Genomic DNA, 60948 nt, shown 5'->3' on the forward strand with positions numbered 1-60948 from the left:
CAAGCAGCCCAAGGACAGGATCAGTGCCTGGTGGGGGGAGAAGGACATATCTGTAGCACAGGATTAGTTTTCAGGGCTCGTCTTCTTAAAGCACCTGCAGCATCGCGCTGCTCGTGCCTGGGGATAATCCATCATGAGATGAATCTCCTTCCTGTGCTGGGCTGTATGTTACAGTGATTGTCCTTGGAGCCTGGGTCGTTTGGATGCGTGATTCCAGCAGAAGTGAGACCCAACGGGAAATGAATGTAGCTATGGGCAGGCATGGAACTGCTCAGCCTCTTGGTTTAATGTAGCAGCTATTTTCTTTCTCCAAATTAAAATGTATTCCAATATCAGCCGTACCTCCCTTTGTCTCTTCTGCCAGCTGAATGCTCCGGCGCATAAAAATCTGCACATGGGCTGCACTTAACAAGTGCTAACAATCATGCGCTAATTCCGTTAAATTTCTTGAGACTAACAGTGAAGATAACATGTTCAGTGCTCGGATGATGACAGAAATTCGTAGTTTTCAAAACCAGAAACAAATCTAATCCATCCTTTCTGACGGAGAACTTCATGAATTGCACCATCTCAAAATGCTCTTTAGTCATTAAATCTAATTACTGGAGCTGGTTACATCCGAATTTACATTTGCAACCGCGAGAGCAAGAAATCAAGATATTCCAATAACTCTGTGAGTGTGCCAGTGTTGTTAACTCTTCTCCTCCCCACAGAGCAGTGTGAGCTGGAAGGACAGACCTGAGCAGCCCTGTATGCGGGAGGCGCCCTGCTTGCTAATTGCCAAGCAGGTATGAGCCGCCGGGCTTGGCTTCAGTAATGAAGCATCTTCTTTTAGTTTATTAAGAGTAGGTTAGAGGTGATGTGATAATGGCCCAGAAGTACCTACATCCAGGGGGGGGCTTCTGGGAGACTCTTTAATCTCCTAGACAAGAGCACGGTGAGACTGGCGAGTTAGCCAGAAGAAAGGTTAAAGGTATTCATGCAACGTGAGTTTAATTATCCAGAGGAGTAGCTCTCTGAGGGTGACGTCTGCTGTTTTCAACTTATTTTGGAGAAGTAATGCAGCTCAAGTAGCTGTGGCATTGCTGCTGGTGGGCACCTCGGAGCCCGTCTCAGTTCCCAAGCCTCCCATGGGGCAGCGTGTTGTATATCTATCCCAAGGCTTTGCACAATTGCTTTATTTTCAGCTTCCTGCTTGGTGCGTGGTTCATGTGGGTTCCTGGGAATTTATGGTAGCTCAGGAAGAGCTGGTGAGTCAGGAGGCAGCCAGTCATTAATTCCCAGTAATGCCTTGGACTGAGTTCATTACTGTTATCAGAAGATGAAATGATGTGGAAAGTAGATTTATTTATTTTTCCGAGGCTGATGCAGTTTGCTGTAGGAAGACACTGCTCTGGGGAAAAGCAGTGCCAGGATATTGGCAAGCGAGGAGCCCCGAATCCTCTTGCAGCAGTTTGTTCGGTGCAGAACTGTTTGCTGTGTTGAAACAAGAGGTTGGATCAAGGTCGCCCCAATGAGATTCAGCTTTGCAGCCTCTATGAAAGCAGAGCTCAGTGCCCTCGTAGATCTTTTTTACTCCCCTCTACACATAACAGGCAGGTCTAGCAAGCTCCTGCAGAAGGAATGAAAGGTTTGCAGAATGGGACTGTTACGTGTCCAGCTCTAAAGGATCGCTTTGCGTCACAGACTGCTCTGTGTGCTGTCACTCTGGGCTCGGGAAGTCAATCTTAGCTTTAACTTCATTCATCTCCTGCAACTTAATGCAGCCAGTGTGTCCTGGTTGCCTTCCCTACCATCCCTATATCAGTCCCTACTGATGCCATGGGGAGGGAAGTGGGATGTACCGAACCTCTGGAGCACAGCAGGGCTGACCCAAATGCTGATGGGGATGGGGATTAATCTAAACCATGCCAGTGCTGGTGGGGGAGACTGGAGCACTGATCCAGGCTGAAGGCTGGGCAAATAGAGACACCAATCACCAGAGAGTTCTACAGGGACAATAGAGAACATCATAATAAATGGCCATGAATATTTCATGGCAGGGGTGGCACTGATATGATGCATCATAGAGGAGCAAAGGGGTTTTTCAGCATTCAGATGCAAATGGAGAATGTGCTCTATTTTTTAAAGGCTTCTCCCCAGACATGCTGTGTTTTCTGAAAATCAGATTGACTGGGAGAGTTTGATATGAGAAACAACTTCAGGGCTACGGTTAGTTAAAAATAAGTTAAAAATAGTGCAAGCAGTATCAGAGGCTTGTTGGTGCCAGAGATTAAAAACCCACATAGATCAGGTAGCCCATCTCCCTTAATCAAGGGACACCAGGTGGGAGTCACCAGAGGGAAATCAGCCACATCTCTCTCCTTGGAGATGCAAATTGGAGCTGAATTCTCCTTCCTCCTAGTGGCAGCCTCTCCACACTGAGACTGAGACATGGAATAATAGTGGCACAGTGCTGGTACCTGGGAGAGGACATGTAAGCCAGGGTCCAGGTCCTCCTTTGCCATTGACTGCTTGCTGGTACGTGTTGAAGCTTGCTTGGGATCAGCCTGGGGCAGGCAGCAAAGAAACCTCCTGCCTGGAGGGGGCTAGTTGAAACTCACATATTGGGTTTGCTTTGGTGGAACAAGTTCATCTGCAGGGATGCTCAGTCCAGCTTTTCCTTGCTGTGCTGATGGCACACACAGGGGGTGCTCTGCTTGGGGGTGGTCACTCTGTGCTGGGGGCAGCCTGCAGGAGCCAGCCCCACATTCCATACTGTAGCCAGAGGAGGCTTATTTCTAGGTGTTGACTTCCTTCTGGCACATGTTTGTGCATGACCACAAGTGTGTTTCAGGGCATTTGCTGTATATAATATGTTATTATATAATGTAATTTATAATACAATAATGTAATATAATGTAAAATAATTTGCTGTGTATAATATGTTTCCTTTCCCTTACTGACCCACCCTATGAACATCTTCTGCATGTTTGTCCTGGTGAAAGCCCTTTCTACCTTGCTTGCAATTAATGCCCTCAGGTGCCCAGACTCTAACAAAACACAATGTGCATTGTATGTCTACAAGTTTTCTTGTTGGAAAAACAGTTCCTAACACCTTGTCTGCTCCCTCTTTCCCTCCAGTGTATTTCTTTGACACAGGTGGCAAAGCTGTGGTTTAAGATGAGAGTTGGGGCAAGAGGAAGGACATCTTTGTGGCTGCTCAGTGAAGCAGGTGTGAAGGAAGTGAGTTGCAGGCTGTCTCTTGTAGCCCTTCCATCCTTTGGGTGTGCTATTACAAATATCCCTTCACTGTTTATCCTATTTGTTTGTAAATTGCCAGCGAACCCACAGTGATTCCCACTCAGCTCCTGTAAAGAAGGTCTTCTCCCTATTTTCATTTCACTTCTGGTCAGGACGCAGCACCCCAGGCATCAATGATGAGCAAACAGGTTGCAGCCTTCAGCAGAGCAAATTGGCAGGGCAAACCTTAGCTGATGTGTTCATTCAGATGGCATCTAAGCATAGCAGGGCCCAGCGAACTCCAAGTGCTGTTCCAGAGAAAAATAAGAGGGGAAAAAAAAGAAAGAAAAAATCAGATTAAATGCACTCGTTTCTTTAAAGCTGAGTCTGAGTGGTGCTGTGAGAGAATTCTTTGCAAGCTGGGTGTTGTCAGTCGATGAAAACTCTTCCATAAAGGTGTTAAGCTCACTTGCTGGATCAGAAATATTTCTTCTTCTTGGGGGGTGCTGATGATGTGCCTCCATCAGCCAAAATGGGGCTGATTTTAATGTGCTTTACTATAAAGCAGTCATTACATCTCTCTTTAGGATTCAAACGAACATTTCTTCCATATTTCAGCTGTGCTGAACTGGCTTTGCAAAGACCCCTGCAGGCATTTGCTCAGAAACTGGTGAAATTACCCTGCCTAATGGCCTCCAGAAGTGAATGTACCCAAGCAGAAAGTGTGCCACACAGATCCCAGGAGCTGTGTGGAGTGAACGGCACGTTGGTTTCTGTGCCAGTCTCAAGGTAGCAGCTGAAGCATAAACTGGAGAGAAAAAAATGTCTTAATATGCTCATGCTCTTCGTCGCTTTGTTTTCGGGCTTTTGTTGTTCGTTTATTTGTCGGTGCCCCTCCTAGAAAACGCATGGATGGGAGAAGGAGCATTTGTCCATTCATCCCATCTGCTGTGTTAGCACCTGGGGTCAGCAGGGCTGGGGCTGTCATCAGCATGATGCTGAGGGACCCAGGGCTGTGGCAGGTAGTGAAGCAGCTGTGAGAGCAGGGGACACCCTTCTGCTACCTTTGTTGGGGTTAAACCCACAGATATTGGCCATTAATGCCTGTCAGCTGGACCGGCCCTTTCTGGCTGAGCCTCTCCTCCTGTCCCACTGCAGGGAGAAGAGCTGTCTGTGGGCTGAGCACAAACTCAGATATCCTTTGTCAAAGTGTAGCAAGAAAAACAACCTGCATCAGCCCCCTAATAGCTAGCAGATCTCTGGGTAGTATTTGCTGCAAAATTTGGATCAAATCAGACAAAAGATTTCTGAATTAAGCCTCCCCAAGCACAGAGTTATAGATAGGAACACTTGGGAGCACTTACATGTTCTGCTTTGTCACTCAGAAAACAATTGGGGAAGAGAAGGAGAAAGGCAGATAACCAACCAGCATCTTGTCACCAACTGCACAACAGCCCCAGGGGACTTTGCACTGCAAATAGGGGATCTGAAGGCCTACAAAGAGCATTGTGGTTGTCATGTTTCCTCCAGTGCAAGAACCTCTGCTGAGAGCTCCGGGAGGTTAATTGTGAATTACAGCTATTCATAATTAACATCTTTATCTTTACACTTGGAGACTTCTTGGCTTGGGGTCTCTTAGGTTTGGCAGGTGCTATTGTGCTTGGGAGAGAAGGAAGTATGATGAAGTGCCATTAGAACCTGGTTGGGCTAATTGGGAGCTCCATCACCAACTGTGTGCATATCCTCCCAGTATCGGTTTACCCAAATAACTTTGAGTTACTGTGGGCCACTGGGATTTGCCCTCCATATGCTTACAGTGGGTAGCTGTAAAAGAAGACATCACTTTCATTTGTCCTGTTTTAAACACAAATGAAGCACTTCCCTTCTAAAAGCGTTTTAAGATGGATTAATTAGCAAGCAGGAGAACAATCATCAGTTTGGAGCCTTGTGAATCTGTTTATGCTTCCCTCAGGACCCTTCCTCTCTCCCATCCCATTTCTGCTGCTTCCCTTGCGTTTTATGGCCCTGAGCTGGCAAATCACATCCAGGCCAGTGCTTGCACTGCACGTAGGTAGTGGTGTGATCTTGTGCAATGAATGTGTGTGATGGGAGTGTCTTCAGCCCTGCTGCATTGCCCCGGGCTGGGAGTGCTCAGCTGATGGGTTTGTTATTTATCTTGGTGAGCTGTGCTCAAAGCTGAGGAACTGACTTTGTGGCCCTAAATTACTGCACCAAACGTACGCGTGAGGACCTGGGTTTCAGCAGTGACTGATATGAATAGGTCTGCCTGCAGCTAAAAATAGAAAGCACGGGGCAGGCTTCCTGGCAGAGCTGTAGTAACTTGTAATAGAAGATGGCTCGGCAGCAGTTCCCATGGCGAAGCTCCCTCTGAGGTGCTGGGAAGGCTGCCGTGTGCACTTGAGCCAGTATTAAACAACAGAGATTTCTGCTGGCAACCGTTTCACGAGGCACAAAGGCCAATATCGAGTTCTGAAGTTTCCTTTTTTTTTTCCCAGCACAGGGGTGCCTTGGCCTGCAGGAATGGCTGCTTGGCTTTGTATTGCTCTGTGCTTTAGTCTCCCCTCTGTGAGGCAATCCGGGTGCTGTGTGGATATGTTCTAATTGCACAGTGGAGACCTCATCCTGCTCCTAAAAAGCCCATCCTGCTCTGCAGCATCCTTCTTCACTTTCATTCCTCCATGCAATGCTTTGCTCCTTCTCTTGCTCTCAAACCCAGAGGAAAGATACACTTTCTCAGCATCTCTTTCTGTTCCGCCCCAACTATTGCTCCCTGGCTCTGCTTGCAATGAAGTGCTTCCTCTCTTGCCAGGCTGGACGTGCCTGTCAGAGCTCTGTCAATCTCCTGCAGCATACTGAGGCTATTTCTCTGCTCATTAGGGCTTATTTGCTGTGAAAATCTGCTCCCTCCCCACTCCCCAAGAGTACTTGTGCCATCAGTCATGACAATGGTTCATCTAAGCAATGCTCATTGTAGTGAGTGGCTTATGGAGCATATGGTCTCCTGCCTTAACACTGCCCTGTACGAAGGGTTCTGCATGAAGAGCAGCTGTGAGAAGGCTCAGTGGTTCTCCCAAGTGCGGTATCCTCGAGGAAGTGCACTGGGCAACTGCATGGCAAGAAGAGGAAGTGGGAATGCAAGGACAGCTCTCAGTGTGGCCCTGCCCATTGCAGAAGTGCAGCTGCCTCTGGGGCAGAGGGTAGCAGCAAGACGATGTGGGGCTGGGAAGAGAGAGTGTGCAAAATCAAAGTGCCGTGACCCTTTCATGCCGGCAGGATCATCCTACTCCTGCATCAACCAAAGCAGTTCTGTAGGGTAGAACTCTGTTTCCCTGGAGCCAAAGGCAGGTGTCAGGTGAAAGGTTTCCTTGAGTTTACTGATGTTGCAAGAGGGGAGTACAAGCCTGTTGCTGACCTGGGCTCTGTGACCCTTGTCCCAGCACCTCTTCGGGGACAAGGCAGGAAGACAGGGTGGTAATCTTATCTTCAAGGCAGAGTACAGAAGGAAACAATGTCCAGGTTAGGGTCAGAGGAGCTGCCCAGGACACAGGTTGTCATGACTTGCTAGTCAAAGCATCCTCCTCCAAGTAATTCTTGGCTGGCTGCAGTGAGTAGTTGTGCTTGGGGCTTTTTAGGTGGTGAAGTCGCTGGATTGCCACGTGAGGGTTGGTACGAGCTTGACAGGGTCAGTTTGACTTTGGATGGAAAAGTCATCCCTCTCACTTAATTTCTTTTTTAGATGTGTGATTTCCCTCCTCCTTCCATTGAGCTTGGATGCACAAGGTGTCCTAGGGTTGGCTATGGTTCAGGCATCATCATGTTTGCAGGGTGGAAGTGAGCAGCCCTGGGGCATGGTGGGTGCCAGGAGCTGTGGAGGGAAGAGAGGGCTGCTGAGGAGGGAAAGCAGAGATTGGGGGTGTACTGAGGGTAAAGACAGTCCTTTATTTGGGATGGGAACACTCCAGAACTTAGCTCTTCTGTCCCTAAAAGGCTTTTGCTGAGCCCCATGACATTCACTCTTTAATTCAAGCAGAGGCCTCTCTGGTTAAGTACAAAATCCTCTTGTAGGAAAGCTGTCACTTGGTGTTGTGCTTATGGTCCATCATTTGATGCTGTCTTTGCTGCATACATCTGAAAGGCTCCCGCAGTGCTTGTGGCTGCCCATAAGCCCTGGTCACTTACAGATCCACCCCTGGAGCAGTATTGTCTTCCAGAGTCCCTGCCATAGGGGTTGGCTGACAAGTAAAGGCAGAACCCTGCCCTGACAGAGGGGACCTTCCCCATTCCACTGCCTAGAAGGCTTGGCAGCATCAACAGGGCATGTTTTGATGGTGCCACTGAAGGTGCCTTCCTCAATCTGCTGTGATAATGGCTTTAGTACCGTGGTTGGCAATCACTGAGATGAAGGTATGCTGGCAGGGTTTTAAGTTGTCGTTCCTCCAGTTCTGTTCTGTTCTTCCTCTTGCTGAGATTCTTGTTTCAGGAAGTTTTCCATCCTGCCATGAGTATGATGGGATGGGGTAGATTTTTGTCCCAAGGCCAATGTTAGCTCAAGACTGCTAATAGTGACCTGCACTAAGCCAGTGCAGGATTCCCCTCAGTGTCTTCAAGTGCAGGAATGATAGAAGGGATGGGCTGCACAATGGAGAACCACTTACAGATGTAAGATAGCGGAGCTGCAGATTCTTTTGGTGTTGTGGCTTGCAGCTGAGTTAGGATGCATTCCTGAGGTATAGAGCACTCTGGTTCACTGTGAGATCCTTGTGGGACCTAGAGAAAATCACAGCTGTAACTGAGGTATGGCCATATCGTGTTTGTGGATAAAACTAGATGTTTAACAGCTGCCAGGATACCAAAGGTCCGTGAGCTGAGCAGTGTTACTGCTACATATGGACCAGCATCGAACAGGGCAGAGCCCTGGCTATTTGCAGAGGTGTGGAGAGTTGATCATGCCAGCTGAATACGTGATACATTGCATCCCCTCTTCTAGTGTGGAGAAAAATAGCTGAATGAATGGAGATGTGCAGGTGATCTGCAGTTCAGGGACTTGCTTTCTGTCTTGTGTGTATTTTTGGCATGTTTTGTTTTGTTTTTTTATTGGTGAGCTCTAAAGGGATTTGGATGGTTGACTCTCCCCAGCCTGCTGGCCTTGGCAAGAAGGCTTTAGCTTCTCAGCACTGACTAAGATAACTGTGCAAGCTCAAGTGTCTCAGCCAGCTTGGACGCAGAGCTGATTTATTGCTCAATAGAGCCATTGAGGAGCGGGAAATTGGATGTGATTTGTACTCAGGGCCAGCTCTGGCTTGCAGGGATGAATTCTGTTCAGAAGAGTCACCTGTGACTCCTGCCTCCCATGCCCTTCACTTCCAGAGCGAAGATAATATCAAAGCTTTCACAGTGACTTCCCCTTCTCATGGTGGGCACAGCTGTGTAGGGTTCCCACTGCTGCCCCTGCATCTCCTGCCCACACAGGATTAGCCAGCCCAGGTATAATCTGTTCATCCCCATTGAACTGCTGAGAGATCCTGCAAAGACTGCTTTTAGGCAAAAAAAAAAGAGCTCTTTGCTAATTCACAACACTAGGATAAAAATGATAAAAAAAAGAAAAAAGAAACCAGGGAGAATAATTGGCCAATTCCTGGCATCCTCGATGGCTGCTCTTAAGCAATTATGGGGACTCAGCAACACCCGTATCACAGCACGTTCTCAGAGATTAACCGTCTGCTCAGCTGGCAATTAAAGCTGGTTAAATGGGAAGCTGCCACTTAGTTTCGACTTTGTAGCGGCTGTTTTCACTTCTCCAAGTCAGGCTTCAGGCTCTGAAGGGAGGGGTGTGAATACGTGTGGGGGAGATTAAGTGTGAGAAGCCTTTCCTATGTTGGGAGAGAAAGGCTTGTGAATGTGATGGCTGGTAGGGAATTGAAGCAGTGCTCTGGCTTCTTTATTAACCTCTCTGCCCCTTTTGCATTAGCCTGGGAAGAATGGACTGCTCCCTACTCTCATGTTGCCTCTTGCCCTAACTTCATCTTCGTCTGCAGCCTTGGGAAATGACTTAGCTCGCTCATGCCATCTGTGGAAGTACCAGTGCTACATGTTTATGAGCAGACCTCATCACATGCAAACGGTTGAGCTGAGTTGTGGGTTCATCTCTGCACAGGCCACAGATTTCCTCACAGGGGTTGGAAGGATCCATACAGCAGGTTGCATCCTGCTCAGGTCACCGGAGGTCACTGACATGGTGCTGTGGTACCAAGGAGGCTTGCCGTGTTCCTGCCTCTGGTGCTGTAGGATGGCAAGTCCTCATCTCCAGGGTTTTGTGAGGATTAGGGCTTGCACTGAGGTAGAACCAGGCTCTTGCCTACCTCCTTTTGGGGGGTTGAAGGTCTCAGGTAGTGATACCATAGGGGAAAGAATGGAGTAAGGAGGCCACAGGTTGCTGCTGATCCACCTCAGCCTTGTTTCACACTGCTGTTAGGCAAAGGCTTGGTACAGAGTGGGCATACAACACCTTTCTGTACTGCAGAGGTCCCCTCCTCATGGTGAACACCGTGCAGCCACCTGCTTTCTTTGGCTACATGTCTTGCTGACGTGAAGAGCTTCAAAGGCTGCCAGCCCTGGCCAGGCCCTGGCCACCGGTCCCACTCGGCAGCAAGGAGCCCCTCCTGTGGGCTCAGCAGGAGCCTCACGCTGTGGAGTTAGCTTCAGCTTTTTTCTTGCCGATTTATCTTTTGAGCTTTCTAGGCCAGCTGTCCTCCTTTATTATCCTCTCAGTACCTATTTATCTCATCTGCCCCCTCTTCTCCCCGCTTTCCTCCCTCTGATTGCCTGGCCCTAGCTCAGCTCTTGCCCGCCAGCAAAAACAAGCCTCAGCAGCAGAGCGTGACAGACCCCGCTGGAGACACATTGGGCCCGACAGCCAGGGCCGAGTCAGCAAAGCAAGGCCCCACTCATGCTCCTCAGCACCCAGCCAGTGTGTGAGACGAAGCTACTGAGGTTGAGGGACAAATTCCTGTGCTGTTTGTCCTACTGGACATCATCAGGCTGCAGATCATCCTTTGGTTATGGCCCATATGGGCCTCTAAGACTTGGCCTTGGTGTTGAGTGGGATGAGCTTGTAGTCTGTGGCAACATTCAGATGAAATAGTCTTGGATGTCAAACCCAGAGGGGCTTATAATCTGGCTAATAAAAAAAAAAAAAACATTAAAAAAATCACCAACATGTGCAGCTGCCATCAAAGCCTGTGCAGCTGTGCCCCTTGCTTCCACATCTGCCATTATGAACTTTGGCCATTATACACAGCCATGAGCTCCAAGGGCCCTTTAGTCAAAGGAGTCACATGGAAGAAGATGCACCAGAATATGTTGTGGAATAGGGATATTCATTCCTTCCTATCCCACATGCCAGCTCTATCCCACAGCAGAACTCTTGTCTGCAATCAAAGAGACCGATCAGAAATAGTCCTGTGTTTCAGAACTGTGCTCCTAGTGAGACTGGAGAGGAAATGAAGCCTTCATTGCTCACAGCTGTAGGATACATCTGCCGATGGCTGGTCCTTTCCAAAGACATCTAGTGCCTGTGTCAGGTCTGTGCCTTTGGGAAGCTTTGGTTTTGTGTATGCATTACCTGAAAGAAGAGAAACCTCGGCACTGTGGGATCCCAGGGGAAGGCCAGAGGGCTGATTCAAGTGAGACCTTGTACTACAGCTGACTTACAAGCTCCAACCCTCTGGGTTGAGGCTGTGTGAACACATAAACATGACTGTGCCTCTGGACATGCAGTACATCGTCAACACCTCTGGCAGGGAAAATGAGAATAAAACAAATCAAATTGAACTTTCCTGGTCACATTCCCTCCTTCATCCCTTTCTGTCACTTTCAGACTTCATTACAAACTTCCAGACAAGGAACTTGGGTAAAAGTAAAAGAAAGCAAGTAGCCAAATTCCTTTTAACTCCTGGAAGATATAGAAAGGTGGCCAAGCTTTCAATGTGTTTTTCAGCTCAGCAGACAGAACTCATCCCACCCTGGGGCACACAAAGCCTCCCACAAGCAAACTGAAGTGCTGAGATCCAGCCAGGGTGAGTGTGTATATTGCCCACTGCTGTGTGGCTGCTCCCACTAGGCTGTACTGCTCTCCTCATCTTCTTCATGGATGTGAACCAAAACCGAACACAACCCAAGTGAACATGACTGTAAGTGTAAATAGCAGGATGCTTCTTGGCAGTGACACCAATCAGACTCAGCTTTGTGAAAGTCACCATCAGCTAAAACTGTGCAACTGTGGTGTGCCTTTACACTGGGCAAACTATCCAGCGCTCTTGCAACATGCAGACATCTTTTTGCAGGTCACTTGCATGTGATGAACTAAGGTATTTAAGTGATATATTTTTAAGACATAAACTTACACAGAGAGGGAGGGCAGATTTTGTTTTAGCAAGGGATTGCAGAGGCTGTGGGTATGTGAATGTCTTGATGCCACTGGACCATAGATTCATAGGATTGTTTTAGTTGGAAGGGACCTTTAAAGGTTGTCTAGTCCAGCCCCCTGCAGTGAACACCTACAACTTGATCAGGTGCTCAGTGAACCATCCAGCCTGATCTTGAATGTCTCCAGGGATGGACCATCCACCACCTCTCTGAGAAATCAGTTCCTATGCTTCACTACCCTTTTTCTAGAAAACTTTTTCCTTATATCAAGTCTAAACCTCCCCTCTTTTAGTTTGAAACCATTTCCCCTTGCTCTATCACAGCGGATCCTTTTGAAGACTCTGTCTCCTATCTTATAGCCTGCTTTTACATACATTGTGCTGGTTTGTGGGCTGCACGGAATGTTAGTTTCTAGCAGAATTAGAGAGAACATGGAAAGGAGAACCCTGAGTTTGGATTAAAGATGCCTGAAAGTCTCTTGCATTAGCATGCTCTTTTCTCTCAGAGAGATTAGGAGCACAGCATCTCTCACCATGCTGTTAATCTGGTCTCCATGGAGACAAGATGATGTTAGTGGTGACGCACTCCCCTAAATGGCTGCTCAGCAGCTCTGTTAGAGGGGGGAGCCTTGCTTTAGTTTTTCACTCAAATCTGATTAGTTTGTGCCCTATCAGTCCTGGATAGCTGCTGCCAGGGGGATTTTTTTCTGCCTGTTCTTTGCTAGTGGCACCTGCACCAGACTCCTGTACTGCAGGTATTTTCCTGTCGAGTTCACAGAATCTGGTCTTCACACCTTGTTCCGACAGCCCATAAAAAACTGCAGTCATTCACACAATCCCAGTGTTACCGGTGATCCTGAAAGGTACAAGCTGTGGCTCTCCAGAGCTGTAAGTCTCCCACCCTCCTACACTTCCCAGGGTGACAGAGGTAACTCCTTATCCTGAGACCATATTCAGGTCTGCTGGGTCTGCTGCAGTGACAGTCCTTGAGTGAGTATTGCAGTGCAGCCTATGGACAAAACACTGAGCCAGAAGTCAGGGCACTTTCCTTGTCTGAGTGCAAATCCAGCCTTGCAATGCCCAGCCAACAGCAGTCACTCAAGTTTGTTCAATCCACCTGTTCTGGGGATGGGAAATTCCTGTTGCAGATTCACCCCAAATGCTGACCAGCCTGACCTCTAAATGCAAGGTGGAGATGCTTATGTGGCCATCTAGGTTGAAAGTGAAATGGTGACTGGCTTGTAAATGTTCCCTGCATCTTTCTAAATCCCTTTTCATCCTGAGCCACGCATGGAAGGAGCGTGGGAGAGTGTGAGTAGGCAGAGAGAGAGGGATGGGAGGGCTGTGTGAATTTGGGTATGCACATCAGCAATCAAACATTGTGCAAAACTGCTGTGAAAGCAAGCAAAAAAGATAAATTTCATGTCACAGCCTTCAGATGATGAGCTACTGCCGCTAATGTTTTCTGTGCTCGTGGAGTTAAAGTGGGGTTTGGTTACTGAGACGAGCAAGGGTTCACTTCTCATCTCTCTGTCCTAACCCTTTCCTGTTTCTTCTCTCTACTGCTGCACAGTTGTGTTTGCCTAGAACAACTCCATGTTTGTTTGCTTGTCTTTTTTTCCTATGAATCTTGCTACTTTTTCAGTCCTTCACAAAGTTCACGGGAAACATGTCTGTCCCAAATAGCCACCTCAGATTTGTTCCAAAGACATTTACGTACCAGTGACAGCGGCACCGGCCAGACAACCCCAAAAAGATGACTAGAAAGGCCAGACCAGGTTTGGCTATGATGGAAGACGAGGTTATATATACCTTCCCTGAATGCCCCAGCCCCTGTTATCAAGCCCTTCAGCAGAATCCTGTAGCCTTTTGTGTCTTTTACAGAGCCGTTCTGCTCTGTGAAGCAGGGAGCAGCTCCCATGTGGACTATACCTCAGCAGTCTTAATTCCCCCGTTTATAAATAAGATGTTTTCCCTTGACTGCCATATCCCAGTGACATCTACATGTCAAGCTGTGATCTCTATGGCCTGTGAATCATCACTGATAATGGTGATCCTGCTGGCTGACTGCGACTTCTGCCATCTGTGTAGCACCAGGAATGCGCACCATACCTAGCTCTTCTCTCACTGGGATCTAGGTACAATTCTGGGGCTGTGGCAGGAGTCTGGATAGATTTTGCCTTTCTCTTTTAATACGTACAGGGCAAGCAGACAGTAGGAACATGTTTTGGTGCTACCACCAAAATCTGGGTATCTATCCATGCTACTGGAGGTAGTGCTTTTGAAGAAGGTAAGGCTGTTTAATACAGATGCTTTGCTCAGGCTCTCTGTCTTTTGAAAGGACAAATGAGAAAAAGCAGGAGAGGCAGAGCTGCCTTGTTAGATTCTTCTTGCTGGCTGAGGGGGATGCTCTGTTGGGCAGCAGGAGGTACAGCTCACCTTCCTATTAGGGAGGCTTAGCCTCTCCCTTCCTCTTCTTTCACATTCATGCCTTCTCCTGGCATCAAGACCAGTTTAGGTCTGAATTTTCTCCTCTTTTACCCTCAGAACTCTTCACTGCCTGTCCCACGTGATACTGTCTCCAGAAAAAAGGGGGAACTTTGGCTATAGTTTGGGCTTCAGTATCTCCTCCTGCTCCTCCATCTGCGCCATCAAGAATCTGGACCTCCATTCCTGGGATTTTTTTCCTGCTTGTTACAGAGCTCATGCAAGTCCTCTGCTCTTCTGTCCTCTTTTCCATTGCAACTGCATCACTCTTCTTCAGAACAAAAACAACATTAAAAACTCTGGAGCTTAGCTGTAGTAATAGGCACCAGCTAAATCTTGTGGGTGAGAGACTGGAGCCTGTGTGTTTGCTGGGAACAAAAGATGACACTGGAAGGACTAGCTGGTTGGTGAGGTATCTTGAGCCCTCTGCCTGTCTCTGCTACATCTGTCTGGCGTAGCTGGCAGTGTGTCATTTAGTTGCTCTGTGTCTCCCCTACAGCCAGGATAACAACACCTTGTGGGGGTGAGTGTAGATGTTCATTGGCATTTGTCATCTGTTCGGCTGCAAGCACCCCGGGGAGGCCTATAAATAAGTGAGGGGCTGTGATTCAGCAGTCACTGGAGGAGCAGCAGCTGCCACCATGTCCATTTCATGATCTCAAAAGCCTAACATTTCTTTTTTTTTTTCTACTTTATCTTTTGCATTAATTTTGCAAGAGCCCCCAACCACAAGTGGAGCAGGGGGAGGTGATCTTCTGTGCCTCCAGGGAGTGTGGTGTGGAAGTAACCACTGCAGGAATGACACAGCCCGTGAAACTGATAGCAGGCTCCACCACAGCATCCTCATTCCTTATTGATGCACACTTGTTTTCACGTTTCTTTCTTTTGTTTGCTTGGGTGAGTTTTCCTGATGTCTGTTATCAATGGGGAGAGAACACACTAAAAGAAGCTGCTGAGGTCAGAATGGGGGAGAAGCAGCCAGGTATCTGGATGGGCTTTGGAGATTGCAGCACTTTTCCATCTAGAATTAAAGAGATGGGTTTAACATGAGACAGTGATCTGAGCAAAATCACAACTGTGTACACCTCGAGGCTCTGAGCAGCATAACGGCAGCTTGGATTTAGGTTCTGATTGCTGCGTTCAGCTTTGCTTATGTAATTCACCCAATGCTTTGGAACGTTACTAGCAGTTATACTTTTGTAAGCCTGTATGGGCCTTTGTCTGCTGGGACGTGCTGAAGTAAAGGTCCTTTTCTGTGCTTACATTTGGGAGAAAAATGTCTGTGTATGACCTTCCAACAGCTACAGAGCTCTGCTCTGAATGGGCTGTTCTCTGCTGAAATATCCCTAGTGAAGGCGTTGGCTTTGTCTCCATCTGGGAGGATGTATGTCCTTTCATTGTCCCAGCAAGTAAACACCTCCAAAATCTGATACTGTTTGCTGAGCAGAGTTGCCCATTTCTGCTCTGATGAAGGTGGGAAGAATACTCATCGGACAGCAGGGAAGGGAATCAGCTGGCTTAGAGGGAAGTGGCTAGTAACCCTGAGAGCAGGCATGAGATCTGCAATGCCACAGCTGATCCTGGTGATCCTCTGCATTGACCTGGACAGCAGCGCCAAGCTCCGACACTGACTTTAAGAGACCCGGGCCATCAGTCTAATGATGAGTTTACACCTTGGTGAATGAAGATGTATTCTGTCCTCTAGATGAGAATGTGGGGAAGCAGCTGCAGAGGCATCACACAGACTTCTTGCTGAAGCACAGCCAATGTGGAGGGAAAAGCTGTCATCCAGGTCATTCTGTGGCTTTCACCCTTTCTAATGAACCCTTGTTCCTGGTGACCACTCAGCCCTTCTGCTTTCAATTCAGCAAATTACAAAAGAGCTAAAAAGCAAAGAGGAGGAGAAAAAGACAGAATGATATATTTTTGTGCACACTCTCCCTCTCCCTCTTCATTCCTTTGAGCCATTTTTAACCTAAGCTAATTCAGCTGGAAATATTAATAACCCTATAAGGACGCCACTTCCTTGTAATGAAGTGTAAAGGTCACTTCTGCTCAAATCACACAACTCTTTCATTTTGTTCTCTGCGAGGAACAGCTCCTCTCTTTAATTATTCAGTTTGCTTTTATATTGCAGTTGCTGCTCTCTTGTCTCTAATCTCTGACACTTTCCCATTACGCAAGTCCCCGGGAGGCTGGGCCAGGAGACCTGCTGGGTCACACTTAGCACCCTGCTGCTGTGAGCAGCACTGGGGACCTGCTCTAGGGGGAGGAAGGAGCAACTGAAGTGGAGAAAGAGGGATGATTCTTGGTTTTCAGAGTTGTTTCTTTGATGCTATGGGTCAACTGGTGTTTCTTCAAGGTCTGGGCATTGTAAAATATGTTAATTACCGGTGGAGTTAAATCCTTACTTGTGAGGGGAAACTTGTTGTGATGAGAAGCTGGGCTGGAAGGAAGTTGGGGTCCCCAGGATTCACCCTCTGGATGGGAGGTTTGGGTTTGGGAAGTGACCTCTGGCCACCGACTTCCAGCTGAGGAATATTGTTCCTTGATAGCATTGTGCTACAACTGTGAGGACTCCAAGGGCAGGCTGTGGGAGTCACTAGCACAAAGATGAGTGATGGATTTGGTGAATTCTAATCTCCTGAAATGATTTTAGGTTCACAGGTAGACAAGTGCACAACAGAAGGCTGAGGAATAGGGACAGCAGGCTCAGGCCACAGTCTCCCAGTGCTCTCAGGCAAGCTTAGGTTTAGTAGTCTCTTGGGGTTCTTCTATCCCCTGTGCTGGCACCCAGTGAGTCTTCCCAGGAAAGCCTCAGCAGCCAAACCAAGCCGAATCATAGAATGGCTTGGGTTGGAAGGGACCTCAAAGATCATCTAGTTCCAGTCTCCTGTAAGGATTGCCAACCACTAAATGAAGCACTAGATCAGGCTGCCCAGGGCCCCATCCTGCCTGGCCTTGAGCACCTCCAGGGATGGGGCATCCACAACCTCCCTGCATACACTTTCCCTGCTTCCCTCCCATGCAGGCAGGTCTCATCCTCCAACCTAGGATCCTGTTAATGTATCTAGAGGGTAAGGGGGTCCTGTCTGGGGTGATCGTTTCTCCTCACTGCTGGGCCACCAGCCTTTCCCATGGGTGTGGGAGTGATGCTAAGAGCACAGGCAGAGAACGAAGAGACTGCATTGGAATTTGTGGGGCCCTCTGAGATCCTCAAGGGCTGGAAGGGCCTATTTCAATGTCTGATATTATTCTTTTGTGCTAATCATTACTGTAGAATCCTAAATAATTAATAACCATAAATAATTGCATGAACTCAAGAGAGGAAGAACCAATTTTTGTGATGGCTGTAACCCTTCTCTCCATCCAGAACTCCTCTATAGTGTTTTGTCTCCCTGAATGGAATGTTTAAACCATTTGAGCAATGTGGGGTTTCCTCCATTTCCCTGTGGGATTCTTCATTCTCTGGTCTAATTATAACACGATAGTAGCTATTAATGCTCACAAACAAACACAGGTCCGCGGTAGCTGCGACATGAGTTAAGGTTTATATAATCATGGGAAGAATTGAGATCTGAAAAGCTTTCTTCTGTGTGCTGCATTAATCATTTAAAAGGAGCCTGACTGATGGTTTTTGTGCGTGTGTGTGTGTGGCTGTTTTCTTTTCCCTTCTTCCCCATGGAGTCCAGCTGTTGCGCTCAGCACCAGCCAAGTCATTGCCACAGCTAAAAGGATTTCTCTAGTCTCGTGTTCACATTAATCTGATGAGAGCTGGCTAGAGTGCCAAGTCATGGACAGTGTTGGTAGTACAGGGGCATAGTGGGACCACTGATGAGAACCTGTAAAGGTTTGGCTTATTGATGTGAAGAAGTACTTCATGGCCAAAGAGTCTGATACTGAAATAACAGAACTGCCATGGTTGTCTCTGAAGTATAGCTGACAGCTGAGGCACAAAGATGTGAAGCAACATAGTCATAGCCACATGCGAAATCTGATGAGCACTGAGAGTTGAGATGTCCTCTTCTAAGCTGTGCTGGTTCCAGGGGTTTCTCCTCTGATTGCCCCTGTTGGACATGCTGTGATACTAGTGACATCACAGTTAACTCAAGCTACCAATCTGAACTTTCTTCTACCAGTACATTCTCTCTGATGTTTCCGTAACATTTGACTTCAGCATCTCCCATCCATGACAGAACTTGTTGCAGAGGAAAACCACTGTCTAAAGCTAAGTTTTACATCAGCGTACTCCCTCCCTCCTTCCCTTCGTTCTTCTTTATGAATGCTCTTGCAGGCCAATTAGAAACAGAAATCCGCAGCAGCACAAACCAGACCAGGGCACAGTTTGCTGTGTGTGAAGTCCTACAGATGTATCTTAGTTCCACCTGCATCTCTCTAAAACTCTGAGCTTAAGCACACACCTTTCTTTTATTCAAAACCCCACAAGGACATAAAATCCACAGTTCAAATGCTGTGACTTGCCAGAGATGGGAAAGAAACAAACACCTGTGAATTTTTAGGTGAAAACACAGAAACATTTGACAGTGGTTTTGCAGGTGTGATTTCTCTGCTGAATCCTGATGAGCTTTGGATTTTACTACGTGAAGTTTGACACCTTTGATTCCACCCACCCCCCTACCAAGCTCACAAGTGCGGCCTGCGGTAACAAAATACAGGGATATCAAACAGCCCCAGAAGAGAGAAGGGAACATTATTGGGAATAGTATGCCCACACTGGGGGACCAGGCTGAAAAATTGTGCAGGAACTATTAGCTGCAATGGAGGAAATGTCACTTTCCAGTGTCATCAATAAAGCAAATCTAGTCTTCTGACCGAAGATGTGGGCTGTTTTATAATGAAGACATTGGGATTAGAAACAGGAGCTGAGAAAACAAGGAGAGTTGCTCAGGCCTATAGGTAGCAATGCTCTGGGTATTTCATGTCCTAACTCTGTTTGTTTGAAAGCATCTCTGCTGAAATTGATACGGCAAGTACTCCTATGTTAACCGTATGCTGCCGTGCCTTCTGGCCCCAGCCAGAGGCACTGCAATTAAGGAAACAAATGCTGTCTTTTTCTCTTGGTCTTGCTTAGTAGTCCAGATGTCTGGTGCAGTAGTTTCTTGCTCTTTGGTGGATGGTCTTTGCTGTGCAGTGACAGTCTGCACCTCTGTGGAAATGCTAAGCTTTGGCACGCAGGGGCTTGTGTAGCTGTCTGTAACCCGAGGGAACAGATGGCAAGCCCTGACAAATGCACACTGTCCCCCCCTTCCCTGCTCCTTTCTGCTGCAAACCGAGGCCTTAAAAAGGATTGATGGGGCTAACAACAACCTCATCTAGGATATCTCTTTGGGGGATTAATGACTAGTCGCTGGGGGAAGGTTTAATGGTCCAAAGAGATCAGCAGTCTCAAGCCAGTTTATTAATCAGCTGAGGCTAAGGCAGTTATAGCTTAGCGGCTCAACTTGCGAAGGGGCACAGGGGCAGCTCTGAGCCACTTCCACACAGAAACAAACCAACAAAGCAAACAGATCCCTGGAGTCTAGTGCAAAAGCTCACTTATGGCAAGGCTGGCTACCCAGCCAGCTTTGCCTCTAGCTGTAGCCACTAGTAGCGGCCAGTAAGACAGCATCCCCAAGCAGTGGCCTGGGCAGTTGGGAACTGCTATTGGGAGAGGAAATTTATTCCTAACATCTTGTTCAGAGATCAGGTTTCTGCCCTGGAGCATGAACACTGAGGTTCTTATTATTTTTATCACAGCAAGTCAAAGTACAGAAGTTATTCTTATTCATACGAACGTCTAATCCTACTCTGATTCCTCCTGAGCTGTTGCATTTGCTTTGATTACTTTTCCCAGTTATAGCTAAAATAAATTTTGCAATATAATAATCTGCCTTTACAGTGCAGCAGTTGCTGGGATGAAGAAAAGAAGGCACTGAGCAGGTCCTGCTAAGAACTACGTCCTAGCTCTGGCTGTGCCAGAGAAGTTAGATGCTCTTAGTATGGAGGAAGGGGTAAGTACAATGCCTGGACTACCTAGCGTGGGGTATTAATGCCTGAATCCAATGTTTGTTCTCCTGTTTAGAGCTTTTGTGAGCATTCCAGGTGCCTTTGGTCAGGTTTCCTGAAAACACTGTAGGAATTAAGAGACCTGATCTGGGATAGTGTGGACCTGTGGTCCTGCTCCCCGGTCCCAGAGGTTCTGAAGGGATTGTCAGATGCCTCCATGAAGAGGGATGGGGTAAGAGTTGCTGCCCTCTTCTCAACAGGAGTCTGGGAGGTATCACGGCATGCTGACATGTGCAGCCTGGGGTCAGAAGGCTCTTTACTTTCTTCAGAGTGTGGTCCACATGCTTTATCCTCATAGTTTGTTTTAGGCAGCCTACAAAGAGTTTGATCTTCTAAAGAGCAGTCTGGCTTTGCCCTAGAATCCGATCACAGTGAGACACTGCCTCGCTTCTGACACATTTTTAGATGGCCAAACTTTTACATTATTTTTGGATTTTTAGGCTTTTTTGCTTTGCTTGCTTCATCCAAAGTCGTGAACTACACATGAGAGCAAATGCTTTATCTGCTTTTACCTGATGCCTTCTTGGGTAAAACAACTGCTAAACACATACTTTGCTTTTCCTGTAAATTCAGGTGTCAGCCACGTGCATTTCTGTTCCTTGTTTCCCACATTGTAAGGCTCCTGGAGAGCCTGGCACTGTGGCTGGCCTGCAATAGTGAAACCCAGCATGCTCTATACAGTCCAGTGCAATTATCATGTACACCACAGGTCTCTCCTGTGATCTAAATACTTGGCATTTTGTAGAGTCACTATGACAAGCTCTTCCCTGGAGACGAGCCCAGAGAATCAGCAGGTGAAAGCTGTTTCTGCAAGAGGTAGTTGGTGGCAAAAAGTGTGTGTTTGTGCTGTGGGGTACTCCTGGAATAAACAGAGAGAGCAACCTCTTGTGTTGGGATGGCTTCAGAGCATCCTCAGGGGAGGTACGCTGGTTCTACTCTTAGACCAAAGTCTGAAGTTCTGTGGGAGATGGCAAACTCAATGTGGAAACCATGTTAGAAAGATGATGAAAGATGATTCAGCCTGCCAAGTTTTTTCCTATTTTAAGCATACGGACTGACGCTGAATTTAAATTCAAGTCCTAAGTACTGTAAGAAAGTTGGCTGTGTATAGTCCACATAGAAGGGTGACTCTGTGACCTCTGAAACCAGTGACATGTATTAATGACTTATCTGAAGTCCCTGCGGCAAACATTTCAGGGAGATGGAGGTTACTTTGTGAATATCAATACAGATCAAATAAAACTTATCTCAAGGACAAATGTATTTGTTCTGAAAACTTGGCCAAAGAAATTAGACGTGTTTCTTTAAAGTATATCAGCCTAGAGTAAGATTTTATCTTCCTTTTTGATCAGTAAATGTCGGTGATCAAGCCAAAATTTGAAATATGTGGTAGAATATAGAAAAAACACATTGAAAACGAAAAACACGGCGCAGTTTGCAAAGTTGGATCTGAAGATCTGTTCTGTAGACATCAGACTGTTTTTCTTTCATTTGATTTCATGTATGTGTAGTCACTCTGGCTTTTTTTGCACTGATCACAAGTGCTCTTGTGTTCTCTTTGCTGTATCCACTTATGCATTATTTGTTTGTTTCTTTGTCTACTGGGCAAGATGGCAGTTGCTTTGGGAAAGGGTTATGTATTTTATTTCATGCACTTGGCATAAGTGGGCCATCAAACTCAGAAGAACATATGTAAGGTGGGTAAGCAGAGAGAGACATGGTATGCAATCACTCTTTTGTTATTCATGTAAAATTAAAGTCTATCTACCTATATTTTTAAAATCCTCTTTTCTCCTCCGGACTAAAGTGGTTTATACCTTCAGAACAAATCTGTACCTTCTGGTTCCAGGCTGCACGGAACAATCCTGGGGCTATCAGCAGTGCTGGAAAGGGAGAGGGAAAGGAGAGAAGATGATGATTCCAGAAGTTTCCCTGTTTTTTGCTTTGTATTCTCTAGATGGTTTAGGGAGGGATGCTTTTTCCTATAACTTGCTGCCAGATGAATATCTTGAAAACAGAATATTGAGAAATCTTGGGAAATGTCTGAGAAATGTCTGCATAAGCTCAGCATGTTTCTCCACTGGGCTGTTAGGCTTTTGTATTGCAATGAACAAAGAGGGCATACAGGCACTTCGAGATGGTCCCACAAGAGTTGTGTGCTCTGTTTTTATTTGTGGTTTAGTACCTGCTTGGCCAAATCGCTCGCACTTGGGATTACTCATGAATGCAGACAAGCTAGCATTGCACATGCTCTTTTTTTGAGGTGTGACAGTTCTAGCTCACTCAATTCTGCAGCTTTTCATTCTTACATTTTGTCTTGGCTTTCTTCCCTGAGATGTTGATCCCTGTTGGATGCTATTCAGGGCTGGCCGAAGCGCTGTGATTGGGTTATTGGTGAAGGACATTTACATAGAGGAACAATAGATCTCTATTATGGCAAAGACAGGTTACAGTCTGAATGCCTGAAATGGTGTCACAGTCATTTCTTTGATCGGACCTAATGTGTTTCTCCAGGAAGAGTGATGCATGCAAAGAAGCTGGTTCTACACTGTATGCTGGGAAGTTTTGCTTCCAGCTTGTCTCTGGCCAGATAGTGATTTACTCTGGAAGGAATGAAAACACCAAGAAAAGTACAGTAATGCGAGAGGAACGTCTCTGTTTCACCTTGTGTCTAGGAAGAGGAGGTGTCTGAAAAGATTGCCATTGGAGTTTTGTCAGGGTCAGTAACACATAAGAGACACAAACCAGAAATGCTGCAGATTGATGAAGGGCAGAAAGTTTGTGGCAATAGAATAAAAGTCATTTCCCAGCAGCTGTGAAACACAAGTCACTACTTTGTTTTGTTCTGGAGCCTGTGACAGGGCTTGAAAGAGCATGCTGACACCCATAGGCACACTCTCTTGTTCACTGAAGTTGCTTTTGTTTGGAGCCCTACAGCCCTGTTATGACATACGTATTAACCAGAAACTTTAGCCAGGGTCACCCATCATCTGCCCACTGTATTTTCACACCACACCTCTTACACCTGCCAACCGTGAGTCCAGCAAAGGATCATCTGAATCCTGGAGAGGTGCTGCAGTGTTATTCATCAGCTAAGAGTGTTCTTTCTCAGTGAACCAGATGGTTCTGTCATTTGACACCAAAGTTGTATGCCTTGCCGTGTGCTGTCCTGTGTCTTGGTTTAGAAGGCAGTCAAGAGACCTCAGTTCTTTTAAATAAAGGGCTCAGCTTGGAGCACTGTGGCTTGGTGCTCCTAAAGCTGCTAATCCTAATTAACAGCTTTTCTGAGTCCATTTTATACAGCTTTGTAACAGCCCAAGTGGGCTTTAAAGTGAATGGAAATGACCCCATGGAGAGCCCTCTCTAGAGATGTTGCTATGCCGACCTGCTTACAGCAGCTATTAAAGTTTCAGTTGCTCTCTCCCATCCTGCAGTGCTGCTACTGTCTATATGTGCTCAGATGGTACCAGAATTGCGTCTCGGATAGATGGGGCCTGGTCTCAATTATTTGTTTTCCTGGAAGACATGGGGAAAAGGGGGAAAAAACAACAAAGATGGCAATATCATGTCAGGCAATAATATAAAGAAACCTCAACAGCAGCAGGAGAGAAAAAATAGCTGCACAAACCTGAGATTCCTCTGGAGAGGGAAAGGAAAAAAAAAGGTCAATTTTCTTTCCCCACAACCTTTTCAGAAGGTTTTTTTTGTTTTCCTAAGCATACCTCTTCATTGAAGGTCTGCAGGCAGTTCTTCCTGGTTTCCCCATCCACTCTGATGGGAACACCAAGCACCTAGCCATGTTATATCGCCTGCCACTTCAGGGGGTGCATCCTGCTGCTAACGGGCTGTCAGAGAGGGGTTGTGCTGTGCTGTTTATTGACACCTTTTCTCCAAAAGGAGTTTCTCTTGCTGGAGAGGAGGGGTCACACAGCCCCTCTCATTTGACAAAGAGCAGCAGAGGCAACAAATTTAGTGCAGTGCAGCAGTCATCTGGATGGCAGTGTCCAAGCCCCTGCCATGATGGCTCCTGTCACCCTTCCTGTGCTTCAGCACAGAGCTTGAAAAATGTTTGGCCGTGCTCATTCTACTTAAATTCAGTCTTCCCAGAGCCCATAAATCTGAGGCATTAGGAGGAAGACATTATGAATATATCCTAGCAATATAAAAAGTAACGACTTAATATAGCTTTTTCTCTCCCCCCCCCCCCCCCCCCCTTCATTCACAGTCTCATGTTTTTAACATTTTGGCAACTGTCAAATCTTGAAGGGATATAATGTGCATTTGAGAGAGAGAAGAGAGATTTTCCCTTTCTAGGATGGTGTGAACTGAGCCTGTGGAGAGTTTCTCCCCTCCTTCTAGATCAGAGCTTAAGCCCAGAGGCGAGTAATGACCACGTGTCTGCCTGCTGTGCTGTTCCAGGCTTGGGTAGAGACATAGCACATTTCAACAGTAAGAGAAGAACACCTTATTTTATCAATAGCCTCCCTTTGTATGAGGAGTCTGGCATGAAGAGGAGAAAGAAACCCACACAAGAAGGGCCTCGAGCCATGGGGCCCTCTGGCCCATCTGCTGGGGCAGCCCTGGGATGTGCTGGCAGCCCAGCCTTGCTCAGAAAGTAGCACAGTCCTTCACTACAATCTGAGTGAAAATAACAACACCTCCTATTAGCAATGAAAAGGTAGGGAAAAAGAAAAAAAAAAAAGAAAAAAAAAAAAGAATAAAAAAGCACATTAGAAGCACAATGATTTTATAGTTTGAGCACTGGCAGCAGCTCCGCGGCCTAATGGTTTCCATGACGATGGGAAGGCCTTGCTGCAGCCCTGCTCCATGCGTGGGAGAAATGATCCTGGGGATGGCAAAATGCACCCTGATATATTGGGAAAACCCCAGGACGGGTGTGGGGCAGGAAGAAACATAGAAAACATGGCCCTAGAGAAAAATTAAAGGGAGAGAGGGAATAATATAATAGCATGAGGGGTGGCACGTATGGGCTGCATCCTCTTGGAGGCAGGGTCCCTCCTGCAGCCTCCATTCATGTTGTGGGTGAGGACGTGTCTGCAGTGATATGTGTCCCCTTGGCAGGTTCATAAAGCCCAAATGGAATATCTTACATGGTGTAGACAGACTGTGTCACTGGAGACAGAGAGTCCATTCTGTTGTTTATTATCTATAATAAGTAGCATCCCAAAATCTCAATGAATGATCAAATCCTAGTGTACTAGGCTCTGTACAAATACACGATAAGAGAGTCCCTGCCCTGAAGAGCTTACAGTCTAAAAATGGTCCCTTATCTGGTATAATTTGGAGGGAAAGGAGGAATTGGAGACAGAGAAATGAGAAATCAATAGTGTTGTTTTTGTTTGTTGTTGTTGTTGTTTTTTCTGACTTGTTTCGTCTTCTAAACAAAAACCATCATACATAATGCTGAGATCATCATTTTCAGTCCCCATCATTAGCCAGATGTTCTTGGGCTGTGTACCCTGGAGCGAGCTAGTCAGACTGGTGAAAAAGCAACAGCTGTCCCAGGCTGAAAGATGCTGCAATACAAAAAAGGCACTCCAGCTTGATGGCAGAAACTACAGAATGCAAGGAAAGGCAGGTGGTTGAAGCAGTTTTGGGAAGGGAGCTGTGGGGCTTGACTTCCCATGCCTGCTCAAAAAGGGCCACAAATTCAGGCTGCTGAAGGTCTCTGTGCCCCATATTCCTTGCACCTGTTTTTAGGAAATGGAAGCTTTGCAAAGTAATTATAATATATATATATGTGTGTGTGTGTGTGTATATATGTCTTTTCTTGGCTTTCCTTTTTTGAGAAACTGTTGAAGCTTACCTAAAAACATACTTGAATTTGTTCATGCCTTTATTTATTGAGCTACTTGTGATGGGCATAGATTTCCCTATGCCAAAAAGCCCCCTCCCTCCTCCTTACCCATCCTAAGTAATCAGTTTCCTAGTGCTCCAGCCCACATGGACTATTTTCCTCCACCAAATCCTTCATCACTGGTTAAATAACTGAGGTGTTGACTTTGTCTTATTTATTTATTTGTGTGTGTGAAATGTTATTCATGTCTATTCTGCCCAAGACCCTATCATCCTCTTAGATCACTTGTATACTGCGCTTCTCTCCTGAGTTACTTATTCTGTTAAAGGTCTAATTTCAACATGCTGTTGCTCTGAGGGCTGAAACATTTACTCTGGTACCATCTTCATCCATCAAGGCTCCCAAGTGCTCTGAAGCTCCAATGAGTTTGAGATATTTAGACTCTTTTGGGCAAGTATAATAAATTTTCTTGTCCAGCAGTTTTGTTTTGGATGTTCCCCTTCCAGGTGTTGCTGCCTTTGTTCACCATAGCCAACATTGCCTGCATACCTTTTATGCTACCATTCTGTTAATGATCATACTTGGCATGGGCCCTGTCTTGCCACTAGGGCATCCCCTCCCACACACACACAAGCAGCTGTCTTCTGACATCTGGAGACATGCTTCACTCAGAGGCTGTCATGTGAGCCAGTTTTAATCTAGGATGCTCTTTCCTGTTGAGATCACAGGTCCCTATCTAATTCAGCTCCCTGTCTGAGTACAGTTGAGTCATAGGAGCTTTTTCTATTGCTACATCTAATAGTACTTTGCTATCAGGAGAAGAACATCAACCTGCTTGGCTGGGAGTTGGCACTGCCACCCAGCAGCCCTCCTTGTCTGGAAGTTGTTTTGATTCTTTTCTTAGACTTCTCCCTCTCTGTGTGTCTCTCTCTAAAACATTAATTTCCTCTAATTAGAGCCTCCTTAACAATTCTTTTTCCCCTCTCCTCAGTTAATTTCCTCTAATTAGAACCTCCTTAATAATTCTTTTGCTAAATCAATTTCCTTAGTTAGAACCACCCGCCATAATTTCTTTCCATCCTTTCAGAAGCTGTCGGAGTAGCTAAGCAAATTATGCTTCTGGGTAACCTTTATCTCTTACTTGGTATTTTAAAAGAACAGTAACAGGTTAGACAGGCACAATTTCCCCTTCCCAGAGCTATGCTGGTCTGACCCCATTAGGTTATACTTAGCTGAGTGTTGTACTATTGTATACTTAATTAGGCACTCTAGCTGTTCCTCTGGAACCAAGGTAAAGCTGTATTTATGAATGAATTGAATGTGACACTTCATTATTCAGATCAGATTTAACAGTGTCAAAATCCATCTTTAAACCAGATCAAATTGCTCTCTAAGAATATATAAAACCTCCTGCCCATTAGCTGTCCGAAGAGCCAACCATTCCTAACTTTCCTCTGCAGACATGCCAGCTTTTTTTTCTTCTCATGATGAGCCTTTTAAGTAGCAATTTGTCTAATACACGCTGTTCTTAAAAAGATTGGTTTTGTTTGTGATTTACAGAGCAAGCAAATATTAATGGCACACTGCCTTTCACAGTCATGCTGTGGTCCACCTCAGCATCTAGTATAAACGGGGATGCAGCTGACTTACACGGTACAGACATCGGACCTGAATTTGCCTTTCTGCATTATGTAGTTTCTTTCTAGTTGAGACTATATTTTGCATTTCTCTAGCCCTTTTCTTTAGGGCTGTTGGAGAATCCCACTGCAGTGGACAGGGTTCTGCACAGCAGCCATCTCTGTGCCTGACCTGCTGGAGAGCTGTCAAGGAGCACTTGCTCCCTTTCTTCATTTTGGGAAGGAAAGGGGTTGGTGACAAGTGGAAGGATTCATTCAGTTTTTAATGAAGCCTGTTTTTTAATTCAAATATTAAATTAAGAAAAAAAGAAAGAAAGAAAAAAGGAAGGAAACATCTGAGCTGCAGGAACTCGCTCCCTCCACTACCAGTAAGTGCAGCACATATAGCTGATGGCGTTCCTTTCTCTAATACCCACGTTTCAAGTTAGCATCTACCACCATGCACAGATCTGATGGTTTCAACAAGTGTCCTTGTAAATGAGAGCACTACCCTGCTACCACGTATGATAGAATAGGGCCCCGATCACATGAGAGAAGCCAAAGACATCTACTGCTCTATGGATTCATGGGACTGCTTCTAGTCTTCATACCACAAGGACTTTTCTACCTGTTTTGGCTATGCTCAATGTAAGCTGTGTTTACTGCTCAAAGCCTCGGTCATAAATTGAGTGCCAACACAAGCCCTGAAAAGCCTGCTACCGTAAAGCAGGTGGGCCTTCCAAAACTTGTGAGGTGCTTTTCACCACCACCTGAAGAAAAATGCCTCCCTGGGTGAGTTTCTTGGATGCCACTTGGTACAACAAGCGAAGTGATGCATTAGGAATGCTCCGCAGATATCCTACAAGGAGCTGGTGGAGGCTTGTGGCTACTCCATTCTTGTCTGTGCCACTCTCAGTTTTTTTTGGGCAGGTTCGAAACATTCCAATCAAGTACAGCTATTGTGGGAACTGTACTATCCTGTACTATCACCTTCTTTTACCATTCTTTCTTTCTGACCTTTCCAAGCCCTCAGCACTCCACAAAGTCTATTCTGGTGTAGGTGGTACAGAAGGTGTAAAATACATTTTATTTTCTTTGCAGACTTAGTAACTACACAGAATACTCCATTTGCAATCACTTCGCATGGAATTTTGGGGAAGGTATGCATGGAGAAATGAAGCATCAAGGTTTTTGTTCTTGACAAAATCCCTAATGTTTTAGATGGGAATAGGAGTTGTTTGGGCAATCTTACAAGGAGCCAAATGCTGGTGGTGCTGGAGATGGGGTTCAGGGGAAGGGAAGATTCTCTAAAAAGATAGGTTTGAAGATTAAAAAAAAAGAAGAAAAAAAAGCTGTCTGGTTCTTCTTAGAAGAGATGAGAGAGTAGGAAGAAGGTTGGAATGTTCATAGTGACAATCAGCTAAACAGAAGAGACACTGTTCTCTCTATGCTCCTTGAAAAGTTCGTCTTTTTGGCCTCCAGTCCATTCCAGCTGAGGACGAAGAATGGCTAGAGATAGAGATAGGCAATCCAGTAGACAATATTGAAGAGCAGGAAGGCAGTGGGGAAGAAGACGCGGGAGTAGGAGTCCAGGCGGGAGATATGAATGCGAACCCTCCCCTCCCGCCACATCCCTGTCTGACAGTCCTCAATGCAGCAGAAGAACCTCTCACATTCCTTTCCTTCCAGGCACGGAGAGCCAGGGTCATCATCTTCGTCCTCCTCTATCTCTGGGGGCCAGTGCATGATGTTGTTGATGTTGATGTTGATAGCAGTAAAGGATGGCATCACCTGTGCACCAGCAGGTGGCTGTAATGAGGAAGGGTAAGTGGATTACTGGTAAAGAAAATGAAAGAAAACACGTTTTATACAACAAAATTATCCAACTGTCAGTTGGTCAGTTCCTAATATAGGTACAGTTCAGTGGAGGGACATGACTGCTCACCTCCCTTCTCTGCATCTAATTGGCATATTGAGGAAACTTGGCAGTTACCTGCATGACTGTGAGTTTCCTCCCTGGCATCCTAGGGCACAGATTTAGGCAGCAAAAATCTACTTGCTATGGTTCCCCAACTTTGACACAGTCAGCAAGTAGGGTGTTTGCTTTCCAGCTGTACAAGCCCCTTCCCTCATTCCCCTGAGCTCTGCTGTCTCTGAGGGCAGAGCACACAGTCCAGGTATGTCTTCTGCTTGCTGTTCATCTGCTGGAGGATAGCTGGGGCAAGGCTGTTTGCAATTCTTAACCTCATGCCCCAGTAGAGGAGGCATATCACCAACCTCACGGAGAGCTCTCTCCACCTGTGCTGTGAAAGGAGAGTGGGGAGGCAGAGATCTGTCTATTTGTTTTCAGTTGTGTGTCGGCTCAGGGGCCTGTTTCATCTGATGTGTCAGATGTATCTGCACTAAGCCTAGGCTGATAGCAAGAGGATTATGGCATCTCTGGGTTTGCTGTCTCCACACTCAGCAGATTTTCTGATGACAGACCACAAAAGACAGTAGGTCTCTGCATCTGTGTGACCTGAGATACTTATGTAATCCTTAAAGATTAAATCAGTAAAGACCAAAGAGCCTGGGTGTGGATTGCTCTATCTTAAAGTGGACATTTATGTTTAGTCATGTAAACTATACTGACAAGCTCTCCAGGAATTAAGCACAAGGTTCCTGGCCCCGACAGAGACCTCCTTGTTTTATGGGAGTTTCGAGGGATTTTTCTGGTTGTGTCTGAATTTCAAGCGTTCTGACCCAGCGCACAGATTGGTTTGAGGACTTTATGAACAAAGTACATCTCAGGCACTAAACAGTTTCAGCAGTTTCCAGTACAAGCTCAGGAGAGAGATTCCTGAAGGGCTTGGAGTTCTAACCGTATACAGCTCTGCTGGCTGCTTCAACCTACCAGTCTGGCTTTCCTGCTGTTGTGCTCCAGTGGCTTCTTGTTTCCCACCAGGTAGTTGAGTGTAGCATACTCCATGAGAGCTGCGAAGACGAAGATGAAGCACACAGACACAAAGAGATCCATGGCTGTGATATAGGAAACACGGGGAAGGTGCTTGCGGGAGATGGTACTCAACGTGGTCATTGTTAGCACAGTGGTGATACCTGAGAGGAAAAAGAGCTAGTTCAGGTAATGAAGAAAAGCACTTCTGTCTTCAGCATGCTCTCAGTCCCTCAAACACCTCAATTTCCCCTCTTTAGACATCTGGTTCCTTTTCTGCTCTGCTTAGCCAGACTCTGGTCCTGCAGTAACACCTCTGACAGTGCACCACAGAAAAAGAGCTGTCTGAAACCAGAACATTGCACAGGCCATCAACATGTACTGGTAAAGGAGAATGGAACTTGAACTATGTTTAAGGCTGTGTGCAGAGTGCAATGGCTTGGATGCTAGGAAATATCTGTTAGGCAGGCGTCTTTGAGCAGGCAGTGGATGAATTGTTCTCCCTTTGAGTATTTGTCCCCAGGATGGAATTGGCCCAATCAACTGGATGGGAGATGGTAATGAATCTCTTGTGGCTCAAATGAGGCTTGGAATGGATTTCTAAGTAGCATTAATGCTCACAAACCTGTTCTCAGAGATCAAGCATTAGGAACCAATACACGATCAGCTCCAAGAGCTGGTATTGCGCTCTCAGCCATTGCTTTTAGGATGTGGAGAAAGCTGCGGCAATTACACCTGCTCCTCTTTCTCTAGCACTCATCTATATCCACCTGTCACACAGGTGCTCACCCCAGTGGCTCTGGGTGGGAGCATAACATGAGATTTTCAAATTTTCCTATCTTATTTGCATTAGCAACTGTGATGTGACTTCCCATACATTTGAAATGCCAATTGAACTGGTCCAGTTTACATCGTTTTAATGGAGGCCGATGGGCTTGAAATGTAGTGGGGATCATATATACAAAGAACACATTACTCTTTATGTGCTGAGATCCTTTTCTACAGCAAAGCTCTGCCTCCTGTGGGAGCCTGTCTCTGTTTTTTGAGACACTCACCACAGTGGTGTCCTTTTGTTTCTTGCTGTTCACTCCTTCCACAGCCATGGAGTATAGTGTACCTTCACCTCCATTGGAAATGACACCCTTCTTTTCCTCCTGGCCCTATCCAGGGCTCTAAAGAATTTGATTTTGATAAGAGGTGGGAAGGAATGTTCAGAATGGATACTCATCTGAATAGCCCTGCCTGATGCTGACAGTCCTGTGTCTCTCCTCACCCTGCAGAGGCCTGCAGGCAGGGCTGGGAATGCTACCTTCAATTAAAGGGAAAGTCAGCTGGGCTGGTTGGAGGGACAGCACTGGGAAGCTGAGCTTTCTGCAAAATGCAGATGCAGCTGAAGTGCATTAAAGATTTGTAAAGCTCTCTCTACCTCCTATCAGAGCAGGATTCAATTAACATGAGCTTTATCCTGCCTCAAAGAGCTACTGCAGATTGTGGAGCGGATCTAAACAATAGGGAAATTGTTGCCATTCTTTGAGCTCCCACTACAGTGTAATTGACAAAGTCTGTACCTACTGAACTTCCAGCTCCTGCTAGTTTGGGATTCTATTTATATGGCCAGGCAACTTTGCTCATTACCCTACAACCTTCATGTGACTGGACCTACACTGAGCCCCTGAGAAGTGATGAGGAGATGTAGAAGGCATGCATGTGGTGCATGTGGACAGAGATCTTCAGTCAGCACTGCAATGCCTCAGTACATCCCTTTCCTCTCCCTTTTGGAGCATAAGAATACCACACTGTCCACTTGAGAAGGCCATGTTCAGAACTCAGATCAAGAAATGATTCTTTTGCCATCTTAAATTAGTCCAGAAGTCCAGGCAAGCACAGATAGATAGAAATTCAGCTGAGCTTAAGAACTATAAACAGAAAGAGGGCTGGACGTCACTAAGCTTAATAATGCCTAAATGCTTTAGGAGCTTCCATATTCCAGGAGTTCCAGTCTGCTAATGGTGCAGCAGTGGTCAACAAGCAACATGTATGAAACAGCCCTTCTCTTACCCAAAGATGTCCTGGCTGGTGTAGAGTCTCTCTTGATCCAAAAGGAAACCCACGAAAGAACAACAGTCAGGATGCAGGGAATATAAGTCTGAATGGCAAAATAACCCATACGTCTGCTTAAGTCAAAAGAAACTGTCATCACCATGTACTCCCCTAGAAAAAAAGAAGTGAAAGAGACACTGAAATCACAACATGTAGCTTACTAAGATGCAGAAAGCTTCAGAATTTGGAGTGTTTCTGTTGTTTTAAGTGCCCATCTGGCTGTTCTTGTGCCTGACATTGTGACTGCTCGGCTCGCTAGCTTCACAGATAGCAACGTGCATGGTTGAGGTAGGGTTTGTAGCATTGTGCTGGCTTGCTGTTTTAGCAGCTAGTGGGTTCTGTGGCTATCTCCCTGGCAGGCTGGCTCTGTGGCTGTCTGATTTTCTGGCTTCACGACCAGTTTAACAGCTGATTTTGTGTTTGCCTAATTGGCCAGCTGGCTGGCCATGCACACTGAACAGCACTCTGTCAGGGAAAGTTTCAGGGAAGAAACTCAGGAGAGTATTAATCTTTGGCTGATTGCTTCAATAGTTTCTTTTCTATAGAAAGCTTTTTAGCTATAACAAGGCTACATGGCCTGTCTTGTCAACTAACTATCTGAGCTGTGACAAAAGACATGTCCTTCAATCAGTTCTTAGATTCTGGTTCTACCCCTGGAAAAGGTACGTGGTGGTAGACATCCTAATTGTTCATTTAGCAACTCACAGCTGAAGTTCTTCCTCTTTTTCAGAGGCTTATAATGAGGACTGAAAGAAAGTAACCCGATAACTCTAGGGTTAAGGTGGAGCCTGCAAGCAATTACCAAGAAAGAGAATTACGAATGGCAAACTGGTGCATTCAAGACACTTTTACTGCATCACTCCTCATCCTGGTTTGTGCTGCTTTTCTATCCAAATTAGAGGCTGTCTGACAGTAGTAGCTCTCTCTAGGGTGGGAGAAACACTGCTTGAACTTGCTGCTTCAGGGGACTGAAAAATATGACCCATGCACATTTGACTGCATAGTCAGCAATCCAAAGAGGCTTTCCTTGGTTGTCTGCGGAAAGGAAGCGGGATGTGAGGAGCTGAAGGGCCTCCATTTCTTTGTTCCTTCACACATGCAGCATTTCTTCTGGCTCTTAAATTATAGTTCAGGTGTTCAGCCTCACATCACTTTACAGAAGGAAAGACCAAGACAGAATTGAGATCTACAAGTTCTGATTTCTCCATCTGTGTTATGATGATAATCACCCAGGAATCTACATAGCATTCACATACTCTGTCAAGAGGGAATCTGAACTCTGTCTCTTCTTCCTCATAATCCTTTCACTAGGGATAGCTTAATTCACATCAGCATTATCACCCTACAGTTCCAAAGTGTCTGTGTTCTGGCCTACACTGCTTTGGCTTCGCTGCACTTTTCAACTTCATTACTTCTGCTCCTTTTAGCAAAGGTCCATCTTTCCTTTCTTAATGTTCCTCTAACTGTACTGTTGTGACCTCCCCTTTGTTTGTCTGGTGGCCTCTTTGTGTCTCAGAAGGTCTCTGATGTACTGGTGTTTCTGTGGGCTGTCTCCCTTTGCCTCACCTGCTCCAGTCCTGAGAACTTCCGAGGTGTTCCTCAGCCCTGTGAAGTCAAATTGGTAGAGCCTCCAGGTGCGCTGGTCAGAGACCTCAATGGAATAGCGTCTCCATCGATAGACAATCTCTTCACGTGGGTAGCCATCTGGGGAAAAGGGAAAGACATCAACAACAGAGTATGTGGTGTGCCTCCCTCTCACACACCACCTTGGTTTACAGAAGTACTTGGACTGTGTTCTAGATCCTCTGAAAACGAAGTTTTTCAGGTAGATATTTCTGATGCCCTTGATTAGATCACCATTATGTGTCCCTGCATTCAGTGGGTGCAGGGACTGCAACTCTTTTTGTTGACCACTTTCAGTCCTAGGGAGGGGAAAAGCAATGCTAGAAATGCAGCCTTTCTAAGTACTGCAGTGGTGGGAGTTAGACTTGAGTTGGTGTAGCAGGACTCCCCCAGTATGAAGTCTTTAAGGGTTTCAGCACCCCTTGGCAGCACGTGGCCTTCACCAGTTCTTATGGCTACTCTTCTTTCCCAGATATCAGTACACCAAGAATACAAAGCTGACAGCATGGGAAGAAACACATCTGTAACTGCAATGGGTCTCTGTTCCTATCAACCTGGGAGCAGTCTTTGAATGGAGAAGAAGAGTTGTGTCTTCTATTGAGAAGGAGGTCTAGCTCCTGCAGGCTGGAGCATGGCTTCTCCTGGTTCTGGCTTTCTTGGCAAAGAAACAAGTCTACTGTGAAGAAGAGACCTTGACACCTACAATAAAGCTCCTCAGAGGAGGAAAGGAGCAAAGCTTGGCAGCTAAATCACAGCGTGTTTCTAATTATCAAGAACACATGGCACGTACAGTTAATTAGCAAAGAATGAGGGATGGCAAGAGATGAGGCAGTGGTATCTCCTCAGCTTGTTGCTTCCTTCTGAAGTAACTCAGAGCCATGTGAGTTGCATCTCCTCTGTGGCAGGGGAAGCGGGAGAGTCCAAAACAGAACTACAGCAACTAAATCAGGTTTCCAACCAACGCATGAGGACAGGAATCTCTCAGTGCAGGAAGACAAAATTACCAATGGAGATACAGCTTTTCTGTACCAATGGGTACAGAAAGTACCCAAAGCTGGAGTCTCCCTTACTCTGTCCCCTTGGAGAGTAGGAAGAGAATGAAGCTGCAATGCAGAATATCTTGTCCAGGAGATCAGAATGACCAGGCCAGTGAAATAAACACCTCCAACTGTCCACCCAGATGAAGAAGAAACTCAGAGGTCCTGTATCTGAATTCCTCTTCTAGACCAAGATTGGGAGGATACTCTAGGGAACGAGCAGTAATGGCCTTCGAAGAGGAACACAGAAATCGGGAGAAAATGCAGATAAAAGGGAAGAGGGTCTCCTTTATAAAAGAGTTTTACTGTGCTGAAGTTTCTCTAGTTGCCTTCTAAAACTATTTTTAAAATATGGATACTCACAACTAGAAAAAACCAAAGGGCAGGAGTGAGTGTCCATTGGGAAATTCTGCAGCTGGAGCAGACATTCCGCCTCGATTGTCAGCCTGAGAGAGAAAGGGAGAGAGAGCAAGGCTGATGTTTTGTTCTAGTGAAGGTAGTTTGATTTCAACACTATAATGTGACAGAGGGATTCTCGCTTCCTTAAAAGAGAGACACTAATTTGTTGAAGATCTGGCTGGTTGCAGGAACATTTCAAAACAGCAGCAAAACAAAGCATATGTTTGGATATTTTCAAAGTGAGGAAAAACATCTAATTTTCACATTCAACAAGCCTTGTTGTTTAGTGAGCTTTTCAGATTCATTTCTGAGAGTGGGAATTTATGGGGAAAGAGCACAGATGTTTATTATCAAATCAAAATGACAGGGCTGACCAACACAAAAATTAAAACAGTTTTCACGTTGGAAACCATTTATACTTCTGACTTCTGTCTCAGTGCGATGCAGAAAAATAGTTTAACATTTTGGGGGGAGCTCTTTTCTTAGCAAGAGGAGGCTCATCCTGCAACCAATATTGCATGCCTGGGAACATCAGCATTGGGAACCCTCTCCACTACTCTGTCCCAGAACAGATGGAAAACGCTACCTTGGCCATCTCGCTTCCTCACCTCAGCAGCCAGCTATAGTACCTTCTGCACATACCTGAGTGTGTAGAGCACTTTTCCATCATTCCAAATGCGGAGGAGCTGATTCGGAGTGGTTATCCAGTGGGAATCAGCCCTCTTGGAGTTCCTAAAAAAGGTATCTGGGATCCAGATGCGGCTCACCATATTAGTGTTCAGTGTGAGGGCCTTCAAGGTGCTGTTGAAACGAAGACGCCGGTCGTACCATGTCTGAGCGAAGAAGATATCAATGGTGTATTCCTGTGAAAGAGAAAGAGGAATACACCTTTCTGAGATGGATTCAGGAAAAGCAGAGCCATGTTCCCTGGTCTGGAGCCCAATAATTTGGAGTCACAGTCCGAACATTTACCTCTGGAGTTTGGCAGCCAATGTCTGTATCCACTGACAACTTTCCCAGTTCATTTCTGGCTCAGGGTCAGGACATCCACACCACACTTAGGTAGCGCCAAGCACTATGCAGACACCAACTAAATCCAGTCTTAAGTTCAGGTACACATTTCAAATACAGGCAAGGAAAGCTGCTTGCCAGCTAACAAGAGACTGCAAACAGACAGCTTTTTCTGTTGTTTATCAGGACAAAGCCCAGCAGTGCTCTATACACCTAATCTGTACATGTAACCATAGTGGTATTGTGCATTAACCCCGTGAAATACAGAACTCAGAGTGTAAATCATTTATATGAATAACTGAGACACTAAGGGTCCCCGGGTAGATACATTTTGCTGAGGATTAGAAAAGGAAGCTTGGAAAGAGCTGCTATGGATCCATCTCTTTTTTTTTTTTTTTGGTGCAATTGGTTCAACATTTGTTTGAGTGTTTTGTTGACAGAAAACAGGGTTTCCAGCATAATGAGAACTTTCAGTTTTAGTGAGAGACGGAGTACCCAGCTAACCGGTAACTAGCACTTCTGGGAGGTAACTCCTCTTCGGATTGGACTGGCACTTGTTCACATCATTAGCCCAGCATTCTGCTGCTTGCTGCTGCTGCTGTGAATCAATTTGCTCCTTACCCCTTTTTTCAGTCTGACGGAAAAGGTGCTAATTAGTGCCATGCAGGAACATGTCTGGCACTCAGTGGTTGCCTGAACAAGGCCCCCAGCCTGAATCCAGGTCCACCAGCCCATACTGATGGCTGTCACCTGCTCTTGACAGCTCCTCTTTGACTTGGTCTTTGCTCCCTTTCAGTGTTAAACAACCATGACCATGGAAGTATTGTTTCCTTCTCCTATGGGCAAAGGAACAATGTCTGACTTTGCCATCTCTCCTCCTCCCTCTATTGATTTATCTCAGTGTAATTTTTATAACTATGGCATGTCCTTCCCTCTGCTGCCCTCCCTGCTGGTTCAGATCTCACTTCTCAAACCATGCCATTAAAATAAATGTGGTGCTCCTAGGTCACTCCCTCGGACATGGTGTCCTGCCTGGAGGAGGCAGAGCAGGGTAGCACACAGCTCTCTGCTTCATTTTCCTCACCCTTGCTCTGCTGTCAGCTAACTGGTAATGAATGATTGGTACCAAAATGTCCCTTGCATAGGAATGAGATTATGAAAAAAGAGCGTTTGCCATCAGGTGGTCAATTCACTCTCTAGGCTGATCCTTCACCCTTGTTAGACAAGGGGATGAGCCAAGGTAATGAAAATGAGGTCCTAAAATAGCTCTAAATAGAAACAGATGCTGCACGTTAAGCTAAAGCAAGTTAAAACTGATGGCACTGCCTCTACAGATGATTCAAAACAGACACAAGGAGGCACAGTGTTCCCTTTCAGAGTCACAGAGCTTGGACAACAGCAGTCCTCAAAGCCAGGTGAACAGGTCTGCCCCACTGCCTGAACACAGGTGATAGGGAAAGACCCCTCCAGCATCTGAATGCTCTGCATCACAAAGGGTACTGCTGGGAAGTAGGGTATGTGGTGATGGAGGCATGGCTTATACTGTGAAACAGTGAGATAGAGATCACAGGCAGACAAAGAAGCACTGGCACAGCACAGACAAGCTGGGAGTGAAAGCCCAAAAACCCAACGCTAATGAGGAGGGCTGACTTTGTTCTTCCTTGGGGCCATTTTCTTTTCCATGCCAGCTGCTGGGCCCATAATAACATTTGACATTCATCCCAAACTTCTGAAAGCCCTGTTTGAGTCACTACAAGCTTACATTGCTTCTCCTCAAGAATAGGCGTAGGAGAAGGCAACAACAACAACAAAAATGCAATGATATATCCAGGTTAGATGCCACCCATCAGTTCTATCACTTAACTGGAAAACCCTGGGAGTTCTCAACATAGGGTTGGCTGCTCGGGTCAGAGGCTGTACTGCAAAGTTCATTATTCAGGTCTAGGACAACCAATGCTAAAGTTTCAGTAGAGCTGAGGGTCAGACATCCCAGGGGTTTAGCACTTGCTGTCAAGCCCAGGCTTTCAGAAGGGATCAGCATTAAAGAGCTGCTCTTGTGCCACTGACAGCCTTTGCAGCAAGTGTAGAACACAAGTAATTCAGCTCCCTCTGAAAAATCAGAGCTGTTATTGTCATTGTCTTGCAGTTTGATCTAATTTCAGTGGCTCTTATTCATGAGGAATTGCTCACTAGCTGAGGTAGATCCCTTGCCTTTAGATGGGGAGCCCATTGGGAAATGTTGGTATTTACAGATGTATTTTCATTCAGAATTATCGGAGGTAAGATTTATACGAAAATATATAAATCTGGCATTTGGGCATCTCACCAATAATTCTGGCTACTATTATGAATAATTCACTGCCTTTTCTGGATGGCCAGCCCTCTGATCCTTTTGATATCACGTTTTTCACATTCCTCCTTCCTCCAAGGAACTATTTGTGAAGGGAATGCTCTGCGCTTCCACAAGGACCTTCTGACCTTGTGCTTCCCTTCTCATCAGGAGACTATCACTTACATGGCTGGCTGCAAAGCTGCCCAAAGCACCAGCAGTGGAGAACAAAAACAGCGTGGAATGACACTTTTTTCTTTCCATGGATCCTACCTCAGAAGACTCACACCACCATGTTTCACTGAGATCCATTCTGTGGAGCTGGACTCCCAGAAAACAACCTGCTCTCCAAGGAACCTGGCAGCAGGATGAGCTCAGCCCCTAAAACACAAGGAAGTGCTGTTTCTTGAACTCCTGCACCCGTGCGTTTTCTCTTCCCCGCTGATTCAGTTCTCAAGCATCAGAAGGAAACTTCTCTACACCTCAATTTCCCCATGTGAAAAAAAGGTTATTGTAAAAAACGCCTCCAACATTACGGTACCATCTGCTGTGCGGCACATGGAGGTTGTTAACTTCTCTGTAACAGCATGGGCTTTTTAGGATTTTCAACAGAAGGAACCAGAGAAAAAAGAGGTATCACTCTAAGAGTTGGGCTGCGCCATTTGGATCACATGTGGAGTAGCACACACATTTTGGCGTGAATGCAATCTTACGCCAAGCTTCAGTCATAAAATAATACAGTAATATATCAGCGGAGCAAACACTGAAATATACTGGAACACTTACATAGCATCACGTGCATTTATCTAAAGCCAAGGAACACCCTGCAGCATCAGCACTGCTGGCTGTGTGGGCTTGGATCTGGTCAGCATTACCTGCTGGTTATTGGGCACCCTCAGCAGGCAACCCAGTTAGCTCCTTCCTGTGCCTCCTCCCTCACCTCTGTACACACATGAGGGATCAGCCAGCATTTCCAGTTGCATTTGACCCCAGGAGCTCTAATCAAGATTAAGTTCCACCTTGTGGATCACACACTGCCAGAGCTAATACAGGTTAGGGCTGCCCAGTTTCAGACTAGCAGCTTCAACTCACAGGGTTAGCACAACACAACCCAAAAGCCACATTCTGCATTTTCAGGTTACCTTGTGCACCAGATAAGCACAGTTGTGCACTGCCAAAAGATCCCCGCGTTGTGTAATTTGCAAATTGACACCTGTATTGGCACCTGTCTCTCTGTATTCATCTATGAGATTCTTCCTCTGCTTTATTTAGAGCTCATGTCTCTGTCAAATGCCAAAGAGAAAAGCAAAGCCACAAGCTGAAGATAGGTCTTCCTAAATTAGGATTAAAATATTTATTGTATTATTATTATTGCTTTGCAAATTCTGTTTTTTGAAGGCATGTTTTTGTTGGCTGTTTTCTTGTGGTTTTTTTTCCTGGTGTTTTTTTGTTGTTTATTTTTGCATTCAGTAGCAACAAGAGATCTCCAAATAGAGGAGATGGAGACCAAGAAACAGGTTCTTTCATTTTCCTCTACTGGAGAGAGACCTTGGAAAAATCCTAATAACAGCTGGGATGAGGGATTAAAACCATGGCTAGATTCATTCCAGCTTTTATTGCTCTGATATTTTTCTCTATTTGTGGCACCTACTTCTCTCTGCATCTCCAAGCACATCCCTTGTGCAGCACAGCAAAGCAAGCTGCTAGCCTGGGAAGCATGGCTAGCATTTCAGGTGGGCTGACATGAATTCGATGGGTCCACGCTGTCACTTCATCATAGGGCTAAATAAAGCAACTATTTCAGGCGCACCCTTTGGGATGCTGCACAACTCAGTAAAATCTCAGGAGATATTGGAGGAGACCCAGGAATGGGGTATATTTCTTTCAAGGCTTGGTGGGTGCAGCTCACGCTAGGAAGCTTCTTCAGATCTAGCCGCACTGAGCAACTCCTCACCCACACAGCCTTGTGCAGGCGAGCATTTCCCTCTCCACAGCATCCCACGCATCCCTCCCTGCCTGCAAACAGATCTGACAACACCTGAGCTGCTCCCTGCAGTCAGCTTCACGTTGTGGGGAACACACAAAAGGTCTGGAGAAGCTCTCCATGCTTTGATAGCTAAATAAAATAACCTTATTTCAGAATAACCTTCAAATCTGATGCAGAAGTTCTTGTCCACTGAGACTGTGAGTAGAAACATCCTTCTAAAATGATGTGTAAGCACTGTTAAAAGGCAGCAGAGTGTACTTTTACTAACGGCATTGGCTGATGCGTGCCAGAGGTGGGGCAGTGCCAGGATTCCCCTTAGTCCTGTCACTGACCCACAGTAATGACCACTTTGCTCTGAATCTGGTGCTGCTCCTGAATGCAGGGTATGATGGAAAGGAAGGAATAAACCTCCGGTGCAACAGAACTGTGCAAATCTCAGAGTGAAGGGAGACTCGGTTTTGTTTTCCCAACACAAAGAGCAAAAGGAGAATATAAATTCCACTGTGTTTGCAAGGTCCTCCTCTCCAAATCACATGCCGGAAACCTCTCTGGCCACGATGCTGGAGTGACTGGGGGAGCTCTCAAGGACAACAGGAGCAGAGCTCCAATGATCTGTGTTTTCAAGGTGACACACTGAACTTCCCATCTGTTTCACTTCTGCAGTGCCGTCCTTGTCTGAATGTCTTTTGCCTCTGCCCTGGGAATCTCAGTTGAGACAGTGTTCTTTTTATAATACAATCTCGCTGTTAAAAACCATCACCATGTCCTGTGCTCTTGTCAGGTGCCTTCAAACAAGATACGCTGCACACGCTATGCTGTCGATTGCAAACTCCCCAATCATGGTTTGCTCACCTTTGCAGTCTCTGCAGATGGAACTGGACAGGGCTTTCAACACCAAGCACTGCCTCCTGAGATCTCTGCCTGCCAGCTCCCACACACCTCTGCTCATGTCTGCTCCCGTGCATGTGCAAGCAGGGACAAAACGCTCAGTCCCAGCTGCACAAAAAGAGACCTAAACTTTGAGATATCTTTCCTGTAGTGCAATTCCCTGTCTGAGCTTCCTTCACATAAAGCTGACAAAAACGGTGAGGATGATCCACAGAGTTACAGATTCCAAAATAGGCAGCTGTAGTTCTGGTAACTTCCAGATCCCCAGCTGCAGACCACCCAAGGCCATGAAAATTAACTGGTTTGCTGGCACAGAATGCTTTGAGCATGTTGGAATGTTAGCCATCTTGCTTTTGAGTAACTCTGCTGACCAGGAAAAGCAGGCTTTTATACACACCAACAAACCCAGACTGCTTCTTTCCCCTAAACTCTTCAGTCCCCTTGTAATGCCACGTACTGTCCTTCCGAATGTTATCTCCTTATGTGAAACCCCCAAGACAGGTGATGATTTTCACTGTACCTGCTCCTCTGTTCATGGGAATGTAACCCAGTACACAGAAATCTGTCACTGTGAGCTTCAGGGGCGTGTGACCTGGACGTGTGTGTTTTGTAGCATCTGATTAACAATCATTACCCAAAGGATCAAGGAAAGTCCTTGAGTCGAGACATGACATCAGCCAGACTCTGGTTTATAGAAGCACGGTCTGTCTGCACTGTCCCTGACGAGGCTATTAGTGAAAAGGCAGAGACATGGGATGCTATATACAGATGGGACAGAATTGATTAAAAAGGAAGATCCTGAACACTTAATGAAGTACTATGCAAAGCACCACAGGGAAGAAGGTGCCTCTTTTCAGTTTGTATTCACGTCATTCTCTGGACAGGGCATGGCCTGAGTGGGAAGTAATGTGTAAACACCTTCAGAGCCAAGCAAGGATGCAGCCCAGTTACTGTGATCTCTAGGAAATGCCTGGGTTGCTTGCAAAGCAAAGCCACTCATGGCTGAAGTGTTGCTTGCATATCAGACTTTACCTCTGAATGCATGATGTTGTTCTTGCAGCAACTCTGTGCTGGAAGAAGAAAGCAGGTGTCAGGAGAGACAAGGTGAGGACAGAACCTCATAGGATAATGGCAAAAGAATATTTAGCACTTCGGGCAGGTGCTCTTGTTTATTTGTTCTTTAAGCTGATAGGGTGTTTGATGAGACAAGAAGAGATTTCCTTTGAAAAGGCTAAAAGCTGAACCTTCTCACTGTGTGCAATTAACTAAGATGCTCTCTCAGGACAGACTGGTAAGATTCAGATGAGATGCTGGAATTCCTTTAATTGCACCTCCCATTCCCATGCCACTCACTGCAATTAAAATGAAGTATCACTATGGGCAGTCTGATGCTGACCAGGCCTGCAGAAGCAGCTGCTGCAGCCCCCTGTTCCAGGCAAAGCAAGGTGGGCGGTCCCATTAATCCCCTCCCAAGGAGTGCAGTCCAGAACACCCTTGGAAAGGAATGTCTGGGGTGTCAGGCCCTCCTTGTGGGGACATCTCCAAGGCTCCTATTGACTGAAATATGGTTTGTTCCTCCTGCTTGGACCTGCTCCTTGCCCCAGCTCTGCCTCCTACCAAAGCAGATGCAGGAACATGAGCTGTGTCCTGCTGCAGGGAAATGGCCCACAGATGAAGTGAAGAAAAGTGGGAAAGTCCACCAAAGGCTAATAAGTGACATCAAGCATGTAGCTGTATTGTTCCAAAGCATTAAATCAAGCATCCTGCTGGGTATAGGGCTCATCAACTGGGTGTATCCCTCCACATCCAACCTGGCACCTCATGCAGAAGGGACTTTTGATTCAGCAACACCACTGTTTTTTTGTGGGACCATAACATAGCTTGCTGCTGCTGCTGGTTCGCCCAATGGACTGGGAGGTGATGAATTCAGCACTGCCTCTGAGACTTAGGCTCTGATTCTTACTTACACCCAGTTTCTTCTGCACTGCTTGGGGGGAGCTGAGAATCTTACAGAGGTCAAGCAGTTTGCTGCAAACTGCAGACCTCTACAGTGGTCGCAGCACTCTGCTTTCAATCATCTCCTTTCCCTGTCCCTCTCTGCACTCCCTTCAGTCTGTAGCTTATGACTCTGCTTCTCTGCCTCATCAAGAAGGCATCGCAACCCTGCCCATACACCCCCACAAACAGAAACAGCTTCAAATATAGTGGCCCTATTCAAGCATCACATCATTTCCCACCCCCTTGCTACCTCCTTATGGGACTCTGCTTCATCGAGTAAGGCGTACGCTCTCCAGGGCAGGGACTGACTCTCTCTATGGACTGAAACATGCCTAATGATCTCAGCTGGATGCTAATTGTCATGCAAAGAGAATAAAGAAAGTCCCTCCCACTCCAAACTAAATGATGGAGAAGTTGCTACAGAAGCTGTGATTTGAGGTCAAGATGGCAAGGGAAGTGTGGCAGAGGAAAGGAGCCATGAGAGCTTTGCTTTCTATGTGGACCAGAGCTGGAAGCATCCTCTCAGCACAGAAACTGCATGACGTGACACAGCAGTGTGCAAAAACAAAGAGGATAAGAATGGGCAAATGATATCAGGTAGTGTCCTCTTGTCCCAACAGACTCCTACTATGGCCAACTGCAGGAGTTTAGGGACAGAGCAGATGGAGCAGGGAATGCACTGCAAGCTTCTCCTAACTATGCTCTCCTCTGACTGACCTACTTGCTCCCAACAAGCAGTGAGTTCTCAAGCCACTTTTTTTGGGCAGTGTGCTGGCAGCATGTCCTGAAGAAGCGATGCTAACCACCGGCCATGGCAGCTGTGCTGTGCTCAGGGGATAAATCACAGCGTGTGGTGGGCCAGCAGACTTCCCAGGGCTGCCCCACATGAGAAGTCATTAAAGCATTTAAGTTGGAAAAGACCCTTAAGATTAATCCAACCATCAACCTAACACTACCAAGTCCACCACTAAACCACATCCTTAACTGTTCTACTCACAGTGTAAAGCCTCACAAGGAAAAAGCCTTGGGTGGGCAGCGTGGCTCAGCTATCCAAGAGTCAGTGAGTTAGGATGACATGTAAGAGGCAGGCCCATGTCCCAGAAGCAGATGCTACTCTGTCCTCTGACCAAAACAGGGCACAGTGCACTCCCACTGCCCATATCCCTGGGCTGCTGTCCATTGTAAAGAAAAACATGTGCTGGCCAGGAGGAAAAACGGTGTTTGCATGTAAAAATCCCTTTCTAAACCTCATCTCCAAGGAAAAAATACATAACTAAAATTAAAGAAAAAAAAAAAAAAGAAGAAGTAGAAGAAAGAAGGGGAAAAAAAGAAAACCTGAGAATCTGAGGAAGTTCTGCTTACACAGAGGGGGAGGGCTTTGTGCAGAAATTCTCACTCCTGACACTGCTCCCTCCTGCTCCGAGCTAAAGAACGAGTGTACTCTGCTCCAATGACTCTTTCAAGGAAACCTGTTTCATCTTGTCTCTCATGCCCCTTGCTGTGCTTGCCAGCTTTCTCTCCTGGCCCTGCCAGTTCCTCAATTTAGCTCCTTCTCCCCGCTTCATGTTGTTTTTCCTTTCTCAGTTCTTCTTTTCAAGCTCCCATAAAATCACAGCCCAGCCTAATGTGATTTCAAGGGAGCACAGTCTGAGGGGAGCAGCTGGGAGAAAGGAATCAGGTTACAGAAGAAGGATAATTTCTGTATCAATTGTTGAATATTCAAGGGCAAAGCAAGCTGGAGCACAGTTACAGAAGGGACATCAGGGCAAGTGACTCTCCAGCAACGCAGCCACATTTCAGCCAGGTGTGACTGCCATTTGGAAGCCAGGACACCAGCCACCGGGCAAGCAGGAGCTGCAGCTTTGCTGCTCCATGCTGCTTACTTCCCATAGCATCTGGTTGCTGCAAATGACTCTTTTCCTCCAAAACTACTTCTGTTCTGTAGAGATCCATTCTATGCATACTCCCAAAACTCACTCCAGCTCCTGTAGAAGCAGATCCAAGAGGAAGTGTCAAAAACAAGGCTTACCGTGTTCATGGCATAGCTGCTCTGACCTCCCCTGTTCCCACCAGAGATGAGGTGTTCCCCCTCCTCCACTCCTGTGCTTTGGTTCACACATACCCTGTGCACCTGCCTGGAAGCCACCTTCACCACTTGCCTTTTGAGATCATCAGACGGTTAAACTACTTCTAGCTAACTGCAGGCCAGAGAGCAACCACAGAACGCTCACAGCAAAGCTCTTTTCTTGCATGAAGATGGACATAAAACGTCCCCAGCTACTATCAGCTCCACACCACCAGCATATGCCCAAGGCTGCTGACCAAGCTCACTCCCGTGCCCTCTGTGCAGCAGGCATACTTTCTCCAGGGTTTGAGGAGCTGTTATATTTGGCATTACTGAGACCTCGCTCAGCAACATGGCTGCGAAATGGCTGCAGCAAAACAAAGCGGCGCTGGGGAAGCCGGCCTGCTGTATGCAATACAGCTGTATGGCTGCAAATCCCTTCCTGCCCCCTCACTTGTGACCCTAACACATTTACCACCAGCACAAAAGGCTGAAGACTGAGGCACCCAAGACGTGCATGGGGGGAGGCAGAAAGAAGCAGAGTGCTGCCACAGCCCCATGTGGAGGCTCAGGCCTGCTCACATGCACTTTGTGTCACGGGTGATTACACAGCAACCCCTCACTGACAGCCTCATCACATGAAGCTGGGGCGAGCAGCCCTGCTCTGACACCATAAGCTCTGTTTCCATCTCCCAGCACCTCTACTGGGAAGTAACGGACCAAGTATTCAGCATTTAGCATCAAGGCACGGAGAGGTTTGTGATGCATATTGCCTGTGGTCCCCCACGGCTGCTGAATGTGAAGAAACGTGCCGTTTCACTGCACACTTACTGCAGGCAGATTTCACGCCAGCCTTTAAGGGAGATGGTAGGATGGCTTCATCTGAGGGTGCGGGAAATAAATAGAACCAATATCTACCGAAAAAAAAAAAAAAACTTTTCTGAAAATAAACTAAAAGCGTCAAAATCTAAAGTGAACTACTGCAACCACATCATTTCGCTTAGGAACTTTGTTTCTCCATCAGTAAGCTAGCAAAATAGCTTGCTTCACCCTTATCTGATTCGTTTCATTTCAACTTCTATTTCCCAGCCCTCATTCTGATGCTTTAGTTATAGGGCAGAATTTATCACCAAATGAAAAGCAAATCAAAGCATTCTGACGATGCCATGTGTGAATGTTTCGGTTGTCCCTCAACCCATTTGCCCTCAGAATGCTCACAAATGTTGTCTGTCCCAACTGAGGTGGGAGGAAGGAGCGAGAGCTGCTCCCCCAGTGCTGCCCGTGAACCCCAGATCACAAACCCTGGCCTCTACTACCACACTGACTTTTCTCTTGTGCACCTTAAATATCCTGAACTCTCCTGTGGAGAGATCTAAAGCCTTCAGCTCAGATAAATCAACTGCCTTAAAAATAATTCAGCCCATCAAGTGACAACTATTGGTACAGCTCAGAGCCTATATCTTTCAAATTTGACACAATAGCGCTTTCCCTTTGACTTGGAAGAATCAATTTAATGAGGTTCAGAGCACAGATTAGTACTAGAGTCAAACACATGCTTCCTGGCCTGGCCACAAATCCATGTCTGTGCGGAGACGTCAGCCTCTGGGTACCTGAAGAGCAGCTCCATTAGCTGATGGGTTTGTGATGAAGACAGCCACATCCGCGCTCCTCTCAATGAGCTGCAGCTGTGAGGCTGCTCCAAGCCTGCATCCCCCAGGCACATCCAGGCGGAATTCCTACTTCTCATTGATCCGAACCACTTCCACACCTGTGCACCCCATCAAAGCCTCTTCTGATGCTCTGGCAGAGGGCAAAGCTCCTACTGACTGAGACTGATTGCACTGGAGCTCAGGGGTGTCCCTACAGCCTGACTACCCCACCTAGAGCAAGGCAAGTCCCCTGCTTTTGGAAAGCTGTCATTAGAGTCTATTAACAACACGAGCCCGGTGCTGGTAGAGACCCTTGGAAAGGGAGGCCATGAACTAAGATAGAAAGGTTTTCTGTGGTTAAGGGTGAGGAACTGCATGTTACAACACAAGTGCCTCAGCTCACCACAGTGAACATCCTTCCCTACCTGCAAGGGCTCTGGGCTACCAAACCCCGCATTAAGATTGGATGAAGAAATGGGAGCTTTCTCCAGCAGCTGGCACAAAATAAATGCAGAACTGAGCCATTTCTGCCAGCAGAAGGACAGAAAAACAGATCTGTGAAAGAATTTACAAAGGCCACTTGCTTAATTACTTGCTTTAGGTCTGATTTTTGAGTGGCCCTGTGAAGATCCAGGAGTCGGGATCCATAATCCTTATGTGTTCCTTCCAACACAGGATAGTCTATGAATTATGAATGCTGACTTATCCAACACTGTCCGAGATCTGCAGGCTTCCTGAGCTCCATACTGACAATGCACTTTGAAAAACCCAACGGGGTGCAGTCACCATCCCCATTTAGCATCTGACTGGGGACGTTAATTAACTTTGGGGCTTTGCTATCTGAAATGCCTCCAAAAAAAAACCCAGCACTTTTCCTCTCCAGAATTCATCTCTCCAGATTTTCGTCTTATACTGAGCTCCAAATTTTAGAGGCAAACCCCCAGCTTTTTGTTCATCTCTGCTGATAACAAACTCCTCATGTTTTCTGCACAATAAACAGCCTATAAATAAAATGCCGACATGGATGTCACACAGAAAATATCTGGAGGGGATTAGTGTATGTTCTAGATAATAAATGGAGCTGGTTGAATTATTCATAGTGAATAAATCAGCCCTTATCTGGTTTGGGAGCAGACCCTGAAACTTGTGAAGCTCTTGGGATACGTTCAGGTTGGGAGTAACTCATTTATTTCATTAGACCTTGTGTGCAGCTCATGATTTGTCCCACATGTAACACACGACCGCTGCTATTTCTCAGTGGCCTCATGGACTTTTTCTTAAGACAATGACGAATGTTGGCTCCAGGAGGGCCGGTGCCTTTCTCTGCCTACCCAACTGCACCACCATGGGAACATGAGTGGCTACACAGGGAACAGTCCCTCTCCTAATGCTTGGGCATGCAGAGCCGGGCTCAGGTGGCCAATTCTGAACGCCAAGGAATTGAGAGATAGGAGCACTCTGAGCAAATGAGTATTAGTGGAGCTGTTATAAACGCCCCGCCAGCCCCAGTGAGGAGCTGCGCCGAGCCGCCACTCAGGCGTGGAAACCAATGGCCAGAAAAAGCACCAGGACCCTTCATACTCATTTCCCAGCACTTTACGTTTCTACAACATACATCTTTTTGGGGACCAAAACCTGACCTTGCTCATTACATGAACGTGCTTCCTATGCTGTGCACCAGGTAGGCAAGAGCCATGCATGGTCCTTGGCAGAGCACTGCTGCGCACGGCAGACACTGCAGTCCACCCCAGTCGTGGCTGCATTTGGGCTGTTGCCTCCTAAACAGATGATTTGTGAAGCGTGTTTAAGTCCTTTCAGTTGAGAAGCGCTGTGCAACTACTGGAGTATTATCGGGGAAGGAGGGGGAGGTAACACATTCCCTTTACCTATAGGCTTATCTTGCGCTCCAGAGCACAACATTCAAGCATCTTAAAAAGCAAGCCATTTTCATTTCATTTCCTTCCTACTTATTCCAAAGCAGCTGAAGCTAAGTATAATCAAGACTTAAGTGTTCCTCAGAGCCAGACAATTATTACCGGTCTCGCTTTCCCCATCTATTAAGAAGAAATGAAGATATTAACCCGAACCTTGCAGCCTGACACCGGGGCTGTCGCTCAGGGCTTCCTGCAGTGATTCCTATGCATGCTGCCTACCCACAAGCCTAGCTCACTCCTCAGGACACAGCTCTGCTTCAGAGTGAGATGCCACTAAATGCTGAAGGGCTCTCAGCGAGGCTTAGAACCCGGCTCCCCTCTCGGAGATCTTTGCCCTCGCTGCTGGGACAGCTCAGCCGATCACAGACAGCTGCCAACTCACCGCACACTGTGGCACCCATGGAGATTTTGCTCCAAGAGCCACACTTCAGCCTCTCAACCACCCGCAGCTCCAAGCGGGGAGGAAGCAATGAGGGAAGAGGGCTGAGTGGGCAGCCCCTGCCTATCCACCCCATGCAGCAATCCCCGCTGAGCGCCCGCGGGTGGGGACAAAGAGCCCCCTCCTCACCACTGCCCCATGTCAGCTTTAGCTGTGGCAGCCCAACCTTCCCTCCCGGCTCCTCAGGATTTCATGAAAGCAGTCAGTGGGGAGTTCTCTTCATTCACGCTGTGCTTATACTTTTAAATTATAAAGTGTGTCAAATGAGGATTTAATTTATAGTTAACAAGACAACGTTTGTAAATTAATTATTCATCATCTGATAACGAATAAACATTTCCCCTGTTTTTTCCCCCCACCCCTCCTCCCTTCTTCCCAGGGTTTCACAAACGCATCATACATGCAAATCTATTAAATCTATTCTGCAATACTCTAGACATGGGAAAATATGTTCTTCATCCTCAATTTTGTTAGCGTGTTGCATGGTAACTACTGCAGCCAGGCATAGCATTATGAATTTAATCGTGCGTAACTTCTCCTTCCTAAAGAGGGGAGGGAGAGAATATTCAACACGTGCATTTGGACATATCACCCTCCTCGGGTACCAGTCTCCCCCTCAGTGGGGGAGGTAGGAAAATAATGTGCTGCAATAGTGGAGGCAGGAGCTCAGTGCTACCCCATGGAAATCGCACACACTTCAGGAGCAGCAGAATCTGGCTCCTGGTGAATGGCAGAACCTCGTTTTGCTCTTTTTGGTCTTTGGCATTGTTAAGACCAACATGGTGCACAGTCCCCACAGAAGACCTTTTATCTGGTTTGGCTACAGAATTGCACACACAGGGGCTTCTTCTCTGCATTTAGCACCCTTACGTGCACCACAGGGGAGTCTCTCTAGCATCAGAACTATCTCTACCTTCACTACCTCTAAGCCTGAGCATCAGAAGACACCAACGCAGGCCCCTGGCTGAGAAGCATGTGTCCCTCCACTTGGCCAGGAGGCTGCTGCAGTGCTTGCACCACATTCTCTACAAGAATTCTCCTTAAGACTTGCTTGGTTTTGCTCAAGAAAGAAGGAACAGCACGTCATAACTCAGACCTCTGGGAGAAACTGGAGAGCAGGGCTTTCTCCATTGTCAAGCTGGGAACAGAAGCAGTTTTTTAGTCACACCCATGCTGACCCTCATGGACACTTCATGGACATCCTCAGGACTGAAAGGCACTCCTTTTTCAAATGCTTTCTTTCTACAGAACCATTTCCTGAGTGCTAAGCATCCCTAAAGGAAGGTGATCCAGAGCTCCAGGTGCCCTTGACACCAGTTAAAGCCTTAATCTATAGTGATAATGCCATTACTAAACAAAACCAGGAACAAATACCTTCAGCAAACAACCAGTCAGTGAGAAATTTGAACCCAAAGCCCCATCCCTGGATCCCCAACCACCACAGCCCTCCCTGGCATCTTTGCCTGCAAACAGACTTAAAGAATCAAGGCAGGTTTTTGCATCAGGCTTAGTGACGTGCCAAGGACACCTAACACCATCACGTTAATGGGAATCTAATTGGGCATCCAAATCTGTGGCACAGCCTGGAAAGCTACAGCACTGTGGGTGATAACTCGTTTGGCTTGAGGTGCTGCTGGCTGGCACCCAGCAGCAGTGGGTGGCCCTGGAAGAGCTCGCAGCCATGTGCCTTTCCCCAAAGGCATCTTGTCAGTACCCTGGGAAGCCCAGGTGCCTCAAACACAACAGGTTCAGGGGACAGGGAAGCCACTTGTATCCCTTTGGAAATCCCACCCCACTCAGCAAACGGAGCATGAAGCACTGGGGTCTGATAGAAACTGCTTATCCTCACACCGTTTTGTCTCAGCCCTCCTCTGCAGGGTTGTATCCTTCTGTAGCTCCTAAACCCTACTCCTACTATTTAACCATCTCCTTGTATTCTTTCTAGTGACTGCCCCAGAGCTGGCACTGCTTAGAAAGTCCTTTACACAGATAGAAGAGAATGTAAAATATGCTCGAGTACCTAAATAGGAAACAAGACTGCCATTCTGATCTACAAGAGATACTAGGAAATCACTTTACATTTCTTCCCCCTCCAAACCTGCCTGCGTTCTGCTGACTCCTGAATGTTAATGTTATTTATGACAAGTGATTGATGAGAAGGATGCAGAATTCACACCCGGCACAGGGCATTTTCAAATCACCTATTCATTTTTAAGGACCGGAATCAGTTTTGCATCCTGACGTGATTTATCATTTGGAGGTTGAGCAGCAGCTATGCAGGACCGGCTTCCAAGTACTGACAGAGCATCACCAGGCTGAAGGCAGCAGTGAGTACTTAACCCTGTGAGGGGCAAGAAAAAGATCACAGGACACTAATAGTCAAACTACATTGTTTTCCTGGAGCCTCCTCCTTTGCCAGCAGATCAGATGCTCCTGCAGCCTGCAAATGTACAGGTCTAACCTAGTAGCCACAGACACAGTGCTGTATTTCTTGAGGCAAAACTAGGTGTTTACCTTCTATACAGTCTGGTCTCATGCAAGAGAAACATTTATACCCAAGATGCTATCATTGCGATGCACCTGAAAGAGATCAATGCAACATTTCCCCTCCAGTGGGCCTTTTAGCTTGCATGAGGCTCTGTATCTGCAGCGGGCACCACAGACGCAGATTACAGGTGGGTGCAGCCTCTCTCCTAAGCCAGGAGAAGAATTCAGCAGTGCAGATGGCAGAAGGCTGCCAAGCAAGGTGACAAGACCTAGGTCTAGCTGTCCTCAGGACCTTTATTATCAGCCCAGCATCTCAGGAATTAAAGTTAAGCTCAACTTTGAATCAGGGATACCCTTAAGAAGTTACTTCAGAAGACGGGCCAGGAGAAATGCCCATAAAAAAGTCTAGTTGGGAATATCATCTGGAGGCATCTTCAGATCTCTGGTCAGTGCTGGGAGGAAGCCCTGTGACCACTTTGAGGGGCAAGGATGGGCAGGAAGCAGAGGAGACAGCTGCTTTATCTGCTTGATTTCACAGCGTACTGAAGAAAGTTAACATGCTTGAAGCCCCAGTATTAGCTGCCAGATTATTAGCCCAGTGAATCGAAAACTACTGAAGGACTGGGCTGGATGTACGTACTTCTCACATCCGCATCACCATGGCATAAGCTTTGTTTCTTAGGAAACCAGACCAACAGTGCCTAGTGCTCTGCTTTGAAGAGCTGAACTCTGAGTGGGTTCTTCTGAGCCAATCTTTGCTCCCCACCCCCTGTGTGGTCATGCAGATCTCCAAGAGATCTATAAAGGGGTAAAGGAAACAGATGAAGATGAAAAAAGGAAGCATGAGGAAATGCGCTGTGGCTTGGATTGGTTTCCTTGGCACACTTTCAGGCAGGTCAAAGCAAATGTGTGCTGGCAGCCAGGGGTGACAGCCATACAGCCTGGGTTAGGCACCACAGGTTGTGGTTCTCTTCCCAGACCCATAGATACAAGGACAGGAAGGGCTGCTTTGAAATGATTTTTGGATTGAAACTTGTCCTACACCTACAGTGCCATTCCTCCATCCCCTGAAGACATTGCTCAGTGGAAAATTTCTACTTGGGAAAATAAAACTTTCTTTCTTTCTTCCTTTTTAGAGGGAGGTGTTGCTTCTGCTCCATCCTGCATGGAGAGAGACAAAAAGAATCAGGCTGTCCTGGCTCTCTCCTTTGTCCACATACCCCACGTCTTTCAAAGTGTGACAGGAGATGAAAAATGACTTCACACTGAAAACAATAATGAAAGCTACTTGTGAAAAATAATCAACACTTGCTCTCTGGAGCATGGCCTGGAGGCTCTGCAGAGCAAGGAGAACACTCTATTGAGTGTTTCCAGAGCCCCCGATATAGCAGAAGCTTGAACCATGAGCAGAAGCCATCACAATGATGGTGGGTTACCTAAGGTAGCAGGAACAGAAGCACGGTGTCGTACACAGGGCCCTCCCCTCCTGCTTCCCTCTCCCATCATCACAGGCTTCCTGGGCACCCAAATTTCTCGCCATACATGCTAACAGCTTCTCCCTCTCACCAGGCAGAGATGTCCATCTACATGTGACTGGTGGAGATGACAAAGCTTGTAAAGATGGCAGGATCACTGAGTTCACCCTGCTCCTAACCAGCAATAGCAGTCAAGCCTTCCTGGCCCCAGTTAGCAACAGGTCAGAGCACCTCTTCCCAAAGAAATCAATCAAATCCACCTCTTAGAATCACAGAAACATTAAAGTTGGAAAAGACCTCCAAGATCAGGTAGTCCAGTCATCAGCCCATCCCCACCATGCCCACTAACCATGTTCCTCAGTGCTACATCTACTTTTTCTTGCATACCCCATGGGCAGTGACTCCACCGCCTCTCTAGGCAGCCTGTTCCAGTGCCTCACCACTCTTCTATAGAATAAAACTTTCCAACCTGAGCCTTCCCTGGCACAAATTGAGGCCATTTCTTATTGCCATTACCTGGGAGAAGAGGCCGACCTGCACCTCTCTACAGTCTCCTTTCAGGGAGATGTAGAGAACAATGAGGTCTGCCCTGAGCCTCCTCTTCTCCAGATTAAACAATCCCAGTTCTCTCAGCCACTTCCACAACACTTGTGTCCACGACCCTTCACAGCTCCATTGCCCTTCTTTAGACATGCTCCAGGGCCTCAATGCCTTTCTTGTAATGACACCAGCAGGACACAAGCCAGCAGTGAGGGTCAGCTGCCTCCCATAACCCATGCCCTCAGATGCAGTGCTCTGCTCCTACAGCAGCAATGCCACTCACCATTTGGATGACAGACACGGGCCCAATGCTGTTCACGTAGATATCCACATCGATAAATGTGGGCTTGACTGTAAAGAAAATAAAACAGGTGTAAGAGGGGTCAGAATCACTAATGAAGGACTAGGGGGAGGTGTAGGCGTGCAACAGAGAGAAGAGTGAAGACCACCTGACCAGAAAGCCCAACTAGAGCAGCCTCATTCTTTTAATGGAAAACCTGGGCCAGGTCACCACCGCCAGGCTGCCCACAAGAGCTCAGGGATACTTACTGCCAATGTCAGGCCTCAGCTTGTTGTCGTAGTTCTTCAGCAGCGAGTTGAGGATCTGCGTGGCATCCGTCTCCTGTGCCTTGGGGGTGAGGACCCAGGTTTTATTGATGCTGAGGTAATCATAATCATACTCCTCTGTGCTCTCACACCTGGAGCAGAGACAAAAGAAACATCACCGTGACATCTCTCCAGTGCTCAGTGGGAGTGGGGGCACAGCTGTGTTTCAGAGGCACTAAAGGGGAGAGAGGAAGGTGATGAGTGTGAGGAGCTCGGGGATCTCCTCTCAGCAATGCTGCGGAGATGACACACCTCCGCTCATTGCAGGGTCCCAGCCAGGGGCTGCCTGCTGACCCCAGGAGCCTCAGTTGGGCTCATGGCTGCTGACACCTGGAGTGGGCATCTTCAGGGGAAGGCAACAATGACCAAACAGTACAATTTATAAAGAAAACACTTCAGAGAAGCGGTCCTAAAGCCACCAAACGGGCAGCACGCAAGCCTGGCTCACCAGGCACGCAGCCATCTGCCCTGCACAGATCCTGGGAAATTAAAGCCTTATGCAAACTCCTTTGCCCGCAGGCTGTGTTCTGCCACAATCCATTCCCTGCTCACCAACCCTTCCTCCCCACTTAGAGATGGGGAAAGTAGAATATCTTCCAGTTTCAAGCCAGTATTTGTCCACCTTTGGGCACATTGCATCAAGCAGCAGCTTCTCCTCATCCCTATCAAAAATGCCCTCTCTAAACCTTTAGTACCTCCCCCTTTCGTAAAAGAACCTTCCTACCCCCATCTAATTAAACTAGGACCACGTGGTCACAGGGAAAGCCCTAACCACTCGCCACTGCCCTGGGCATCTCATTCACAACGCTGTCCCTACAAAGACACCGCCACACAGGTGAGAGGATGCCGAGTGATCCTACATCCCACCCCACTCATCATCTACCATGCCAGCATGTCCCGCTGTGGTCCCACGCAGGGGCTCAGCAGGAGCTGCCTGCTGCTGACACCTCCCAGCTGGAGCCCGCAGCACCGAGGTGTGAGCGGGCACCTCTGCTGCACGGCTGCCTTCAGTGCCAGGCAGATGATGAAGGGAACAAAAGTGTTACGCTGACGTGTTGCCGTTCGTTTATCAGAAGCTCCTCTTTTAACCACCCGATGAAAGTTGCTTTCACAGCCACTCTCTGACTCCTTGCATCTCCCCAGCTTTCAGGTGCTGGAACGCATCGCTGGGCTGTGTGCGGCTGCCTGCCTGCCTCTGCACGTTAGGTGCTGCTACATCAGCTCCTTGTTCACTGTCTGATTGTGCGCCACGCTTCCTAACGAGGCTTAAGGAGTCTTAAAGCAGGGCTGTCAGGTTGTGCTTCCCTACCCAAGCTGCAGCAGCGCTAACTCGCTGCCTTCCAACTATGGCCCAGGGGCAGTTCCACAGTCCTAGGGCTGCACCCACTCCAAACCTGGCTCCTGGGGACAGGGGGGACATGGAGGGATATGTGTCTCTGCCCACAGCCCAGCAAGGGGGAGTGAGCCCAGCTGCTTCCCTTGCTGCCTTCAGCAGAGTGGGAACACAGCAAAACCTCATGTCAGTGTTCCCTTGACCCTGCCGGGACCCAACCCAGGACACATCACCTGCCAGCACTCTGCCCTCCTGTTGCCCCTCCAAACCCAGCTCTTGCATCTCTAGGGCTGTGGCAAAGCTCTAAACATCCCCCTGAGCTAAACCAGGCCAGACTGCATACCCTGACCTCAGCTTTCTGCCTTTCCCCATTTTGCACTGTTGCTGAACACCCTTCGGTTTGGGGTAGGAGCCACATCCGTATTATAGATGCAGTGACACTACCAAAAGTATTTTTGTTCTTTTTTTCTTTTCCTAATGCAGCTAATCCTGGGCTGCTAAAACCACACTAAGCCATTTTAGCATAAGCAAGCCAGCTTTTGCCAGAGAAAATATGCTTTTGGCGAATACATGTAAGACACACAGAGCAGCTCTTCATGACCAGATATGACTCCGGTGCCACTCTAGAGCCCCTGCCCCAGTGGCCCCAGTTCAAACCACGAGGCAAGACCCCAGGAGTTATCACAGAGGACAGGAGCTAAGGGATGGAAGCTGTGCATGTCCCACTCCAGCTGCAGATGGGAACATCACACCGCAAACCTGCAGCGATGCCCAATGCTCCCGTGCACAGTGCTGACCCCGTGGCTCTGTCTCCTCACACAACGCTGCTCTGGCTGGGTGACAGGGGAAAGCCAGCTCCCATATGTCTCCATGCAGCCAGGAGGAAAGGCAGAACCACATTTCCTCACCTCTGCTCGTGGAAATGTCAAAACAGCCACCTCACAGCACTGCTGCTCACAGCCACAGGGTGCAGCTGGGAGCGCGGTGATGAGGACAGCGGCACAGGAGGGCATGGGGACACTGCAGGGCAAAGCTGGGGACCTGCAGGGAGTCCTGCTTTGAGCAGGCAGCATGGCAGGGAAGTGTCCTGTCCAATGTGACCACGTGGACAGATGGGATTGGACAACCCTCCTTGGGCAACCCCGGGCAATACTGCAGGATACTGACAGTTGCTTGCCTCCCTTATTCTGCTTTACTGGAGCAGGCACCTGTTTTACTGAGGTTCCCAAGCACGCTGATGGGCAGAATAAAAGCAGGGCCAGCTAAGTGGTTCCCAGCAGGTTCATTCACAGGTTGCTATTTGCTGCCCTTCCACTCCTTTGCTGGGAATCTCAGCTTTGTCCTGCTCTAGTGACATGGGCTGGGGAACCGTGGGGAGACCAGAACTGAGTGCTTCTCCCAGCTCTGCCATGACCCTGCCCAGCAGCCTTGGGTGTGCAGACAAAGTCTGGGGTTGGTGGCATTTCACACTAAAATGTGCCACCATCAGGGTGCTGATGCCTGCCCTGCACACCATCCCAGTCCTGAAGCAGAGATGTCCAGGATAAGGTGCTGACCCCAGGCTGAGAGTGCCCCACTCCTTTGTGAATGCAGCTCAATGCCTCGCCTGCACCACAGGAACAGACAGCAACACAGTGCAAGGACATTTCACCTGGCTGAAACAACACTGCGCTCAATCCCAATTACTGCATGCTAATGTGTCCTTGTCACCCATCCCAGTGTCTCCAAGGGCTTGTAGGCACAGGAACGTTCAGGTAAATTAATCTAAATTAGAAGTAGGCAGAGAATTTAGGGACAGGGGACTCACTGAACAGTACTCGATGTGTTTCACCTGTCGTTGTACCTCTCCTTGCACAGCACACCCACTGAAGCTCTGTTGGTGAAGCCTGTGAAGCCTGCACTGTCAGTGCCAGCTTTCTAGATGTGTAACACTGTGCTGGGTACACCTCTAGGGCTCTGAGCTGGATGCCTGGTCCCAGCCAGGCAGTGCCATGGGAAAGGCTGATGGGGAAATGGCCTGGGGAGTGCTGAGTCACAGCACAGAGCATCCAGCCCACCCCGCACTGGGGTCTTGCAGCACATGCTGAGAGGAGAGCTTGCACACACTGCATCTGATCCAAGCTCATCACCCAGGCACCCACTGTCAACACAGGGCTGCCTGCAGCCAGGAAAACGCAGTAAGTGCAGGATGAGACCCCGCTTGTTCCTTTACTCCTTTTTCTCCCACAGTCTTCCTCTGCTGCTCCATCACCCCCACACCATGCACAGCCACTTCTCCTTGCAGCTCAGTGAAGAAGTAGGCACTGGCAGCAGGCAGAAGGGAACCCGGGCCAGCTGTAGGATACAGCTTCTCATTCAAGGGCACGTGAATACGGGACTTAACATCACCTCCGTGCAATTTTGCAGCCTGTCCTCGCTAAGCACAGCATGAAAGGAACCGTGACCACCACGGGTTCCTCCTCTCAGCCCTGAACCACCCTGGGTGCCAGGCATGAGCTGTGGGGCTTCTTTCTCAGTCTCCATGCTGGCACGGCCAGACTCTGGAAGACAGCAGCAGGGACCGACCTGCCCACCCTGAGTTCAGGGAGTCTGGCAGAGAAGACCATCAGTAGCAGGATTCGTGCTCCTTGCCCCTGACTGCATTTGTAATGGGATTTGATCGGCTTTAAGGCGGCTTATTCTGTCAATTAGCTTCAGCCAGTGAAATCCCTCTTCTCTCGAGCCCCGGGGGCAACAATCTGCTGACATGTTCTTTCCCAATCCAGCCATTAAACTCACCAGAGGGGATAGCGATTGTTGAAATGGTAATAATAAACTAAGAAATAAAATAAATAATTTAAAATAATTAAAAAATAAAATAAAAAAGGAAGAAGAAAAAAAAAATAAAGAAAAAGAAACTTGAACCCCCCTCGTACGTGGGGCCTTTCACTGCTGTTTACAGAAAGGCGCAACGAAGCGCCGGCACTGGGGGAGAGACGTGCCTACGGCCCCACGGCCCCTCTGCCCTCTCGTTCCTATCCGCGCAGCTCCGCGCTCCCGGACCGACACCGGGGCCAACCTGTGGAGCGGGGCAGAGCCCGAGCTATTCCCTCCCGACAGGTGCTGAGGGACGGCGAGTAGCGGAGGGGCCCCGCGCTCCTTTCCGCCCCGCGCAGCTCCGGGTGGAAATGCTCCGGTGATGCGCGGAACAACCGGGAGGTGCCGAGCTTCCTCTGGTTGCCCCCGCAGAGCTCAGCCCTCGGCGGAATTCGGCCGGAGAGGGGATGGCGATGTGGGGAACGGGGCGTCCCCTCGATTCGTGGCGTTCAAAATGGGGACCCGATGCGCAAAGGCACCGCGCGGGCACGGTGCGGCGGGACGCGGAGCCTCGAGGCGGACTGTTAAGAACCGCCGGCCGCACGGCGGTGCCCAGAGCCCCGCTGAAGCCGCCCCGCAACTCCAACCTCCTCCGCGCCCATCACCCCGACGGGAAACTGAGGCAGCGGGCGGGCGCCCGTCCGGCGGGGTGCTTACCTGGCAGAACGCAGCGCCGGCCCTAGGGCCAGGCAGAGCAGCAGGACCATCGCGGGCATCTCGGCGAGACGAGGGCCGGCTCCGGGCTTGGGGGGAGCGGCGGCGGCGGCGGGACCCCCCCTATACCCGCTGCGCCGCGCTCCAGCCCCGCCGCCTCCCGCCCGGCTCCGCGCCGCCGGGGAGGCAGGGGAAAGTTGGGCATCTCTTCTGCGAGTCGGCGGCGGGCGGAGGAGGGGCTCCGCGCAGGGTCCTAGCTCCCCGCGAGGGGCCGCCTCCCGCCCCCAGAGGGCCGGGCGGCAACGGGGGGGCTCCTCGGAGAGCCCCCGTCACACAGCTGCCGGCACTGCGCCCCGGGAGCCGACAGCGGCAGCTGGCACCGGGCTGGCTCTGCCCCTCTGCGGAATGGCAGGCGGCGAGGTCCTCGCCTCATTGCTTTTAGTACATGGAGATTTCTTCTTCACTTATTATTCTATTCTGTTTTAGAGAGGGTCATCATCATCCCAAAAAGAAAGAAAAACAACGCAAAGCATATGGTGTTACAGTGGGTGCCCTCCCACCTGTTGGCCTGCTGTCCTGTGAAAACAAGCTGCTGAGATGCATGAGGGGCTGAGGGTTTTGGTCTGCCACTCCTCGCTCCTACTCTCCTGATTTGCCAAGGATCTCGTGTATTCTTTTTGCTGCAGGCATTCTCCTTGTAAACAGGAGTAACAGATTCCTTCTTGGCAAGTTACTGGGAATCAACTTTGTTACGGCTACATGAAGAAGGAATAATTATCCTTCATTAGCTGGTAACAGCCCATGAGATGCAGAAGCCTATTCCATAAAGGGCCTGCTCGTGCCTCTTGCAGAGATCACAGGATCACAGAATGGCTTAAGTTGGAAGGGATCTCAAAGCCCATCCAGTTCCAACCCTCTGCCAGTTCCCCAACCAGCTCAGACTGCCTGAGGCC

At 47.5% G+C, this 60948-nt stretch overlaps 1 protein-coding gene across 1 annotated transcript; it reads right to left on the reverse strand.

The window, feature by feature from the left end:
* Nucleotides 1–25366: 25366 nt before the first annotated feature.
* On the reverse strand, nucleotides 25367–60255 carry LOC140251331 (gamma-aminobutyric acid receptor subunit gamma-4). The gene is made up of 9 exons (XM_072334955.1): nucleotides 59999–60255; nucleotides 55096–55244; nucleotides 54830–54897; nucleotides 36387–36607; nucleotides 35709–35791; nucleotides 34252–34389; nucleotides 32644–32796; nucleotides 30547–30749; nucleotides 25367–29462 (listed from the first exon to the last, which is right to left on the reverse strand). Exons 1-9 carry the CDS (start codon nucleotides 60055–60057, stop codon nucleotides 29163–29165), a joined length of 1374 nt encoding a protein of 457 aa, XP_072191056.1. The 5' UTR covers nucleotides 60058–60255; the 3' UTR covers nucleotides 25367–29162.
* Between the last annotated feature and the right edge of the window lie 693 nt (nucleotides 60256–60948).

Source organism: Excalfactoria chinensis, chromosome 4, assembly GCF_039878825.1.
Source record: "Excalfactoria chinensis isolate bCotChi1 chromosome 4, bCotChi1.hap2, whole genome shotgun sequence".
Lineage (NCBI taxonomy): Eukaryota > Metazoa > Chordata > Aves > Galliformes > Phasianidae > Excalfactoria > Excalfactoria chinensis.

Bases quoted from the DNA above. Each gene is read 5' to 3' on its own strand.
- LOC140251331 (XM_072334955.1), bottom strand. From the start codon at position 60,057: ATGCCCGCGATGGTCCTGCTGCTCTGCCTGGCCCTAGGGCCGGCGCTG. The intron at 54,898-55,095 runs GTAAGTATCCCT...TTTTCTTTACAG, and splicing joins GCTGAGGCCTGACATTGGCA to TCAAGCCCACATTTATCGAT. The intron at 30,750-32,643 runs GTAAGAGAAGGG...TTTTCCTCTCAG, and splicing joins ACCAGCCAGGACATCTTTGG to GTATCACCACTGTGCTAACA.